The 72,089-nt window shown below is 47.0% G+C and overlaps 1 protein-coding gene, 1 long non-coding RNA gene and 1 pseudogene across 7 annotated transcripts; 2 read left to right on the plus strand and 1 right to left on the minus strand.

Moving 5' to 3' along the window:
• Nucleotides 1-30,744: 30,744 nt before the first annotated feature.
• On the plus strand, nucleotides 30,745-31,531 carry LOC123046676 (protein MARD1). Its single transcript, XM_044470083.1, has one exon. The coding sequence runs from the start codon at nucleotides 30,762-30,764 to the stop codon at nucleotides 31,197-31,199; it is 438 nt and encodes a 145-aa protein (XP_044326018.1). The 5' UTR covers nucleotides 30,745-30,761; the 3' UTR covers nucleotides 31,200-31,531.
• An 8,859-nt stretch (nucleotides 31,532-40,390) lies between these two features.
• On the minus strand, nucleotides 40,391-45,942 carry LOC123046677 (uncharacterized). Of its 6 annotated transcripts, XR_006422515.1 has the most exons (5): nucleotides 43,982-45,942; nucleotides 41,722-43,516; nucleotides 41,347-41,606; nucleotides 41,154-41,206; nucleotides 40,391-40,922 (listed from the first exon to the last, which is right to left on the minus strand). It is a non-coding gene; the product is annotated as an uncharacterized lncRNA (long non-coding RNA). The 6 variants fall into 6 exon arrangements; XR_006422513.1 differs by having other exon boundaries at nucleotides 40,391-41,606; nucleotides 43,982-44,328; nucleotides 44,860-45,942; XR_006422511.1 differs by lacking the exon at nucleotides 41,154-41,206.
• Nucleotides 45,943-55,602: 9,660 nt separating this feature from the next.
• LOC123042051 (FCS-Like Zinc finger 2-like) lies at nucleotides 55,603-55,894 on the plus strand (annotated as a pseudogene).
• The last annotated feature ends 16,195 nt before the right edge of the window (nucleotides 55,895-72,089 follow it).

A 72,089-nucleotide genomic window follows, 5' to 3' on the forward strand; every position in this document is an offset into this window, starting at 1 on the left:
ACGCAGCCGAATACGAGGCCCTTCTACACGGCCTCCGGATGGCAATCTCCATGGGCATTCAACGCCTAGAGCTGCGCGGGGATTCAAACCTCGCAATATCCCAAGTAAATGGAGACTTTGACGCCAAAGATTCGAAAATGGCAGCTTACCGCAACGCCTCCTAAAAATGTCAGCTCGGTTCGAAGGACTCGAATTCCACCATGTAGCCCGGGATAATAACCAGGCAGCAGACGTGTTGGCACGCATCGGCGCAAAACGCGACGCCGTCCCTCCAAACATCTTCCTGGAACGGCTCTTTAAGCCATCCGTATTATGGGAAGAGGAGTCCAGAAATAACAATCCGGAGCCAGCTGCATCACCTAACTCAGACCACTCTGACACAATCGGCGGCTCAGCCAATGAAATAACACCTTCAGCCCACGAAATAATGGCAGTAATTGCCCCGTGGACAGAACCATTCCTAGCCTACTTAATCAGGCAGGAACTTCCCAAAGACCAAAATGAGGCCCGCTGCATAGTTCGGCGATCTAAAGCCTACAAGGTCCATGAGGGGGAACTTTATAAAAAAGCACAACCGGAGTCCTTCAAAGATGTATCTCTGAAGAGGAAGGGCGAAACCTCCTGGCTGAAATTCATGCCGAACTCGGCGGGCACCACATTGCAGCCCGGGCCCTTGTAGGCAAGGCCTTCCGTACAGGATTTTATTGGCCGACAGCCCGGGCAGATGCTCAGGACTTAGTCCAACGATGCGTCGGTTGCCAGCTCTTTGCTAATCAGAGCCACATGCCACCCACCGCCCTCAAAACTATACCCATCACCTGGCCGTTCACGGTCTGGGGGCTTGACATGGTTGGACCCCTTAAAGGGGGAACCCACAAGCACAAATACTTATTGGTCATGGTGGACAAATTCACCAAATGGATTGAGGCCAAGCCGGTTAAAACGGCAGAATCCGGACCTGTGATAGACTTCATATCCGGGGTAGTACACCTTTTGGCGTCCCCCACAGCATCATCACTGATAACGGCACGAATTTCACGGCCGACGAGGTTAAACTCTGGTGCAAAAACATGGGCATCAAGCTCGACTACGCTTCAGTCTATCACCCCCAAACTAACGATCAAGTCGAGCGAGCAAATGGTCTAATCATGAGCGGCATCAAACCCAGACTAGTGCGGTCCCTCAAGGAATCTAACACGCACTGGGTAGAGGAGCTCGACTCCGTACTCTAGGGGCTGCGGACCACGCCAAACCGAACTACCGGATTCACACCATTTTTTATGGTGTACGGCGTAGAGGCAGTTCTGCCCTGCGATACAATTCATGACTCACCTCGCGTGCGCATGTACGAAGAAAGAGAAGCCGAGTTGGATCGGCAGGACAGTTTGGACGCCCTAGAAGAGGAGCGGGACGTGGAAAAACCTCGTTCCGTATTCTATCAGCAGCAGGCTCGAAGGTATCAAAGCAGAGAAGTACTGGCCAAAACTTACAATGTTGGCGAACTTGTTCTACGCCTGCCGGACAAGAAAAAGGACAAACTTAAGCCCAAGTGGGAAGGTCCCTTCATCATCGACCAAGTCCTGACCGGCGGAGCATACCATCTACGTAACGCATCTGACAATCAACTCGAGCCGAACCCATGGAACGCAGCCCGTCTCCGAAGATTCTACGCCTAACGCCGGACTCAGAGTTCGTCTCACTCCTCCGTCCACCTTTTTACATTTTTACTGTCTCTTGTCCCCCTCCTTCTTCCCACTTTTTTTAAATACCTTTTATAGGCTGATTTGTGCATTGATTCGCACACACTTGACGTGCTCCTAGCACTCATTATACCTGGGGGCTTCTTTAACAGAAGCTTATTTATACGGGCTTCATGCCCAACACATGTGTTATACTTCCGCATGTACCTTTTATTCACCATTATATGCATCGATATGACTTAAGTTTTGGCCAAGCTGGGTTGCCTGGCTCCTGTGCTTACCCCTATGTTCCCGATTGTTTGGCTGCGATTGTTGCTGCCGGGTCAGTCGGATGTGTACCTCAGACTGGGTGAAGCCGAAAGCTAGCGTTCTTAAGAGAATATTCGGTCGGTGACTTGAAAGATGATTTATTACTTACTTATTTATCTGCCCCCAGATGCTTTTTCTGCTATTTTCGCAGTCCGGACATGCACTTTAGGGCATGCCTCCCAGGGAAAGGAACCCTTAATGGAACTATTCTCCCTGGAAGATGTTTCTTACTAACCATGTAATATAACATAGCTAGTTGGGCACTTGTCTGATAAAGCAATTATGACCCCGACGCCTTGTCTCCATGCATGCCCCGGTTCTTTTATAACCGTAAGGGTATTCGGACACACTCCAGACTGTTGGGTCCCGAGGTTGAAGCGAAAAGGTCCACAAAGACAAATGATCTACAATCCGGCTAGAAGGCATTTTACTTGTCATTTTAAATTACATCGTCAAACTGACTGATTGTACTCCTCTTCAATCCCATCTAACAGGCTGTCTAATTTATAGTCCTGTTGGGAATATTTCGCGGCCAACCCTACCTGGTCGTACATCAAGCTCATAGGGATCTCCTTCCCATCAGGCCCCACAGGTGCGACCTCGGCCATGTGGTTTGGGTCAGCCTTCGGGTACCGCGTCTTCACCATGGCCCAGGCCTCCCTGGCGCCTTGACGGCAGGCCGATATCTTCCACAGACAGAGGCATCGCCGTACTCCCTGAAGCTTCTCAGCAAGCCCTCCAAGGCCCTCAGGCAGGGAGACGGAAGGCCATAAGGCCTGAACGACGCCACTCATCGCCTGCCGAACACGTTCGAGCAGTTGCACCAGCTCGGGAAGTTGGTCACCCATTGAACCGGGCATTTCCTCCGCAGGGCGACCTGTGAGCACACCTAAAGACACATTTCTGTCAATCGACTTCCTCGCCGAATTCTTCTTTTCAAAGGAATTTGCTCAAGCACTTACTATAAATGCCGCGACGAAGCCGCTGATTCTCCTTCACGGAGCCATACAGCTGGGCCCGAACACCTTTCAGCTCTTCTCCTAGCTGGGTGTGGGCATCCTGGAGCTTGTTCCTCTCCTGCTGCACCTTCATAAGCACCCTCTCGCCGGCCTTTAGCTGACGCAGTAGCTGTTGCTTGTCCGGATCTAGTCCGGCGCCCTCTGCAATATTATTGTCAGATTTACGCACACGCCGCACTTTGTTAACTACTTATCTTTTTGAAGAACATATTACTAGCGGGGGTCTCTGTGGCTCCCTCTGTGGCGGCCAGTGCGGCCTCAAGTTGGGCCTTGCACTCTTGAAGCTCCTGGGATAGGTGGGTATTCTTCTCCGTAAGATCCTGCATAATAAATGATCCTTAAATTAGTTATTTTAACTATTTTAAGTCTCGGGGGCTATTGGCATATATAACTATTAAAATTAATTACCCGTATGTCCTTCACATACTGCTCCATGGCTCTGGTTAAAGCATCTTGAGCGGCACGGAGGTGCGCGTCTCCCGCTTCAAAGGCATTCAACGCCTCCGGGGAGAAACACGCGTCACGAAGAACTGTCTGGCGACGCCTGTGATTCATGGCGCTCTCCACCTCAGACCGGGTGGCGGACAGCCTGTCGGCATCCTCCGTCAGAGGAACATCCGGCTCATGCCTTGTGTTCGCCTCCCCTTCCGAACCACGCGATGGAGCATGGCTGGCGGAGGCTTGATTGGCAACCTCTCCGGACACTGTCCGGCGAGCGCTCTTTCTCCTGGAAAAGTTATGAGCATTAATATACCTCCTAGGGATCCTTCCCTTAAAAATAACGGTGCGCCGTACCATTGCGGCGACGTTTCGATTCGCGTCGCACTCCTCTTCCGCCTGCTAGGCCGAACTGACCCTTGCTGGTCAGCCGCCGCAGGTTCGGCTTCCCGCCTTAAAGGCACCTCCTGCGATGCACCATCAGTATAGGATGGTCAGAATTGAGCATGGATCAAATGATGGTGTCAAGACCTCGGTCGTAGTCACCTGGGAGGCCGGAAACAAGCCGGGGTAGTCAGCCGTAATGGCGACTAGGGCATTGTCCATGCTAAGTTGGTGGAACACCCCGTCAATCAGCTCCACCTTTATGTCCGGATCCTCTTCGGAGGTTGGATCAAGGGATTGTTCCAGATCCTCGGGCTGTGGAGTTAGGCTTCGTATGCCCTCCACGTCCCGGCGCAGCTCCTGCGTCGACATCACAAAGTAAGATACTTGACTTTGGAAGTATGGATCAGGTAGATAAACGTCCGCTTACCCAGCTCCGAGGGTTATTCATGGAGAATCCATTCAATGGATTCGTGCGGAGGAAGTCCTCCTCCTCCCCCTTGTACAAGCCGGACAGGATCTTTGCCAGATCGGCTGCCGAGCCCGGCCCTCTGCGGCCATGACGGGTGGCGTCGTCTTCCCCGTTGAAATCCCACATAGGGTGGCCCCTATATTGGAGTGGCTGCACCCCTCGCATAATGCACGTGGCCATGATTCCAATCATGGTCAATCTGGAGTGGGCCAGTAACCTAATCCGGCCCATCAGATAATGGACGCTCCCATCATCCTCCCGTTGAGGGCTCTGCGGGCGCCAACTCAGGCGTTTCTTCAAGGGAGCATTGCTGAACTCCGGGAGGCCGATCCAAACTGGATCCGGCAGAGGGGCGTCCTCCATGTAGAACCATTCCGAAGGCCAGTCTTCAGACGCCTTCTTCGGGGTGCCGGATAGATATCCGGTCCCGGTGATGCGCCATATTTCGGCTCCGCCCACTTGATATATCGACTCCTCATAAGAACGGGGTACGAGGCAAAATAATCTCTTCCACAGCGCAAAATGGGGCTCGATGCCCAGGAACAGCTCGCAAAGAGCTACGAACCCCGCGATGTGCAAAATGGAGTCAGGTGTGAGGTGGTGAAGCTGGAGTCCGTAGAACTCCAGGAGCCCCCGGAGAAATGGATGTATGGGAAATCCGAGTCCCCTTATTAGATAAGGGACGGAGCATACCCACTCTCCTTTGGAAGGGTTGGGGACGCTCTCCGCCTGCTTTCCACCCCTGAAGGTGGCCAGTCCGGCTCAAACCGGAACCATGAAAGCTGGGGGAAGATATCCCTCGGTTTGGAGCGCCACTAGCTCGCTGTGTGGAACTGAGCATCTCCCCCAATCTCCTGGCTTAGGGCTGGGAGCACGAGAGGAGGAGCCGCGTCGACTATCCATGATAGATTGGATTTTTGTCAGAGGCGCTTCGATGAGAACTTGCGGATGGAGGATGGTGTGAGCTGGATCTAGATCCTCGCCTCTCTTATAGGCGGCTCGTTTGCACGGCTAGGCGGTAAAATGTAAAAATACCCTAGCTTTTCGCATTCATATGACACGTGGAAGAAGGCCATTATTGGGCGTAGAAGCCAAGGAGCGCAACATTTATAAGGAAGCTGGACACTATTCGACAGGAACATGAAGTTTGAAGGAGAACCCGCCTTGCAACGCCGAAGACAATATACGCGTCGGACTCGTCGTTGCTGAAGCCCGGTTCGGGGGCTACTGAGGGAGTCCCGGACTAGGGGGTGTCCGGAAAGCCGAACTATCATGGTTGGCCGGACTCCAAGATTATGAAGATACAAGATTGAAGACTTCGTCCCGTGTCCGGATGGGACTTTCCTTAGCGTGGAAGGCAAGCTTGGCGATACGGATATGTAGATCTCCTACCATTGTAACCGACTTTGTGTAACCCTAGCCCTCTCCGGTGTCTATATAAACCGGATGGCTTTAGTCCATAGGACGAACAACAATCATACCATAGGCTAGCTTCTAGGGTTTAGCCTCCTTGATCTCGTGGTAGATCCACTCTTGTAACACACATCATCAATATTAATCAAGAAGGACGTAGGGTTTTACCTCCATCAAGAGGGCCCGAACCTAGGTAAAACATCGTGTCCCTTGTCTCCTGTTACCATCCGCCTAGACGCACAGTTCGGGACCCCCTACCCGAGATCCGCCGGTTTTGACACCGACACCTGGCGTACCACAGAACGGAGGAAACGGCATTGTGTTCGATCGGCCATGGTCGAAACGAGATCCTGTTCATCGGGAGGGGTCTGGCATACCGCAAAACAGAGGAAACAGACTTATGTTGGACCTCCTACGGTACAAACGGGGTCCTGTTGATCGGGGGGTTGTGGCATACCGCAAAACAGAGGAAGCAGACTTGTGTTGGAGCTCTACGGTCGAAATGGGAGTCCTGTTCATCGGGAGGGGTGTGGCGTACTGCAAAAATGGGACTCCACGGGATACTGTTCATCTCCACCGTCGACCTCCTCCAGCCTCCACGGGCTACTGTTCATCCACCGTCGACCTCCTCCAGCCTCCACCTGCGACTGTTCATCCACAGGCTCATGTTCATCCAGCCTCCACCGCTCCTCCACTGGCTACTGTTCAACCAGCCCTCTCCACAGGGTCCTTTTCAACCACCCCTCCACGGGCTATTGTTCATCCAACCCTCCACCGGCAACTGTTCAACCAGCCCTCCACCGGCTACTGTTCCACCTTCTCTCCACAGGGTCCTGTTCATCCAGCCCTCCTTGGGGTCCTGTTCATCCATGCCCAACCGGCTCAATCAATCGGGGTCCTGTTCATCCAGCGGCAACACCACGGGGTCCTGTTCATCCAACCCCCCACTGGGAACGGTTCATCCAAACCCCCCCAACAACGCTCACTGTTCATCAAGGGAAGGAGGCAGCAGGTTCAATCGGCTTCAGTTAGCAGCAGTAGAGAACGAAGGAATCGCTCAATCGGGTTCAGTTAACAGCCATTGATCGATCGCTTGGGTTCAGTAACGCGTAGCCTGCAGTGCAATAGCTCGGGTTCAGTTAGGAGAACGCCTCGCTCGGGTTCAGTTAGAGCCCAACACCTCACACCCACGCGCGTACGTGTATGAGAGAAACATGCATCGTTCGGCCCCCGACCACCCATCATAACCGGGAACTCCCCGATATTTTCCTCGCCCTCGCTTGTACCATGGTTTTTTCCGTCATGGACGGCCCAAAGAATGTCATGCAGTTGCGTCTCCGGCCCGCCTAGGACGAAAAGCCCATTTTCTGTCATGATTTTTTGTCATAGAAGTAGGAGCCCACCACATCTACGATGATACCGGGTTTTGTCACAATTATCGTCATAGAAGTGTCATAAGTATGATAGAAAAACATTTGGTTCGGCCCAAAATGTCACGGATTTGTCTTTTTTGTAGTGAAATGACATGTACTAAAGATTTCAAATGTATTCGTAGCTTCCTTGGTCATGTTGGTTTCTATAGGAGGTTTATCAAAAACTTCTCTAAAATTTCTAGGGCTCTTACAAATCTTTTGCAAAAGGATATTCCTTTTGTTTTTTATGATGATTGTTTAGAAGCCTTCAAAACACTCAAGAAAGCCTTAATTTCTACACATATTGTTCAACCACCTGATTGGAACTTGCCTTTTGAAATTATGTGTGATGCTAGTGATTATGTTGTTGGTGCTGTGCTAGGACAAAGAGTTAATAAGAAACTAAATGTTATTAATTATTCTAGTAAAACACTAGACAGTGCTCAAAGAAATTTAGCTACTACTGAAAAAGAATTTCTAGCACTAGTGTTTGCTTGTGATAAATTTAGATCATAAACTGTTGACTCTAAAGTTATTGTTCACACCGATCATGCTGCTATAAAATATCTTATGGAAAAGAAAGATGCCAAACCTAGACTTGTTCGATGGGTTCTCTTGCTACAAGAATTTGATTTGTGTGTCACTAATAGAAAAGGAGCAGAGAACCCCATGGCTGATAACTTGTCTAGGCTTGAAAATATTCCTGATGACCCACTACCTATTGATAATAGTTTTCCTAATGAGCAGTTAGCTGCAATAAATGTTTCTCATAACACTCCTTGGTATGCTGACTATGCTAATTACATTGTTGCTAAATATTTACCACCTAGTTTCACATACCAACAAAAGAAAGAATTCTTCTATGATTTAAGAGATTACTTTTTGGATGACCCACATCTTTATAAAGAAGGAGTAGACGGTATTATTAGACGTTGTGTACCTGAACATGAACAGAGACAAATCCTACGGAAATGTCACTCTGAAGCTTATGGAGGACATCATGCGGGAGACAGAACTGCTCACAAGGTATTGCAATCTGGATTTTATTGGCTACTCTCTTCAAGGATGCTCGTAAGTTCATCTTATCTTGTGATGAATGATAAGCGTCAAGAAATGCCTATGAATTATTCACTTGCTGTTGAACCATTTGATGTTTTGGGATTTGATTACATGGGACCCTTTCCTTCCTCTAATGGGTATACTCACATTTTGGTGTTGTTGATTATGTTACTAAGTGGGTAGAAGCTATTCCAACTAGTAGTGCTGATCACAACACATCTATTAAAATTCTTAAAGAAGTTATTTTCCCAAGGTTTGGAGTCCCTAGATATTTAATGACTGATGGTGGTTCACACTTTATTCATGGTGCTTTCCATAAAATGCTTGCCAAGTATGATGTTAACCATAGAATTGCATCACCCTATCATCCTCAATCTAGTGGTCAAGTTGAACTTAGGAATAGAGAAATAAAATTAATTTTTCAAAAGACTGTCAATAAGTCCTGGAAGAATTGGTCTAAGAAATTAGATGATGCACTTTGGGCTTATAGAACAGCATATAAAAATCCAATGGTTATGTCTCCTTATAAAATGGTTTATGGAAAAGCTTGTCATTTGCCTCTTGAGTTAGAACATAAAGCATACTAGGCAATTAAAGAACTGAACTATGATTTCAAACTTGTTGGTGAGAAGAGGTTATTTTATATTAGCTCATTTGATGAATGGAGAACCCAAGCTTATGAAAGTGCCAAGTTATTTAAAGAAAAAGTTAAAAGATCGCATGATAAAAGAATCCAAAAGTATGAGTTCAAAGTTGAAGAATATGTTCTTTTGTACAACTCTCGTTTCAGATTCTATGCAGGAAAACTCCTCTTGAAATGGGAAGGACCATGTGTTTTCAAGGAGGTTTCTCGATCTGGAGCTATCAAAATAAATTATGCCGAAGGTACTAACCCGAAGGTTGTTAATGGGCAACGGATAAAAAATTATATCTCAGGTACACCCATTAATGTTGAAAACAATATTTTCCAAACTATGACACTGGAAGAACACATAAAAGAAACCTTCAAGAACACTCCAGAATCGTTAAAAAGAGGAGGTGCGTGATACGGTAAGTAAATGAACTCAGAAAAATCTGCAAATTTTTTATTTGTTTTGGAATATATTAGAAAAATAAGAAACAAACCAGGAAGGTCACCTTGGTGGGCACAAGACACAAGGGCGCGCCTGGATTGCCAGGCGTGCCCAGGTAGGTTGTGCCCACCTGGGTACCTTCCAGACTTTGTTTCTCTTCCGTTTGCTTGTTTCCCAAGAAAAAGAAAATCTTTTTATACCCCCCGAACCTATTGACCACCGTATCACGGAGAAATCTTCTGTTTTCTTTTCTTGTTGTTTTCGGTCAGAGCTATCATGTCTTCTCCCTCCTCCAACAACGTAGAAGAGGATGCTTGGTTGATGAAGATCGAGCTGAAGAGAGAGGGGCCCAAAGAACCTCTCGAAGGGAGCAAGAGCATGGAGGCCATCGGAAAACAAGTCCCGGTGGTTGAGAAAGCCCTGCCTGCCGAGGAGGAGGAAGATATCCTTAAACCCTACTATGATTATCTTACCCCCATGGATATTGAAGCCTTTCGGGTCATTGAAACGGTTCATGTGCAAAATAAATATCTCACTCATGAAAATATTCTGTTACAAGAGAACATCACCTTCCTCCGGAGTGTCATCCGTAGATTGGAGAATCTCTTGATCCTGAAGGCCAAGATCGCTACTTCATCACCACCACCACCTTTTTCTTCATCACCAAAAGAAAATTGAGTATCGGGTATGGGCACTCCCCTTTGCTTACGCCAAGCTTGGGGGAGGTGCCACGTATCGTATCACCTCCACTATCTTTTGCCTTTACTTATCTTAGTTCGATCCATAGTTATCTTTTGCTGTAGATGAATAAAAGTTTAGTTTGATCCTTTCTTTTTGAGAGTTTGATTAGTGATCTATCTTTGTAGTCATGTGTGAGATATATAATAAACTTTAGTTTGAGTTTTGCTTTCTTTACTTTCATGTTGCAATAAAAAGAAAGGAAATAAATGAAAAAGATCATATGCTAATCTTATGGTAGGTAATAACACCACATAAGGAAAAGTGTAAGTAGAAAATTTTTATTGGGGATTGACAAACATATCATTGGTCAATGATGCAATTCATGAAAGAATTAATAAGGGAAGAGAAGATTTACATGCAAATACACTATCTTGGAAATCTTTTTGTGATTGTGAGCCCCCATGAAAATATTATATGCAAAAATTGTTAATGTTGGACAAGGAAGACAACGCAATGATTTATGTTTGTTTATATTCACATAGAAGTTATATTGTCATAGATCCTTCAACATGTGGTGCTTGCCCCCCATGTTTGCTAGCCAAAAATTCCACACCAAGTAGAGATACTACTTGTGCATCCAAAAACCCATAAACCCAAATATTATTTTCAAGAGACCACCACACCTACCTAAGGATTGAGTAAGATCCTTCAATTAAGTTGTCATCGGTGCAATAAGGCAATAAAAATTGCTTCTAAAACTGTTAGATCATTTAGTGTAAGAGAAAATTGAGCGTTGTACGAACTTGTGATGGCAAAGAATAAAAGCGATAGAGTGCATAATAAAGGTTGCTAGCATAAGGGGTAATATAACGTGATGTTCTCTTGCACTAAGGGGTTGAGCATACAGACAAAAAGTGCATGGCAACCTCTGCTTCCCTCATGAAGGGCCTATCTTTTACTTTTATGTACTTACTTTTATGCAAAAAATCAAGTTTTTTCTCTTTCCATTTTTATTTTCTCCTTTGGCAAGCATCATGTGGTGAGGAAAGATCTAGGCACATATATCCAGTTGGATGTGGGTAGCATGATGTAAGGGCATATTTATTCCTATGTGGTTTTGGTGATTGATGATAGTGCAATTGCGGCCTAATGTGTGCGTTGAGCATTTCAGATATCTCATTTCTAGGCACAAAACAATTCGGTGCTCCTCGGAGCCTATCAAAGACGGTTCTTCTCTACGTTTCTTTTTCGTGGATTTGAGTCGTAGGAAAACCGTACTATTAAGAGGGGGTCCGCTTCAGAAAGGTTAGGGTGGAATCAGCACGTACACATTTGTTCCTTTGCACCACCTTTCCTTCATTTCGATGGAGCACCACCCGTTTATTCTTGTCTCTGCAATATGAAGGCTGCCAAGTGCTATAGTCTCTGCGGCGTGCGGTAGTACTGCTCAAGGAAGCAGTAGTACTGCACCATGCGGTAGTACCGCTCTTCGCGAGCGGTATTACCGCTGCCTCCAGCCAGACACTCGCGCATGCAGAAGTAGGCGCGGAAGTAATTTTTTTACTTCCGCTCCCTGTGAGCGGTAGTACCATGCCGGATTTTTGCACAGCCCTAAACTCTGCGGAAGTAGCTACGAAAGTAATTTATTAATTCTGTGCATTTTCCAATGCCGGTAGAGCCCTTCCTTGCAGTTGTACCACAGGGGCACACGGTAGTACTGCTCCGGTGGTTCTACCGCTTGTTGCCTTGTGCAACAGGGCCTCGCCTAGTCACTACCGTGCAAATAGTAGTACCGCACCAGCCAGTCATAGTACCATGACCCGTTGCGGTAGTACCGTGGTTGTGTGCAGTAGTACCGCACCGTGCGGGCTGAGTGAGGGGGTAACGGTTGGATCTTTTCCCTCACTATATAAAGGGGGTCTTCCCTCCCCAAGCTCCATTATTGCCCGAACCTCCATTTTTGCCCGATCTCTCTCCCTAGCCAATCAAACTCGTGATTTTCTAGGGATTGGTTGAGAAGGCCCTGCTCAATACTTCCACCAAGTGAAATTTGATTCCCCCCACTAGTTCCTTGCGAATCTTATTACTCTTAGGTGTTTGAGCACCCTAGATAGTTGAGGTCACCGCGGAGCCATATTCCATTGTGATGAAGCTTCATGGTGTCGTTGGGATCCTCCAATTAAGTTGTGGAGATAGCCCCAATCTTGTTTGTAAAGGTTCGATCGCTGCCTCCAAGGGAACCAATAGTGGAATCATGACATCTCGCGTTGCATGAGGATGTTAGGAGAATATGGTGCCCTAGTGGCTTTTTGGGGAGCATTTTGCCTCCACATCGCTCCAACGGAGACGTACTTCCTCTCAAATGGAAGGAACTTCGATAACACATCCTCATCTCCACCGGGTCCACTCTTGGTTATCTCTTACCTTTACTTGTGCAAGCCTATATTGTGTTGTATCCCTTGCTTGCTTGTGTGCTTGTTGTTGTTGCATCATATAGGTTGCTCACCTAGGTTCATATCTAGACAACCTATTTTGATGCTAAGTTTAATTTGGTAAAGAAAAGCTAAAGTTTGTTAGTTGCCTATTCACCCCCCCTGTAGTCAACCATATCGATACTTTCAATTGGTATCAGAGCCTCGTCTCTTTATTAAGGACTTTGTCGTCTGAAGAGTATGGTTGGCACCACAGACGAGGTGGAGGAGCACTCCGGTGCTAGTCCTACCTTGCCTGCGGCCGATGGGGGATCCTCGATCTCTCATGAGGAGTTCAATGCGGCTTTGGACACATTGAAAACCTCCATGACGACCGAGGTCAAAGGCATGTTTAAGGATTTTATTGATAGTCTCAAATTATCAACCGCACCATTGGAAGTGGTTGACCCCGCTAACAAGGTGATGGATGCTAACTCCAATAAGGGGGAAGCTACTAGTGATCAAGTTCCTTTGCCTAGTGGTAGAAGTGGAAATGGCATCTTTGCCCAAGTTGAACCTCCACTAACGTATGGTGGACTGGTTCCCTCCACGCATATGAATCATGTTGGTCCTCCTCCCAAGCTTGTGAAAAATGAGGATTTTGCCTCTTGGGTGTATCGCTTTAAATTTCATTTAAATCATATTTCTACTAATCTTTGGAGAATTATTGAGCAAGGTTTCTACCCGCACGACCCAAGCAACTTCACTCCTATAAAAGTCGCGGATCATCAATTCAACGAGTCCGCTCCCTTCATTCACCAAGAATCCATTCCTCCCGAAGATAATGCACACCTCCATCTTTCACCATGGCCAAGCAAGCATGGCAACATGTTGTTTCTATTTACAAGGGAAGCACAAGCATTCAACGCTCGAACTTTGAAGTGGTGCAAGATGAAGCCGATGAGTTTGCAATGATTGAAGATGAAGAACCTTAAGAGCTTTACCGGAGATTAACCACTCTCGCGGTCTCTCCTATATCATGGGAGCAAGGATACAACGACAATTGGATAAAGCGCAAGTTTCTCAAGGCCATGATGCCTTACCATAAGGCCATGTGCTACGCCATCTATCAAAGTCTGGACTTTCATGCTTTGTCCTCAAGTGAAGTGTTGTATGAGTTTGTTGCAATGAGGATCTTAGACAAGACCGCCGACAATGCGGTGTTGCATTCTCAACAATCAAAGAAGCCGAACCTTGCTTTGAAGGCCAAGCCTAGTGTGGAAGAAGAGGGTGAAGAGGAAGAAGAGGAGTGTTGCCTTGAAGATACCAAATATGCCTATCATGAGCACATGGCTCTCGCTTCATGGCAATTTTGGAGTAAGAAGAACTCAAGGACCAACTTCAACAAGAACAACTAAAGTGGCGCCAAGGGCAAGCAACGTGTGAGGACATGTTAAAATTGTGGCAATGTGAGCCACTTTGTTGCGGGTTGCCCGTACGAGAAGAGGGAATACAATGGTGGCAAGCTTATCTGAAAAGACAAGGCCAAGTCCTTCCCCAACAAGAACAACTTCACCAAGAAGACTCCTCCCAAGGGATTGGTGGCACAAGAAGAGTACAATGAGGATGATGAAGATGGTGAGACGGTTGGCCTCCGTTGCCATTGCAACAACTCCACGGGTGTCCCTCTTTGATTCACTCAATGAGAACATCACTGCCAAGTGCCTCTTGGCTAAAGCCACCAACAAGGTAACCCCCAACATCAAAACTACCATCACTACTAATCCTTCCTTGACAGATTGCATTGATGAAAGTGAGGGGACGAAGAAGGAGGAAAATGAATTTTATTCTTTTACAAGTAAGCTCAAGGGTAAATCCAAGAAGCACTTTGTTGCTCTCTTGGAACAACTTGGTGAACACAATGACATGATCGAGGCTCACTAACAAACCATCTCTAAGATGGAAGGGCGTAGTTGTGACTATGCTGATGAGATATCAGATCTCTCTAATGCGCTTGAGGAAGAGTGTGGTCATCGTTTGGCTCTTGAGGAGTCACACAACAATGATCATGCTAAATTAAAGAAAGATCTTGATCATGCTCTTGTTGTATCTCGTATGCTCAATTCCAAGAAGGCCAAACTTGAGGTTAACCATGCTAGACTCAAGGAGGAGTTTTATATACTTGACAAGGCTCATAATGCCTTGAAGAGTGCTCATGCTAGCCTCAAAGAGTCTCATGATCAACTCCAAATGAAGATAACCAAGGAGAAAGCCACATTTCCTCATATGGTTTTAATTGATAATGCAAATGCTACTATAACCCGTGTTGTGAGCATGTGCATCTTGTGGAGGAGAATGCCAAGTTGAAGGAGCAACTTGAGAAAGGCCTTATGTCTTGCATAGGTGATAAGAACCTGAACGAACTTTTGAGAAATCAAAAGGAAGTTATGGGAAAGGAGGGGATTGGGTTTGCACCCAAGTCCAAGAATAAGAAGAAGAATGACAAGGCCAAACGACCTCCTCCTCTCAAGCAGACTTTTGTGAAGGAGGGAGAGTGTACTTCTAAGGAGAAGAAGAACAATGTGAAGGGTGGTGGTGTCAAGAAGGGCAATACCACCCCTTCCAACAAAGCCGGCGACTTTAACCCTCTTATGTGTTATGCCTTGCTAGTGATGGGCATGTTTATGCCAAATTTGTTGGTTCTTCTTATGAGTACATTAATTGGTCTATTTGGGTGACCCTTGTTACTAACATCAAAGGACCCATTACAAAATGGGTACCAAAAACCAAGCATTGATCTTCTGTAGGTGTTTGCTTCCGGTGGGGGATCATGGTTGCTCGATAGTGGAGCCACAAGTCATATGACCGTAAGCAAGGACTTGGTGGTGGACATGCACAAGGTTTCATCTATGCCCACCAATGTTGAGTGGAGTGATGCCTCATCTTCTAAGGTAATGGGTCTTATCAAGGTTGTCATTTCTCATGATCTCACGATCGAGAAAGTCATGCTTGTTGAGTCCCTTGCATACAACTTACTTTTCGTTTGTCAACTTGCGCTCATGGGCTTTGCCACTTTCTTTGATATTGATATTGTGGCCCTCTTGTGGAGAAAGACTCTTAAAGTAGCCTTTGTTGGGCATGTCGAGAATGGTCTTTATGTGATTACCTTTTAGGAGCGGCCCACTAAGACCGCGACATGCCTAATGGCTAAAGTTGACGTGGGATGGCTTGGGTATCGCCGTTTAGCCCACGTCAATATGAGATCTTTGCAAAGTCTTCTCAAGGGGGGACCATGTCCGTGGACTAACAAATGTTAGTTTTGCCAAATATCATGCTTGCAGTGCTTGTATCGAAGGGAAGCTACATGAGAAGGCTCACCCACCCACGACTATCATCTACTTGAAGAGGCCCTTGGAGCTCCTTCGCATGGATCTCTTTGGGCCTCCATCCTTTGATAGTCTTGGGGTAGAAAGTATTGCTTGGTGATTGTGATGATTATTAAAGATACACTTGGGTATATTTCTTCAAAAGGAAGAGTGAGACCCAACGAACCTTCATCAACTTTGCAAATGAAGCTCAACGTCAACACAATGCAAAGATCTTGACGATAAGAAGTGACAACGGCACCGAGTTCACGAACTACACCTTGGATGAGTTTCTTAGTGATGAGGGGATCTAGCATCAATATTTCGCACCTTACACCCCTCAACAAAATGGTGTAGCAGAGAGGAAGAACCGGACTTTGATGGACGCAGCAAGAACCATGATGGTGGAGTTCAAGTCTCCTTACAACTTTTGGGCCGAAGCCATCAGCACCGCTTGTCATGCATCCAATCGGCTCTATCTCCGCAAAGGCTGGAACAAGACTCCATATGAGATACTCACCGGCAACAAGCCCAACCTCGAGTACTTCCGGGTGTTCGGTTGTAAGTGTTTCATTCTCAAGAAAGGTGTTTGTTTGTCTAAATTTGAGGCTAGAGCTCATGAGGGCATATTTGTTGGTTATGCTACAAACTCTCATGCTTACCATGTCCTCAACAAGTCCACGTGACTCATTGAGGAGACGTTTAACATGGAGTTTGATGAGAATAACGGCTCCCAAGTGGAGCAAAGTGGTACTTGTGATGTAGGTGATGAAATTCTTCCCCAAGCCATAAGAAGAATGGGTACGTGTTGGTCATATCCTACCCATTGAGGAACCCCTTGTGGCCGAAGTAGAAGGACAATGTTCCACTCAAGTGGAACCATCACCAACCCAAGACCCACACGCTTCCGAAGAACAAAGTGAAGGCCCTCAACCAAATGAACAAGATAAAGGGCAAAATCAACCTCAAGATGGTGGTGATCCACCAAGTGATGCCCTAGGTCAAGTTCTTACCACCGAGCAAGTTCAAGATCAAGAGCAAGCTCAAGATCAAGAACAAGATCAAGACGATGCTCAAGATGATCAAGTTACCGCTCCTCAGCTCTCTCTCGAGGAGGAATTGGAGTGTTGTGCCGCCAAGATTGCGTCCAAGCTCACTACCAAAGATCATCTCATGAAGAATGTGCTTGGAAGCTTAAGAAAGGGGGTAAGCACTCGTAGACAATTAACAAACTATTGTGAACATCACACATTTGTTTCTTGTGTTGAACCCCAAAAGGTCTATGAGGACCTCGAGGATCCGGATTGGCTTAATGCCATGCATGAACAACACAACAACTTCGAGCACAACAAGGTGTGGAGATTTCTGCCAAGGCCAAAGGAGAACCATTGGAACCAAATGGATATTCAAGAACAAGCAAGATGCTCACGGGATTATCGTTCGCAACAAGGCTTGTTTGGTGGCACAAGGCTACTCCCAAGTCGAAAGTATCGACTATGGTGAGACCTTTGCTCCTGTTGCTCACCTTGAATCTATTCGTTTGCTGATTGCTTATGCGTCTCATCATGACTTCAAGTTGCAACAAATGGATGTGAAGAGTGCTTTTCTTAATGGTCCTATTAAAGAGTTGGTGTATGTCAAACAACCCCTGGGGTTTGAGGATCCCGAGTTCCCAAATCATGTGTACCAACTCGATAAGGCACTCTATGGCCTTAAAAAGCCCCACGTGTGTGGTTTGAGCACTTTACTGAGTTGTTACAAGATCGTGGGTTTGAAATTGGGAAAATCAACCCCACTCTTTTTACTAAGAAGGTTAAAGGGGAGTTGTTTGTATGCCAACTATATGTTGATGATATTATCTTTGGTTCTCCTAACAAAGCTCTCAATGAGGAGTTTGCCGCTCTCATGACCTTGAAGTTCAAGATGTCCATGATGGGAGAGTTGAAGTTATTTCTCGGGTTTGAAATCAAACAAAGAAGAGAAGGAACCTTCATCAACCAAGCCAAATACACTCAAGACATGCTCAAGAGATTCAAGCTAAGTGATGTCAAGCCAGCTTCTACTCCAATGCCCATCAAATGCCAACTTGACATTGATCCCAATGGTAAAGCGGTGGATCAAAAGGTATATCATTCTATGATTGGCTCCTTGCTTTACCTTTGTGCATCTAGACCGGATATCATGTTGAGTGTGGGAATTTGTGCATGGTTTCAAGCCTCGCCTAAGGAAAGCCACTATGTGGCGGTCAAGGAATCTTTCGATATTTGGCTCATACCCCAAACTTTGGCTTATGTACCCAAGAGGAGCAAACTTCAACCTCGTGGACTTTTCGGACTCGTGTTGGGCGGGAGACAAAGTGGATAGGAAGTCAACTTCCGGAGGGTGCCAATTTCTTGGTTGCTCTTTGGTGAGTTGGTCTTCTAAGAAGCAAAGTTGTGTGTCTCTCTCCTCCACCGAGGCTGAGTATGTGGCCGCCAGTAGTTGTTGTGCTCAACTTCTATGGATGAGGCAAACTTTAAAGGATTACAGTGTCATTTGTGACAAAGTGCCTCTTTGGTGTGATAATGAAAGTGCCATCAAGATTTCTCTCAACCCGGTACAACACTTCAAGACGAAGCATATTGAGATTCGGTATCACTTCATCCGGGATCACGTTAGGCGAGGGGAGATTGAGCTCAACTATGTCAACACTCATGATAACCTTGTAGATATTTTCATGAAGCCTTTAGATGAAACAAGATTTCGCAAGTTAAGGCATGAGCTTAAAATCATTAATTTGAGCAATGTGGCTTGAACCCGTGCACACCCCACCATACGCATCTTGTTGTCTTGTTTAGGTGTGGGCATGGACATAGGGGGAGTGTTGTTCTCTCAATGAACTCTCTTTGCCCCCATTATGCATAAATTGATCAACTCTTTCACATTCACCATTGTTGATGGTACCTATGCTTCAAAGACGAGTTTTAGTCATGGGCCCAAGGATAATTCTTTGTGGTGCCATACCAATTGACTCAAACATAGGTGGCTCCGGCCATCGCCCTCTCTTCTTGTGAGGTTTTGGTTCGTTGTTTGGTCCTCGTTGTCTCGTTGCATTCTTTTGGACCGTGTTCGTGCTTAAGTTGCCTCCTTTGTGCTCTCTCTTGCATGTACGGTTGCTCGAAGTGTGCATTGCAAAGGCCTTCTTGTTTATTTTTGTCGCAATGTGCACTTTATTGGATTTGCGGTACTACCGTGGCAAGCCATGGTACTACCGCTAGAGGTGGGTGGCTCTTGTGCTTGCACAACTCCGCCCACGGCACGGTACCACCGCTTCCATTGTGGCAGCAATTTTTTACTATCGCTGGAAGAGCAGTAGTACCGCCAAGTTTGTGGTACTTCCGCCCGGGCAGTACTACCGCAATGACCCGCGGTACTACAACGCTGTCGAGGCCGAGTGGGGGTTAAGAGCGGGCAGGGAGAGTTCCAACTCCCCCATACCCATTCATCTCTTCCCCTCATTGCGTCTCTCTCTCCTGCCCAAGAACGGTGTCAGAGGACCTCACCGGATCTCCGTCTCCGGCCACTCTCCTCTCGTTTCAACCAGTGGGATCGATTCCCACCTCGCCCTCTTGCCATGGACCCCGGTATCTCCCCTTTTCCCTCTCTCTTTGCCTCGTTGTTTTTCTTCTAGGTTTTGGGAGATGTATGTGTAGGTCTTGTGATTTTTGGCTAAATCTTTGCAAGAGGAGATTATGGGAGAGTGGTAGTGCAGTAGATATCCTATTTGGTGTGACGCAAATGTAGTTTTAATCAACAGTAGTACTGTTTTACCTTCACGGATGTTCTTAGATGTGTTCATGTGAGATCCGTCCCATGCGGTACTACCGCTCCTCCTAGAGCAGTACTACCGCCCGTTCATGCGAGATCTGCCCCGTGTGGTACTACCGCTCCGCTGGAGCGGTACTACCGCCCACTGCGTGGAAGTAAAAATTTGTTTTCGCTCTAAGAGCGGTACTACCATGTCAACCCAGCGTAGTACTACCGCGGCTACAATAGATGCAAAGTTTTTACTTATGCATCCTGGTGCAGTACTACCATTGACTTAAAAAATACTTTGTTTTGTCACACCCAATCACATTTCTACTTGTTTTGTTCGGTTTTTTCCTTGGTCTTTGCAATATCCTTCTTGCTCTTCTCGTGTGTTTGTGTTGTGTGTCATAGATGGTGGCTCTGGTTCCAATGCCAGACGCTTGAATCCCAGCCGTGACATGAGCTTAAAGCGTCTTTGCAACCAAGAAGCTCCTGAGGGGTCCAGTGCCCCACAACACCACGTCAAGACCACAACTACCAAGATCAAGGAGTCAACTATCGGCATGGATGAAATGCCTCAAGCAGAGTTTCTGATTTGAAGAAAGCTCAACCCCTACGTCAAGCCTAGGGAACTCAGCAGGGGAAATGGCTTGTTTTGGACCAAGCAACAAAATCTCATCTTCCTAGATGTGATCAAGGCCATGCAGAACATCTATGTACCAGTTTAGTGGATTGACATGGACCATCTGAAGAAGAATTGGGCATATTTTGGTGAGCCTCTGGATTTGGTGGATCAGTTTGGCATTGAGGGGATCCTCACGTTCCACCTTGACTTTGACCCGGAGATTATGCTCAGTTCTTTGCTTCTGTCCACTTCCACACGGATGAGAAGCGGACCATGACTTGGTTGAAAAATGGGAAGAGGATGAGTGCTGAGTGGAAGGAGTTCATGGATCTGTTGCATGTTTGTGATGAGGGGCTAGATGTGCCCGTTGGTGTCCGCCCACATGCCAACCCCGAGTCTGCTTCCAAGAACAAGCTTCAACCCTACCTTGTTGAGAAGAAGTTACCCAATGACAAGAAGACTTTTGTGTTGAACCCGTTTCTTGACATCATGCATCGGATCTTCCGCAACTCTCTTTTTCCTTGCATAGGCGACAAGGACATGGTGCATTCCTATCTTGTGGACATGATGCTCATTTGTGAGGAAGCGCATCTCCAACAACCTGAACCACTTGATGTCTCTCATATCATGTGGTGTGAGCTTCATTTTGTTGTGTTCCATCGTAAGGTGCCCATCTATGGACCTTATTTGCATCTCTTGATCTCGAAGACTTGGGAGGAGCTCTTTCCGGGAGAAGAGTTTCTTGGTCCCAACTGGATTCGTCATGAGCCCATCAAGTTGTGCCAGAAGAACAAGTGGGCTAACACCACTACTTGGGCTGAGGCCGAGGCTGCACGCATGGATGTTGATGATGATGAGATTGAGGAGGAGGAGGCAGAGGATAGCTCTGAGGGGTATGCTCCTCCCTCTGCTGAGCCATCTTGGGCTAAGAAGCTCAAGGCCAAGATGAAGGCTCTGTTCTGCATGCAGGTCAAGGGGCAGTACCAGACTCACTTGCTCAAAAGGAGAGTAGCTAGTGCAACAAGCGGATTTTGAGGAAGCTTGGTGAGCACGTCTCGAGCGGGTCAGAGAAGAACAGCACTCTTGAGGCTGCCTGGATGACGAAGCAGGGCTATTAGTGGACTGAGTCAGATGAGGAGTCCATTCTTGCTGCTAAGATAGTTGAGGAGATTGGTGGGTGATCACTCCAGGTGGGAGCTACCACCTGTGTCTTAGGTGTCCTCTCTGCCTTTTTGGTGTCTCGATGCCAAAGGGGGAGAGAGTGTAGGATTTGCGAGTTCTTTGTTGTCTCTTTGCTTTCGCGTTTCATTGAACCTTCGTTGCTTGTCGCTTTAGTTTGGTTTATTTGCGTGTGAGACCAGGAGACGTATTCTATCATATGGTGTGAAACGTATGCCCTCAAGCTTATCCCTTATTGTCTAGTATGTTTAGTAGCTTGTGAGCTTACTTTATCGTGTGTCCTTTACTTCATGCTCACTTACTATACCTTGCCTCCATGCCTAGTGTCACTTATATTGTTGCAAGCATTGCCTTGTCTATAAAATGTAGGAGGAGTGTTGATCCTAGTGTGTGTGTTGTGCAGTCCAAAGCATATCTATAGAGTGCACACATCTAGGGGGGCTGTCTATATTTTATAGATTTTGTGTTTGCTTGTATTCATTTTATATCTCTGCAATGCAAATCCTGTATTGTAATCAATCCACCAAAAAGGGGGAGATTGTAAGGGCATATTTCTCCCTATGTGGTTTTGGTGATTGATGACACTGCATTTGCGGACTAATCGTGTGCATTGAGCATTTCAGATATCTCATGTATAGGCACAAGATGGTTCGGTGCCCCTCGGAGCCTATCGAAGACGGCGGTTCTCTAAGTTTCTTTTCGGTGGATTTGTGTCGTAGGAAAGCCATACTATTAAGAGGGGGTCCGCTTCGGAAATGTTAGGGTGGAATCAAAACGTACGCATATGTTCCTTTGCACCACCTTTCCTTCGCTTCGATGTTAGTACCGCTCCCTGTGAGCGGTAGTACCGTGCCAGATTTTTGCACAGCCCTAAACTCTACGGAAGTAGCTACAGAAGTAATTTATTAATTCCGTGCATTTTCCAATGCCAATAGAGCCCTACCTTGCGGTTGTACCGCAGGGTCACGTGGTAGTACCGTTGCGGCGGTTCCACTGCTCGTTGCCTTGTACAACAGGGCCTCGCCTGGTCACTACCGCGCAAGCGGTAGTACCATACCAGCCAGTAGTAGTACCGCGGCTGTGTGCAGTAGTACTGCACTGCACAGGATGAGTGAGGGGGGTAATGGTTGGATCTTTTCCCCCACTATATAAAGGGGGTCTTCTTCCCCAAGAAGACCACCTCTTCCCTCCCCAAGCTCCATTGTTGATCAAACCTCCATTTTCGCCCGATCTCTCTCCCTAGCGAATCAAAATCGTTGATTTTCTAGGGATTGGTTGAGAAGGCCCCGATCTATACTTCCACCAAGAGAAATTTGATTACCCCTACTAATCCCTTGCGGATCTTGTTACTCTTGGGTGTTTGAGCACCCTAGACGGTTGAGGTCACCGCGGAGCCATATTCCATTGTGGTGAAGCTTCGTGGTGTCGTTGGGAGCCTCCAATTAAGTTATGGAGATAGCCCCAAACTTGTTTGTAAAGGTTCGGTTGCCGCCTCCAAGGGCACCAATAGTGGAATCATGGCATCTCGCATTGTGTGAGGGTGTGAGGAGAATATTGTGGCCCTAGTGGCTTCTTGGGGAGCATTGTGCCTCCACACTGCTCCAACGGAGATGTACTTCCTCTCAAAGGGAAGGAACTTTGCTAACACATCCTCGTCTCCACCGGGTCCACTCTTGGTTATCTCTTACCTTTACTTGTGCAAGCTTATATTGTGTTGTATCCCTTGCTTGCTTATGTGCTTGTTGTTGTTGCATCATATAGGTTTCTCACCTAGTTGCATATCGAGACAACCTATTTTGATGCTAAGTTTAATTTTGTAAAGAGAAGCTAAATATTGTTAGTTGCCTATTCACCCCCTCTAGTCAACCATATCAATCCTTTCACATGATTTATTATTGTTGACATGACCCTTGAGGTGAATACGTTGGGAGGCGAAATTATAAGCCCCTATCTTTCTATGTTTCCGGTTGAAACGTTTTGCTCATGTGTATGCGGTGAGTGTTAGCAATCATAGAACACTATAAGATGGTTGAGTATGTGGACTTTCCTAAAGGCTTCGATACGTGACCCTTCTTGAAGAGATGATGAGTTGTAGTTGCAAAGTTGACTGAGAACATAGTTTGTTGGTTTCCAATAGAGTTTATGCTTTATACTTCAATAGTGTGATGAATAGTTACTTATTCAGGAGAAGTCTATGATAAGAGCTCTATGATAAAAAAATTACGTTTAAGTTTGCTATTGTTATAATAATTCACATGATGCTTCTATGTTTGAATTTTGTTTTTATCGACACCTCTCTCTCTCTAAGCATGTGGACATGTTTTTCGATTTCGATTTTCGCTTGAGGACAAGCGAGGTCTAAGCTTGGGGGAGTTCATACGTCCATTTTGCATCATGTTTAACTACTATTATTTAAAATGTCTTAATGCATAATAATGCTTTTTGTAGTAATTCTAATGTCGTTTCTCTCATAATTTGCAAGGTTCACACAAAGAGGGAGAATTCCAGTACCTGGAAATCTGGACCTAGAAAAGCTACGTCAGGCCACCTATTCTGCACAACTACAAATAAGCTGAAACTTCACGGGGAATTTTTATGGAATACATAAGAAATACTGGAGCAAATAACCATCGGAGGGGGGCCACCTGGTGAGCACAAGACACCAGGGCGCGCCTGGCCCTGGTGGGTTGTGCTCAGCCTGGCCCACCTATGGTGCCCATCTTCTGGTATATAATTCATTTTGACCTAGAAAAACTAAGGACAGTACTTTCGGGATGGAGCGCCGCCGTCTCGAGGCGGTTCTTGGGCAGGAGCACTTTTGCCCTTCGGCGAAGCATTTCCGGCGAGGGAACTTCCCTCCCGGAGGGGTAAATCATCATCATCATCATCACCAACAACTCTCCCATATTGGGGAGGGCAATCTCCATCAACATCTTCAACACCACCATCTCATCTCAAACCCTAGTTCATCTCTTGTGTTCAATCTTTGTACCGGAACTATAGATTGGTGCTTGTGGGTGACTAGTAGTGTTGATTACATCTTGTAGTTGATTACTATATGGTTTATTTGGTGGAAGATTATATGTTCAGATCCAATATGCTATTTAATACCCCTCTGATCTTGAGCATGATTATCATTTGTGAGTAGTTACTTGTGTTCTTGACGTCACGGGATAAATCATGTTGCAAGTAATCATGTGAACTTGATATGTGTTCGATATTTTGATAGTATGTATGTTGTGATTCCCTTAGTGGTCTCATGTGAATGTCGACTACATGACACTTCACCATATTTGGGCCTAGGGGAATGCATTGTGGAGTAGTAATTAGATGATGGGTTGTGAGAGTGACAGAAGCTTAAACCCTAGTTTATGCGCTATTCTGTAAGGGGCCGATTGGATCCAAAAGTTTAATGCTATGGTTAGAATTTATTCTTAATACTTTACTCGTAGTTGCGGATGCTTGCGAGGGGGTTAATCATAAGTAGCAGGTTTGTTCAAGTAAGAACATTACCTAAGCACCGATCCACCCACATATCAAATTATCAAAGTAGCGAACACTAACCGAACCAACATGATGAAAGTGTCTGGATGAAATTCCCGTGTACCCTCAAGAATACTTTGCTTATTATAAGATACCGTTTTGGCCTATCCTTTGCCTCAAAAGGATTGGGCTACCTTGCTGCACATTTGTAACTATTATAGTTACTTGCTCGTTACAAATTATCTTGCTATCAAACTACTATGTTACTTACAATTTCAGCACTTGCAAACATTACCTTGCTGAAAACCACTTGTCATTTCCTTCTGCTCCTCGTTGGGTTCGACACTCTTACTTATCAAAAATGCTACAATTGATCCCATATACTTGTGGATCATCATTAAGGTGCTCCTTCTAATAGGGAACAAAAACAAAGCATTAAAATATAGTGAATACATGAACTCCTCAAATTACAGTTGTCCCCATAGAGTATCCCAATTATTGTCACCTTGGGGTCTACGGTTCAGAACAATAACATGTGCATATGACTTGCATATAGGATCAAGAAATCAAATATATTCATGAAACATAATAGATTTAGATCCGAAATCATGACACTCGGGGGCCCTAGTGACAAGCATTAAGCATAGCAAAGTCATAGCAACATCAATCCAGAAGTAGTGTATACTAGAGATCAAGCCATAAAAAATTGACTTGATTACATGACGAATCTGATCCATCTCCATCTACCTCCAGTATGTCTGCGATTAAATTACTCACTCCTGGTGGTGAAGATCATGAGGTTGTGGATGAAGAAGGGTTGTTGATGAAGGCGGCGACGATTTGCACTCTCTGAAGCCTCAAACGGATGATGAGTGATATTTTTACACCAATTCATCCTTTATTTAAACTGATATATTTCATTAAAACCGAGATATTCGCTCTGATATTGCTACTACTAACTAATGAATGCAAAGGATTTCACAAACCCTCTCTTCGATGCGTTTCAACAGAGAATAGGCTAAAAAGAAAAGAAATCATGTGTGTACATGGAAAGAAGTGGAAAAGGAGATAGAAGAAATTAGGAGGAGGTGCACCAGCGAAGATAGCACAAAGACGACAAGCGCTCGTATGGCATGAATTCTGAGGCTCCTCGTCCACCTGAACAATTTTTATAAAAGGCTCCACATCAAAATGTAAAGTGAACATCCACAAGTGAGGCCAGAACACTACCCATCTTCATCCCCTCTCATCAACCCTAGCCACCGCCATTACCATCTCCACAGCCACCATCACCACCATAGTGCTTCCTCTTGAGAGCATACTTGTAATCATGCACCGCACGAGGCATCCAATATAGGACATATTAACAATTGATCGATGTTCAAGATGTGTTCTTTAGTGTGTTCTTAATGCGATCTGATCTTCATGTGTGAGTATTTTGAAAAGGTATGGGTTGAGGCATATGCCTTGCAACCCTCTGTATTTGTTGTGGGGATCAATGAAAGTTCTTTGAATTAACGTACCGTATGTGTGAAATAAACTTTTTTCGTAGATGTCTCTTGTCTCGTCCGCGTTCTTCATCTGTGTAGGTATCCAGGATCCTGGAGAGCGAGCCACGGAGATGCTAAGGGCAAGGAGAATGTGAAGTGTTATTTTGAACACCAGTGACAAAAGGGTTTAGTATGGTAACACGGATCTAATCCTTGGGAATTCATGAGGTGTAGTCATAAAATATCCAAACCTCCTATATGATTATTATAATCTTAATTATTGAGGCAACCCCACACAAGGGATAGGCCTTCGGTTGGACAACTGTTTCTTGACGCAGAACTTGCGTCGGTCAAGATGTTATTTGGACACATCGCCCACTTCGTTTCGTAACAAGCACATCTCGATTGTGACTTCCAGCGCACATATTAAGATCATATTTGGTCCCAATACAAATACATAGTTGTAAGCATTAAGACCTCATACCCATACCTATTTTATTATAAGCCTTTCATCACAATTAGCTTGATTGGTCTGGTCAAAAGTTGGAATTATTTCTTTGACGGAAGGTTACTAGAGACCATCGCTTCAAGGGAACCTTCCTCTCACGGGTTCGATAACCCAAGGTCACCTTTTTGTGGAAATAGGTGTGGGGTACTTTCTGTTCCTTTGCCGGAACATTAAAAAGAAAGTATCAACGAACTCCACATCAGGCCTGCTGATGAAGAACATGAGGTGGCGGCGGCTCCATATCGTAAAACATGATGAAACTTTCTCTCTGATTTTTTTCTCGGGAAGATGAAATATATGGAGTTGGAATTAGGTCAGAAGGAGGTCGAAGGGCCCCATAGGGTGAATTGTGGGCAAGTGGTGGACCCCTCCAGTATATATTTGCACTAGTATTTTTTATATATTCAGTAAAAAATCTCCGCCAAGTTTCATTCAAATCCAAAAACTTTTAGTTTTGCAAAAAAACAAAAAGGTGGTTCTGTTGAAAACAATGTTAGTCCGGGTGAGTTCCATTCAAATCATGGAAAGTAGAATTCAAAATAAGAGAATTTTTTTTGTAAAAGTCGATACGTTGGAAACGTATAAAAAACATCAACCATGCTCACACCCAACATTAATTAGACCAAATTCATGTTACACTGAGAATGACAATAACGCTCTCAAGGTTGGTGCTTGAATGAGAAGGTGATGACTCAAAAAAATAGATAGACCATTCGCAGAGAGAAGCAGAGATTTGTCGCAGTGCAAGAGCTTATTGCTAAAAACAGAGATAATTGCATTTGAGAGGTGTATTTTTCTATCAACGATTTATGAAAAGGTTTGCAATAACTTTCATGCTAAACACGTTAGTAGCGGTTCCCATGCAAAAATGTTTTTCTCCCTTTCACCATACTGCTCGGGGAATGTTTTTCATAAATAAATCAAAACTAGGCATCCCTATTACTAGCCTCCCTTGGAATTGACGAGTGAATAAACTCTCTTCGTGAGTAAAACACACTTAGAATGGAAGATATTGACAACCCGATTGATCCATGACCAGTATGGGCACATAGAACAGATGTTCATTTGAAATCCGCTATGTTTGCATGAATTTCATCCGGTTTGTTGAAAAAGTGTTTGAAATGTATGTGGGCAGCGTTGGATTGCGGCCTCCCGCATCCTGTCCACGGGCGAATGCGGGAGGAAATTTGTGGGTCGCCGTTGAAGATGCTCTTAAGAGCATCTCTAGCAGACCCCGCAAAATCCTAACCCGCATAAGTCTTTTGCAGTTCGCGGAAAAGGGTATATGCGGGCCGGCGCGGGCGAGGTCAGACTCAGACCCCGCAAACGGACCCGTAAAAATGATATTCGGTGAATATGCTCTTTTACGGGTCGTCTATGCGGGGTCTGCTCTGGCACCGCCGCATCGACCCACAAACCAAAGACGCCCAATTATTGAATTTGACATCGATTCCGACAAATGAGTTCAAGTTCAAACATTAGAACATAGTTCACATGCAAATAAAAGCTTAGTTTTGTAGGACAAACGCAAAAGAGGGTCTTACAAAAGTGACGACCACGTCTGACATCATCATGGTCGATCTTCACTCCGCGCCATCGAGTGCATGGAAGTTATCGGAACCACCGTGTCCACCTCTGGCACTTGTTCCACCTCCGGCGCGGTGGAAGCAGCACCGTTAAGCGGCATCGCCGGGGAACTTGCCGGGGCAGAGGGAGTGGATGAAGGAGCCGTCTTCTTTGCAGCCGGAATCTTCTTCCGCTTTACGCCCGAGACCCTGCCGACCTTCTCAGCAGTCGACCGGGATCACGCGGCGGCGTTGGCGCCAGGATCGCGGGCCTTCCCGGCGGGGTCAGCCGGATTCCCACCCTGCACGACCACGTTGCCCTGCCGCTTGCGGGCAAGCGCAGAAGTGCCTTGGGTGACGGCGGGGCCAACATGGCCGGCGACGAGATCCGCCGAAGGGGATTGAGCGTGTCCGACCTTGACGGTGACGGGGGACGGCAGGGAGTCATCCATGGCGGCGAAGGACTGCGGGGAAGATGCACCGGAGCGGGCGGTGGCGGGGGCAATGGTGGCGGACGGTGGGGGAGCAGGAACGGGCGCGCGGAAATGTCTCTCCTGCCAAATCTCGCTGCGGATAGGGGTTGAGCTCGGGTCGGCCTCCCACCCCGTGAATCTAGAGATCGGGGGATATCTTTTGCCGCGCCCCGCAAAAAAAATTACGGGTCGGACACGTTTGCGGTGTCTGGTCGGGCAGGATTTTCCGCGTCGACGCGGTTGTTTTGCGCACTGCGGGATACAGGTCCGCTAGAGATGTTCTAAGGTGCTTTGTACTTCCGCGAATCTTTATAATATATATCTGATTTCTTTTGAAGAAAAGAATTAAAATGACCAGAATAGAATAAAATTCAAAGGATTGCAATTCACCAAAAATTCCATGGAAATCCTTTGAGTCGAGACCCTAGAAGGCCGAATGTCCAAGTGAAAATTATGACACTGCAATTTTTCATATTATTTCAGGGGGGGGGGGGGGGGGGGGGGAGAGAGAGATTAGATGCTTTATGATTTGTGTATGTCACATGTCATTCATTAGGATGGGCCTCACCTGCTAATCCGTGAGACCTGGTCTTATAAATTTTTTTTTCCTGGAAGACGTAGACGTGCAACGGAAGAGATATGCTGTGACTCGGTTGCATACGGAGCACGTCGTATTAGTGTGTCGACACTCTCCGCTTCAAACAAAACCCAACCTCTTTTAGCAGCCTAGGTGTAGTCCCTACTCTGCAACCAACACCAATCAAACCCTGAAATCGTCGTCATAGGGAAAAGAAAAAAAATCTGGAGCCCACCATTGTCATGCATCGTCACAGTCTGCCGAACGAGATTACGTGCAACTGGTTCACTGCTAAGCCAGGCACTAAACAAAGCGGGCGCAGATCTCGACGGAGCTGCTCCCTAGGACGAAGCCTGCCCGCCTGATCGGCGATGCGAGATGCCATCTACTACACGTGGCATGGAAACCTATCGGCGGAGTCTTCAGGCGTGCGACTGTTAATTACGGCCTGCAACTGTAACTTTACTTCAGGGTGCATCCCTCTTCCGGCGATGAGACCAGCTGGCAGCTCCTCGGTTAAACAACCCGGATCCTTCTCCCCAAAGTTTTCAGCGTACGTACTAGGAGTGGATCTCAAGTGTCGTGTGTGACAAGGTGGTTCGTTTGATTGAGCAGACAAGAACTTTACGCGTGCCAAACTCCCAGTGTTGTGTTGTCTCAGGCGAGCATGCACCTGCACAACCCCAAAGATTCCCGGATGGAGCACCCGACTAATGGAAAAGAAGTGGCATCGAACTCTTTTTCTGACTTTCTTTTGGTTTTATTTCTTTTCTGAAAAGGACACGAATCATAATAGTACTACCAGGTGCGTGTGCATTTGCTGTCGCTTGTCATTAGCGTGGCTAAACCATGTGCGGTGTCTCCGTGCATGTCCCTTGCGTTTGTTTGTTCTAGTGCTAGAACCCTAATTATCGACACCAAGACGTTGAAGTTACTTTAATCCAAAGCTACCAGAGTAGATTCGACGCCCTCGTTCCCGACAAGTGGCGCAGCGGATCCTTGTGCGGTAATTATTGACGCCAATGCTTGCACTTATCCACAGCGTTCTTCTGCAGGAAAAAGCGGAGCAATTGCTCGTAGTATTTCCTGTCCTAATCGATCGCCTCTTTTTCTCTAGGTCGACATGGACACTCTACAGAGACACCTCGAGCCCTCTCCGTTTGTCGGGACCAGCCCGTCCACGTCACGCGTAACTCTGCCCTTGTCGTTCTCGTCGCGGTGGCCAACGTTAACCATCGGCCAACCACCGCAATACACCGGGCATGCCGGACTTCGTCCATGGTTAGCCCCATACCGCGCACCGGACCATGGTTTGCAGCCCGCCAGTGCACCAATAATGGCTTTCCCGTGCTCCGTGCCCCCAATATATACCCGCCCTCCCGCATCGCACCGCTGCACCAAACTCACCCACCTTCGCCCATTTCTGAAGCTCAAGCGCGAGCCTGCCACAAGGAGCATCTCTCCCCAGCCATATAGCGATACCATGGCGGCATCGGTGACCTGCGCCTTCTTCTTCGACGCCGAGCTGCTCGCCGAGCCCGGCATGCCGGCGATGGACGCGTGCGCGCTCTGCGCCAAGCCGCTGGCGCGCGACAGCGACGTCTTCATGTACAGAGGGGACACGCCCTTCTGCAGCGAGGAGTGCCGGCACGAGCAGATGCACCTCGACGCCGTGGGCGCCAGGCAGGCCGCCCGGCGGCTGCAGAGGTTCACGGCGGAGGCGGAGTGCCACCGTGGGCAGAGGCACTCCAGGAAGGTGTCCATCGCGAGCTAGCCGGCCGGCCGCGGAAAGTATTGTTTCGATCCACAAGATCTGAATTCTGAAGAAAACAGCAGCTGTATTTTGAATGTCTCTGTCCCTCCGGCCGGTGCTCTTGCTGAACCAGAGGAGGCATCAGATGCACCTTGGCGCTGCCTACGGAAGGCCGGGCAGGGCGGCATCAGGCGGCACGAAGCATATGTGCCTGTAGATTTCCCTCACGTTTCCATGGCAAGCTAATTAAGCTGCCCGGATGGGATGAAATTGTACTTGTTCTCGGTCGGTGTGTGCTGTGCAGATGAATTATTTGATTAGAAATGAAAACAAAAAAGTAAACACCATGGATCTGAAGAGAGCAACCAGACATGATTCACAATTTGTTTATCTTCAATTTGAACACCATGGATCTGAAGAGAGCAACCAGACATGATTCACAATTTGTTTATCTTCAATTTGAACACCATGGATCTGAAGAGAGCAACCAGACATGATTCACAATTTGTTTATCTTCAATTGAACACCATGGATCTGAAGAGAGCAACCAGACATGATTCACAATTTGTTTATCTTCAATTTGAACACCATGGATCTGAAGAGAGCAACCAGACATGATTCACAATTTGTTTATCTTCAATTTGGGTCGCATGTCAGCCCACTCTCTTATCTCATTCCCCTAAATGATTGGATCCTGTTTGGTTTTGTCATTTTGCGTGCACACCTATAGAGCGGGAAAATATCATGTACTCCAGTGCATTGGGTGCTCCGGCTACTCCCTATGCATTTCAGCCATCTGATACAAAATACATGGACAGGATGGGACCTGATAGCCCCCGCACTTCGAATTTTGCACAGAACGCCCCAGGAAAGCACATAACAGTACTAATGTCCCTGTTACTTGGCTATGCTGTGCCCAGATTGGAATAGCAAGAACACGAACAGACTTGGGCTGTAGGGCATCGAGGGTCCGGCGGCGGGTCGCCGGAGGCTGCGCTGCGACATCGGTAGAACAAGCTCGCCGCAGTATGGTGCTCCGACGTCCAGCCGACAACTTATCCCACCCCTGCCCCGCCCTTCTCCGCCTCGGCGAATCCCTCCGCAGCCCCACACACCAGGCGCCTAGCTCCGCCATCCGCCGGCGCCGGAGAAGAGGACTCCCAGCCTTCAGCTAAGCTTTTGGGTGTTACGAATTTGTGTTATTATTGTGTATTTTAGATCTGATACATTTTCCCCTTCATGCTGATTTCGTGAGTTGTAACCAATCCTATTTTGAGTAGAATATGTTGGTATTTCTCTGTATCGTGGCGCGGCGAAGTTAATCACTGAAATTTCTATATTTGTCTTATACTACATATTCTAGCAATTATGTATAGTAAAATTTCAGCAACTTATGGCCTGACAGTCTACATGATTACAAAGTAATTTTATCTACATTGTTCAAGTCCTGAATGAAGTGGTTGTTCGCACAATACTTGCTTGAAGGCACCAGACTTAAATTCATTAATACTTGCAATATGTTACTACAGGTGTGAAAAAATGGCATTACATTTCGACAGGCTTAACTTTTTTGGTGCTATCGACTTGGAAATTCCATGACACTTTCTGTACCATATTTATATGTGATGGATGAAGTTGAAAGCTTCTAGGAGCTCCTCTGTGTTTCAGTGTGGAGTTTAAGGTGTTTTTTTACAGGTTTAAGTATTTTGGTGCTTTAGGACAACCAAATAGTGCCTTACCAGCAGCCAGTTATAATTTTCAGTTTGATGTTGCACACACTCCTGGTCATATTGGGGTTGAGTTTTGGAATCATTTAGACTGGAAAGCCAACAAAGGAGCTGCTGAAAAATGCTGGATATTATGCATAAAGCTAATTTTATGAAGTGTCATGCTGATGCAAAGCTTTGTACATTAAGTTCCTTTATAAAACATTTATCTCTGTGTACACTGGAACATGTCTTTTCATTTGTTTGGATAAGTGAGCGCACATCCTGGACAGAAATTACACATTCAGTTCAGGTTGATACTCCTAGCATACAAATCACTGGCGTGTTTTTCAGAAAATGCTTGGAAATGAAACCTGTCCCAGAGATGCTACATTAGGGCGTTTTCTACTAAATAGAAACATGTCGATAGTCCAGGGCTCCAGGCACATCTGAGCCGCCGGAACCTCCATCGCATAGTACAGCAGCGGCGTTCATTCTGTTCCAAACGGGAAGCAGCACATCTTGTGAACAAAGCTTTACAGCTATTTTGTACTTGCATGGGGTCCTTTTGGCAAAATTCGAAAGGTGGGGAGTTCCAGTTCCATCCTGTCCCCATATTTTGCATCTAGCGGCTCTGGTGTGTACGGAGCAGCCGGAGTACCCAGTTCACGGGAGTACAAGATATTTTCCCCTATAGAGTACTGTCACTATAAACAGTTCATGGCAATTGGTAAGGTCTAACTCCAACCGGCCAACCCAAACAGATACATGATTTGTCGGATTTTCATCCCTTTGGGTCCGAATATTGCGACGGTGGCGGAGGCGATGGAGAGCGGTCCGCGCACGGGGATGCCGACGAGGGCAACGATGTAGGAGGACGACGACGTGCAAAGGTGTTGGAGAGGATGGCGCGTGACGGTCACAACGGCGGAGAGGCCAAGGAACACCTTGGCGACGGCGGCAAGAGCGGTGTGGCCGGCGGTTGGGACGCGAGAGGAGAAAGAGGATGAATTAAAATTGAGAAACCGCCAAATGGACTATGTGTGTTGTCGAAGTGGCGGGTGCTGCCCGCTGCAATGTTTAGCTGTGGCAAGCGACACTGAGGGTCCGCCACTTTTGTTTCTGCTTTTCTGGTTCCAAATAACATCAAAACCAGGACGAAGTAGATTGAATCTTTTACTAGGTTTAAAGTACACACCATTGCAAGTTTCATGCTTAAATTGGCCACTTTTTGAGTTGATTTTCTATTTTCAAAGTATTAACTGATATTTCGGCCATTAAGAAAGGCAGAACGCCCTTCGGTTCAACATAACGTGCAACGGGCTCCGAAATACATTAAACTTAACATGGTGTCTTCAACACACCCATGTAGGGTGTGTTAGAATTTTGAGACTGTTACGTCAAAAACTTGATTCATTTCGTGTACAAACTTAATTGTCTTATGTGAAGTATTAGAGTTTCGAATGAAAACCACCTACTACCACACACAACATAATTTTTCTACATCATTTACACTTCAAGCTTTTTTTGTCTGTAACACATGCCATTACAAGTCCCATGCTCAAATTTGACCATGTTTTGAGTTGGTTTGCCATTTTCAAAGAATTGACTGATTATTTCAGCCATCAAAAAGGGCAAGACGCACTTCGGTTCAACATAGCGTGCAAACGAGCTTCAAAATGGATGAAACTTGGCATGATATCTTTATAGGACCCTTGTAGGGTATTTATAAAAAAATTGAGAGCGCTACGTCACAAAATTGATGCACTTCATGTACAAACTGAATACTCTCCAGTGAAGTGTCAAGGTTTCGAAAGGAAATAATATAGCGCCACACACAGCTGCTTTCCACATCATTTCCACTTCAAACTTTTTATATGGTAATGCACACCATTGCAAGTATCATGCTTAAATTTGGTCACATTTTTTAGTTGGGTTGCTATTTTCGAAGCAAGGTATTTCGGCCAATCAAAAGGGAAAAACGCTTCAGTTCAACGGAACATGCAAAAGAGCTCCGAAATGGATAAACTTGACATGGTATCTTCAGAGGACCCCTGTAAGGTGTGCTAAAAAATTAGAGAGTGTCACGACAAAACTTGATGCAATTCGTGAACTTCCTATATGTGTGACGGGTGGTGGACACTGCCAACTGCTAACTTTTGGAAATTTAGGAAATATGTGTGCAGGTTAGCAAAATTTTGCTGTGTCGGGTAATCTTTTTGCCCGTCACCAGTGCATGACAAATTAGTGGCAGGCGCTGATTTTTCGTCCGCGACTGCTGCTTTTATCCCACAACTAAATTTGTTAAATTTTAAAAGTGGCGGGTGCTCAAATCAGCCCGCCAGTGCTGTCCACATGGCAGTGGCCGACACCCGTTCTTACGCAACACTGCTACTTTACTAGAACTAGTAGACTGCCCGTGCGTTGCCACGGGCTTTTTAAAATTTATACTTGTTGCATATATAAATACGATGCATGTCAAATTTAACATTAGTAATAAATGAAAAATAGTTGAAATCCACTTCACTTGCAATAATTTCGATAAAAATGTAATTCGGTGACTTGTACTATGAGATCTGATGCACACAGTAAAAAAAAGTGGTAAAAAATATCTGACTCTTTATCGTACACTGCATTGTAATTGACAGATAGCACTTGATGTCTTTTTAAGCTTAAGACCGATCGTCTCATGAAGCATGCCCCTTGTTATTGTCCATTAATTGAAGTCAACACAAGGAGGATTTTGTTCCCTCAAAACGAATGTTTCCAAAATACTACAACCATTGACTTCATTGCATTATGCAATTGCATGCAAATTATTACATATGAAAAGGCATTTGGGGGGTGACCATTTAGGAACTACTGCAAAAAAACACATATTTCGTACCATTTAGGAACCATGGGTGCATAAAATATTTCAACCCTTCCCCATATAATATTCATAGCTAAAAAACACATTTTACATATGAAATTAAGGCCGTTGTCCCTCACGGGTCGTCGACCTAATCTACTGTGCAGGTGGGATAAGGTACCCCTCATTCCTGTAAATTCCTCTAGTTCTAGGCCGTTGTTCATGCATGCCATTTTATTTAGGCTCAAGGACCTCTAGCTCTAGGCCACCATGCTACAAGAGATGCAGAGAGTATACTCTTAAGTGTATGAGAAAGTGTGAAATTATCTTGGGAGACTTAGTAAGTTGTTTTCCGCCATAGTGTTACTCCAATCAAAGTGAACCTATAAGGTGTATAAGGAAAAATATCATATGAAAATGGGATATCACAAGCTGATGTTCTTTGATAGTAGATGGTAGCACTCTTGCGTGTAAATTTGGGCTTCTGTGTAATCTAGACTTCACGGATGATGAATTGATGATACGATGTTTTGAGCAGCATTTTCAGCAAAAACCTGAGCCTTTTTTTAGCATCTCTAATATAAATGCCCTCAATAAAACGTGTCAGATTTAATAGGTAATAAGGTAAGTCTGCAATAATAATATCTTAACAAGCTTCAACATTGCACACGCGACTTCTGTTTCCATAAAAAAAAGTTATATAGAGATGATACCAATATGACATAGAACGCTAAAGCAGAGCTCTTAAAAGTAAATAAATAAAAGGGAAGGGGAATGTGATATGCTTAAATGAGGGTTGAAAAAAAAATAGTAGATGATTGTATTATGTGGTTGCAGATATAGGGGAAAAACTTTCTGACTGAAAATCCAAGCTGATCTGACTTAGCTCACTGCTCCAAAATGTAAGTATGCATGCCTTTGTTGAACCCCCACTATGTTTGCAAGGCATAGAGTCAAGCAAACTCCAAAAAAAAACAAGAATGGTCCATGCAACCATCTGAAACACTCTGCGCGAACTTCTTACCAGAATGGTTATTCACATAAAATCTCAACAATTGGTCCGATTTGCCGTCTAGAAGCAATGCAACATGAAACCTCTGACAGTCCTTTCTGCGGGGAGGATAGTCCAGTATTCCTTGAACAAATAATATGTGATAGATTTGATGGTCCTTATGCTCATATTGGTGTTGCCATGGAAATTAGCATCCAGTGCACCAATTTAGTGGACCCGCTAGTCTGCGGAGCCATTCAGTTTGGCTATCAAAGCCAATCCATCAAATAATTAATTTTAAAATCTCTGCAATCTGCAAAACAGACAAAAGTTTGAAAATATCAATGAAATCTTATCTAACTACAAAATATTATCTATCGAAAGAAAATATTAACTATCTTGGAATCTTTCAGTGATAATGTACATACAACAATTGCTATTAGAAAACATCCTACAACATAACTGATATTATTATTATTTCAGAATACCCCAAGATAGTCCTTAACTGCACATATTTAACATATATGGCATCACATTTGTGCAGAATCATTCAACAAAATGGTGTACGAAGGAAGCAAGAACATCTGATCACAATCATGCCTCAGGGGCAGAATCACATGATAGAAGACAAAGAGCTAGAGAAAAGTTTTCTTTCATTCTTTGGCCTTTTTTTTTGAAACGGAGGCAAAAAATTTGCCTCATTCATTAATTAAGCAGAAGAGAATTGCCCGGTTAATTAATGGAGAATCGGGCGAAAACCGTCACAAACTGCTGAGCGGCACATACAGACCGTGCCAGAACTCAGCCACCCGCGTCGAGGGCAGCGCAGCTCCGACTCCGAAGGAGAGATCCAAAGAAGAACTATGCCAGGCTGGCACTATGGAAGACCACCGAACGAACCACCTGCTGCCTGTCATTGTTGCCACAGGGCCCCACCGCCGTAGCTCCGACTTCACCGCAACAAACAAATCGAGGTAATCTCACGGACACGTCGGAGAAGAGCCGACTACCGCAACTACCGCAACGCCTCCGACTTCACTCGCCCCATCATCGTTGCCACAGAAGCCTCGATGCCACATCAACGCCTTCCACCACCCAACCTCCCAACACACCCACTGGTCCCTCTGACTGGATTAACCTCCAAAATCGATGCCCTCAAGAGGGGAACAACGTCAACACGCCGCCAACGACCGACCCTCGGGTATAGAGTTTCCCCCGGAGTTGTCCCTCGCAGAGAAAAAGAGAGCATCCCGTCGGCGCCTTCAGAAAGGTCACGACGTCCATGGACGCCGCCGTCACAGGCTCCAGCCATGGCCAGAAATAGGTTGGTGATGCCCGTGCGTTGCCACGGGCTTTTTTTCTGATTGTATACATAAGCATAATGCATTTCCAATTTCACATGTATAGAAAAGAAATTACAGTAACAATTGAAAAATGTACTTGATGCAATGTATTTTCATTATTCCACTTCACTTGCATCTCCTAATATATCAGGAATATTGTCTTCAGCTTCCTTCACACAGTACTTGAGCAATTACAGTAAAAAAATCTTTGTTGACTTGTAACCATCCTGCATGAGTACTTCATACAGTTAGCATGAAGATTTCACATGAAAATGTAAGAACGTGCAAACATAGAGTACTCAACTTGTAAATTGGATGAACCAATTTTTTACCATTCCATGAGAGCATATTAAAATCAAAAACAAAATAACTCAACACATAACTGGAATAAATAAATATTTATTATCTCGATTATAATGATGATAAATAATTGTATGTATCTTGAATATAAAAATAGAATAGACAATATGAACAGCCTCCCACAAAAAGGAAAAGCCACTCCTCGCCTCTCACCACACAAGCACATCACGCATCCCTTATCCCCACCGCATAAGGCACAACTTCAGCAACTCACATGGCGTAGTCTTCACCTTCTCTCCCTGCCACTGCGCCTCTTGTCCCGCCACAACACGTCCCCCGGCTCCTACCAGCCATCGCTTCCTTTACCTGTCTATGGGTCGATCTGTAGCGTAGATCAGCGACAATTGCTGACCTAAATTCTATTGTCTGCACACAGTGGCTGGTGGACCACGCCCGACCGACGAAAGCAGCAACGGGGCCATAGGTAACAGGCATCGACAACGTCGGTGGAACCAGAAACAATGCCATCAAACATGAGCGGCGACCTTGACCAAGCTCCATGTAGGTTAGTTCTTCCCCTTTCTTGTCATGTTTTGTCTCTGTTCTCAAATGAATTATCCATATGAGAACAAACGTAAAGAAAAATAATAATCTCACGTGTATCTATCAAATAAAAATTGTGCAGCAAACTTGTAGTGAACTTCGCTGATAGTGAATTTAATTGCTTATATGATGAATGCAGAAAGAATTTCTAAGAGATAGTAACAACTGACATGAAGTAAATCCGGTAGTCCATTGTTGATTAGAAATGTATGCTAATATGGTTCAGAGATGCAATAGAACAAAGGAAGGGTTGCACTTGAAGATCAAATAGGACAACTCTGAGCAGTCTATGGTCACAAATTGTTTAGGCTCTAGATCTCAAGCATCAACTCTAACAGGAAGGGAATAAAGTGAACCAACTTCACAAGAAACAAATATTGGATTTCTATTTATATGATACGGGAGTCATAGACAATTGACATGTGATGATATTGCATGCTTGTGATGTGGTAGATAAATGCATCTCCTCGTCATCTTTCTATTCCCCTCCCTATCTCATGATCGTTTCTTCTTCGTGTGTTTCTCATGGGGCCAAGCATAATCATTGATATGAATAGTCATTAAAATATCAAATCACTACAACCAACAATCCATCATCACTCGAGCCCTCTACTTTAAAACCGGATGACTCCCACCTCACCTTCGCCATGGCACCCACTCTCCTTCACACCTCGTGTTCGTGTCGATCCGCCACCGCCATCAAGAGGAAGGAGGCATGCACCCCCAGAGCCAAGAAATGTAATCTGATGTCTCCTAATCTATTCTCACATTGTCACATAGAGTTGAAATGGCATGCATTACCATGAAACAAAAATATGATGTCCATAAACAATGTATTTACCGTTCTAACCTAAACAAAAAAACTGTATGACTTGATGAAAAAAATATGAATAGCTCGTTCATGCAATTTGCTACAAAGTCATCTCTAATAAAATGCTATTTGCCATATTTTCTAAAGTAGGTAAATTATTTCGCCCAGACAACCGTAACTCAACAGACTACGAGTTAACAATTTCCTCAACACTGAAAAATAAAATTAATATAGTATTCTTTTAAATAGTGTCATGATTCAAAAATATAAATTGATATAGTATTCTTTTAAATAGTGTCATGATTCTTCATATGTGTAACAGTGTATTTGGTACATAATATAGTACTCTTTAAAATCTTTGATGTATCAATAATGAACCATATTGAGTCTCCGACAACTCCCTGAACTTCTTCCGTTCCAAGTCATGGCGCTCCTTCCAGCGCATCGTTAGTAAGGGTACACGTGCACGCACATCTCAATCAACGTGTGTATTTCCAAAAAATCAACATATGTGAATTTAAGTGGAATGCTCACAAGTACAAAATTGAGCCTGTGTGTTACCAAATATAACAATGCACTTAACATGTGTAAAAAACATATAGTTGCAATCAAATTCTGAAACTCCATTTCCAAAATAACATGGGTTACTTCTCTGTTCTCAAAGAATTATATAAAAAATCTTCAAACCTTCCACATTTTCGAGAAAACGCAAGAGAACTCATTCGAACCTTCCACATTCTGTCTTGGTATTTGTTTCATTCAAATACTGCTCTAATAAAGTACTCCCTCTGTAAACTAATATAAGAGTGTTTAGATTACTAAAGTAGTGATCTAAATGCTCTTATATTAGTTTATGGAGGGAGTACACTTTAGCCTTAAGATTAATGGCATAAAAAACATAAATAGAAGATCATTACATGAATGATGTATGCATAGCATATTCCTAGCACGGCAACCAAGTGATATGGCTCTCGACTTGGTATGTATTAGCATCACAACTTTATGTGCTTACTCAATCCACATCACACCCGGATGTGCATATGCTTCAAGCAAGCTCTGGTTCAAGCTAACCAACCATGTTATCTCTTGTTTCTATCAATTGCAGTCCTCCCGTCGTGCTTAGCAGGCCCTGAAGTCCTCTTTTCCACACAAACAGTTAAGAGTTCATTGATTAGTGTCATAACAAAAATGTTGCAAACGGATGAAACTATCAAGGCAACAAAGCTTCTAGACGAAACAGAATAGCCATTCAACCTCTGACAAATCAACAATATAATGACGATTAGTGCTATATGATTTATTAAATTATGGGTAAAGCTCAGCAACGACATGTTTTGAAATCAATAATCATGTAAGATTGATCTTCTCACCAAATTAGATGAAAAGTAGCGACCGTCTTATTTTCAAGAGGCAACAAGCTCGGCTTCAAAAATGAATTAAGAATGGAATAAGCAAACAAAGGTCACGTCATCGACCATACTCAAAATGGTAGTCACTTCCCTTTTGTTAATGCAGCCAACATAAATTTGAATTAGTCATAACCTGAAGGTGGGCGATAGTTACCAAGGTTTCTCGCCGGCGTGGACTGCCGCTTTGCCCCGTTTGACGCCCAGCTTGGCCTTGTCGAATCTGCTGAAACTAAAAAATGTCTGTCAGATTGGAGTGCATACATGTAATTTTGAAACCTAAATTTTGAATGGTGATGTAAATTAACAAAGTCAGAATGTCGTTAAGTCACACTAAGTGCGAGCTCTCCTGGCCATCGATCTAGTACATCCTTGTAGGTGTGCCAACCTTGCCTTCCATTTGAAATAAGATGTAATCTGAAAGGCAAGCAGTAGGACAAATCAGTCATGAGGCTCCTTACCTCGACTCTGGCCGTCTGCATCAAGGAGGGGGGCAACGTGAGGACATGAGGGGAAGGTCTAGAGTGCATACCGCTGCCATCCGCGGCAGTTCGATCTAACTGTCATCGGTCGTGGCGGCTTCAGGGCTGCCCACCTGATGGTGGAGGAGACCGGACGCGGTGGTAGCGAGGCGGCGGCGGCATCCTTGGGATAGTACAGAAAGGATCAAGGCCGGTGGTGAGAGGAGTGGAACGTTTTTTATTTTTCTACTTTAGTGATTTGTGAAGAGATAGAGGTGGTGGGAGGTGGGACAAAGAAAAACCAGACAAAAATAAACCATACCAGGCTAACAAGTGATCGAATAGAGATTAAGAGATTAGAAGTAAAATATTAATTAATGTGATTGAGCGATTTATGGTAAGGTTAATTGATTTAGATTTGATCTTTAGACATTGACCGTGATTGATTCTTTCACATAAAGGCATTACTAAATAACTTGCATCAACATGGAACGTCTTGATCCATTTAGATTTTTTTCATTGTGCGAGAGTTGAGGCAAAAATAAACCGGTGGGAGGGGAGACGAAAAGAAACCAGTCGAAAAAAAATCGGACGAAAGTGGTGGGACGAAAAAAACCATGGACGCAATCCAACCAGCTGCTCCATCTACTCCTAACGGAGCAGTTGGTAGGATTGCATCCCCCACTTCCGTCCGGTTTTTTGTCTGTTTTTTTTGTCCCCTCCCTCCATCCCATCGCCCACTTCCATCTGGTTACTATAGACTACAATCACAAGATAAATGACACGGATAAGGTCAACCCTTTGAAAAAAAAACTTTGAAAGTGAAGGTCAACCCTTTGAAAGTGGCAACTGTCGCATCAGTCCAATTCCGCTGCCATGGCACCATTGTTTTGCCACACCTGGTGCCACCCAAATTTTGTCCTAATATTATCTTGCTTATATATAAGTTCTAAAGTATTTTACTAACAAAAAAGTGTTAGTCTAATATGAATCTGCAAATTACAAGGACAAAATAATATCAAAATTACAAGGATGACAGATAGTGATTTCTACTTCTCGGGTTTTTATTGCTAATCCATGACCAGCATGGGAAAGAATAATTAAATAAAGGAAAAGATAACTATATCTTTTGCCATCCTTGAATTTCTGCTGGAATTAATGCTCATTTAACTGAATATACATGGTTAGCCTAACACCATAGCATCCACACAAAATGCAGGAAGCATTCCCTTGCATATCTCAGAAAATACATAAGCAATTTCTATCTTGGTAAACATTACCTTAAATACTCCCAAGTATTCATTCTAAATAAGTAATTGTATATATATGAGAAATTTCTGTATACAACGCCATGGATACATGCTTACTAACCACATCAAATTCAAGTCTGATTGGTGTCATATAATTTCTTCACTGAATTGCCATTCCATATGTTACTAATGTTGCTACCATTCTGTCATCTCTGCTAAACAAAAGAAAGGTCTGGAAATTATATGGACGAACACTTGATCCACCGCAATCCATTATGCAAACAAGCGTTACAACCCATTTAAATATGCTTGAATTTAGTATGTGGTCAACTAACAATGATTATTTTAAATACTCGTCATATTGGCAACCCGCGGCTTGGATGGACATTGGTACCATCCGTATAATTCATCCAAGCAGTACGTAGTGACTTTCGTCACAATCAAGTACTTGTCAAAGCCCCTTAAATCAACGACAAAGATAATTCTGAGCATACCAACTTGCGGAACGTAGCAATGTAGAAGTAACTCACCAATTCTGCCTACTCCCAGCGAAAATCACTCCCTTGTTCCCACCCCATGGAGCATGTAGCATATATGTAACTCCTTGTTCACTCTCCTTCAATGTAATAATAACTCACTAAATTATGTTTTTTTATAAGCATGTAGCATGCTCCAAAAATATCATAATTCTTGTCCAAATCAAAAATTTATAGCATAGATACCTATCTAGTGCGATGCAATAAAAATGTATTAGTGCTTGTGTTTCCATTACCAATGTTAAAATCTTTGGCAATGTTACTCTGAATCAGCATATAGTTACGGAGTTCATGACATATATTTTGCAGGTCATGTCCCATCCAAGTAACTTGTTCACCCTAAGATATCAGTATAGATAATCTAAAGGAATCGTCATAGTGAAATGATAAAGCAACTCAATTTCTATTTATAAATAAACCGGCAATATAACTTGTTCACACTCAAAAAAACTTCTCATGGAAATTAACACAAGCAATATATGTGGTATGTTGCTTGTTTGCTCTCATATATAACTACTTGATAAATGCACAAGTAGGACATTTACCTGCTCATCATGTGAAAATCTGTAAGAAGCTCCGTGACTGCACTTGCCTTTCTGGAAAGCATAGCAAACACCACGACCCTGGACAGCTACCTCATCTTCAATCTAAATCTGCAAGAACCCCAACCAGTGTTTGCATTTCTATGAAATATAACCATGAACACCAGAATTAGTCGGCAATCATGATGGTTCAGGGGAAGTACTTAGGAATGTTACTGATAAACTATAAGACCTGTGAATGATACAAACATGAAAACATTTTTAGCACATGTGAAATCAAGCAACTCACCGAGTACCATTTGGAAGCTCTACAACGTCAGTCACTGTAACTGAATTCAAAATGGCATATCCTGTCGAACTCGAGTTCAAGCATTTACCAGTAAGATCATGATAAGTAATCTCGTATATCACGTCAATATTCAGTTACATCTAGATCCAGATTCAGGCCAAACAAACGGGACAATATAACGTGATCACTGATAGAGAATCCATATATGTACATATCGTCAGATTGAGGTACATGTACATATTAGGTTTCAGTCAAAACATAGATCACACTCATCTTTAATGAGCAAAACTGTGAGCAGATTCCAAATCCACCTGAAACGACAACGCAATCATTTGATACATCAACTCATAATTTTTCTAATGTGTAACTATATGAATCCCCGTCAATGACACCTTATTGGCTTTTCCCCAACGTATTAGAAATTATTCTTCATCAAACTTCACAAACTATTGGACTGAATTAATCAATCAGTAAGGATGTAAGCCCCAGGAAGCAGGCTGTAGGTATATGGGAACCTTAAGTAAATAAACAAAAAATCGCTATGATGTTGAACAAAATTGCCAAATTAGTTCAGTAAGGTCTAGAGACGTACTTGAGGTTGTCACGCTGAATGTTCATGCGGGTGAAACAGGCCTCCTTGGCGACCTCTCTGAGTGATCCATGGGCACCGCGGCTGCCTCGGCATGGTCAGCCAACATGGCGTCGGTGTGTCCCCTTGCCACCACCAGCCTGTTTTCGATGGCCATTGATTCCCTCATGCTACAGTGCCCAGTCAACCAGCCACAAGTGCACATGTACAGTACAACCAGATGACCTGCCGTAGATCCCATAGCCAGCGCATCCACCGCTGGTTACTGTCAGCCACTGCTGACCAACGAGCATCGTTCTAGGCTCCCTCGACCAGCCTTGTTGCTCTGCAGAGGGGAGGACGGGCAGGGGCTTACTGCCTGCTGGTGCTGCATCTAGGGAGGGTTCAGGGACCGCCGTCGCATCCCAATGTTGCAGTCGCCTTGGGAAAAAGAATAGGTCAGTCGGGCAAGGTGAGAGAACAGAGCATGGTGTTCCTCCACTCTTCTTCTGATTGAGCAGAGCTCGTCTCGGCATGCATCTGAACCACCGAGGGAAGGTGGTGACGGACGAGATATCGGCGGAGATTCGGAGGGGGAGATGGGGGCTGCACTTTGCATGGCGAGCGGACATGGGAGACAGTCAAAGGCGAGGGGGTGGCGGCGGGCGAACCCTCCTCCACCAGCCCCTGGCCTCCTCCCCCACCGGCCTCCTTCTTCGCCTCCAGTGATAAGCGCCCCGCGATCCCGAGGTCAATTCCGTTGGCGTGGTAGCTCCTTTCCATGGTATGGGGGTGGGGTTAGGAGAGTTGTCGCGTGGGGGAGTGGAGAGGTGGAGCTGCTCCTGCCGCCGCGCTCGAAGAAGAGTCCGGCCAGGTGGAGCAGTAGGGGCGGCGGCGGCGGCGGCAGAGTGAGATACGAGGGAAAGAGAAAACACAACGGAAGGGGTGGATCGAGAGGAGGGGCGATCCGGAGCGGGGCGGCGGTGGCGGTGATCCGGAGCGGCGGTGGCGGTGGCGGCGATCCGGAGAGGGGCGGCAGTGAGGGGATCGTGCGTGGCGTGGGGTGGGGTGGGGTGCGAGTACGTGCGACCAATTCCCTAGTGTTGGTTTTTTTGGCACCGGTTTATTTCGCTGGAGGGTATCGAGTAAGCAGAGATGGGAGGATGACGAAAATAAAACGGAGGTGGGAGGATGACGAAAATAAACCAGCGAAAATAAACCGCGCGGACTATTCACCAACTGCTTCATTAGGAATAGAGATTGCAGTGGTGGGTACCAGTACACGCCCACCACTAAATTGAGCCCATCAATAAGCCTTTTTCGAGTAGTGTACCTGGTCACATCCAGCCCAAAGATATGCACTACGAAGTTTGTCAATATATTACAGGACCTCAACCGGAAGCTCAAGTGGTGTCTTGTGATAGATGGAGATTGCAGTGAGGACCGCTTTGACCAGAATGCCACAACCAACAATAGAGATATGCTCCTTCATCCATGGAGTGAACCTGCCAATAGCTTTGTCTTTGAGGTGCTATAAGTAGACCACTTTTAAGGTGGGTGACCGAAAGAGACAAATCAAGATATTTCTTCAAGAAAGTAACTCTACATGTAGGGAAGACCTGAATGATGTCATCAAGGTCCACTCCCCCACACCACCAGATTGGCACCACACTACTTTTTTGACAAATGGTAATCAAATCGATGACCTCGCCAACGGATTGCATGGTGGAATCCAGAAACTAAATGTCATGATTGATTGGAGTACAAAGATCGTCACATCATCCACATAAATAGGAGGCACGGGTAGTAGGGATTCTACCACCAATCTGGTGCAACTTTCCTTGCATTGTGGCCTTGGGGAGGATGTGATGGAGCGGGTCAATGGCGAGAACAAAAGGCAACGGGGAGAGATGATCTCCTTTCCGCAACTTCTTGCCATGCTTGATCGAGTCTCCAGCCAACCCATTGAGCAATAGCCTAGATGTGGCCAAGGAGAGGAGTGCTTAAACCCATTATATAAACCGGCAAGGGAATCCATTGTGATGAAGCATGCCCATGAGAAAATCCCAATTAACCGAGTCAAATGCCTATTTGGTGTCAAGTTTGAAGAGCAAGGCTGGTGTCTTGTTGCGATGGAGTCGTCTGGCAATATTCCTAAGATATAGGAAGTTATCATGAATACTTCTCTTTTCGATGAAAGCGCTCTGATCTGTGGAGATGGGATTATTCATGTGAGGGGCGCGGAGAGAGGCCAACATCTTAGCCATGATTTTTAGCAATGGCATGATGAGGCTTTTAGTTTGTAGTTGGCGATATCTTCAACGCCGTCTTTCTTAGGGATGAGAGCAATATTGGCGGAATTGAGCTAGTGAGAACTGTTCTCTTGCAAATTTACGAAACGGATAATGATCATGAGGATCACTGGCTTGACAATATCCCAACAGACATTAAAGAACACATCGTTGAACCCATCCAGTCCGGAAGCCTTGTCTTGCGGGAGGGCGAAAACACCGGCCTTTTCTTCCTTCTTAGTGAAAGCAGCCCCAAGCTCCCAAAGATCGCAAGTTGGTCGGAATGCAACCCAATTAAAGTCCTTTCGTCTGGGAGCTCCTTTCTTCATGACAGTGGTGAATGCCTCTGTACGGTAACCTTCTTGTGTTCATGAATGGTAACCCACCCTAGGCTATGATTGAGACGGTGAATATTTTTCCCTTATTTTAAGGTTGATGCAGTGATGGAAATATTGCCCTCTTTCAGATTGGTAATACTGAAGGCTTGCCTCATGTGAGCCCTTTCCAAAGTCGCCAAGCCAAGGACTTTTTGTTCTAGTCTTTTCGCAAGATCCCGCTCATCCAAAGAAAGCTCTGGGATTTTAGGTGTTGATGTGCCAAAATGACCATCTCTGCAAGTTCTTTTAGGATGCGTTTGGTTGCCCACAAAAGTTAAACCAGGCCCGCTGTATGCAGCATCTCTTCAGTGTTGGGCTGTTTGGTTACATGTAAGTACTATTGGGCCTGCATGATGCGGTTCTTAAAACACCTGTGGGCTTGGCTCGCTGGAATCGGCCGTTTCCAGCGAGCCAGGTCCAAGCTATGCGATGAAGCGTACGTGGGTGGCTCGCTGGGAATGTGTCAACACCTAATCCCGTTCTTATCCATCTGCCCCTCGTCCCCTTCATCGTTCGATGGCCGTACCCTGCTGTCGCAGCCGCCGCGTTCACCCACCCGCTCGCCCGCCGCGCCCTGCCGCACGCCTCCCCCGTCGCGCGCCTCCCTCGCCGCCCGCCGCACCCTCTCGCGCTCGTCACCACCTGCCACACGCCTCCCCCGCGCTCGCTGGGTCCTGCCGCCAGCCTCACCCACGTGCTCGCCGCCCCCTGCCGCCCACCTCACCATGCCGCTCGCTGCCCACACGATAGCCGTAGCAGCCCGGCATGCTTGCTTGTCGCGACAGGGCGTTCTCGCTGCAGCCGCGCGTGGCCGGCGCCTTCTTCGCGCTCGTGGCGTGCACCATGACGCTCGCCCGCAAGATCTCGTTCAGCCTCGACCCGGGCTATCTCGAGTTGTTCATGCTGGTATTGGCGTTCGTGGACGCGTTCGACACGGCGTCCATGCTCTCTCCGAGGCTGCAACCGCGCCGTTGCAGATCATATGGACCCTGAAGCGGTTCTTCAACAGGGACAGGAGGAAGCTCCGGGAATCCGTGCACCTCGTCGACGGGTTCGCCATGGAGGTCACCCGGCAACGACACAAGCTCGGCAGCGGCGCGTCCGACAGCAACCTCCTGTCGCGGTTCATGGGCTCCAGCCCCCCCCCCCCCCCCCCCGGCATGCTTGACGTACTCGCGAAGGAGGACCCCCGACACTCGCCCCCGTTCTTCCGTGGCGAAGGAGGAGGCCGGCGAGGAGACTCGGTTCCGGTCGTAGTGAGAATGAGCATTCTACTTTAACCTCTCTGTTTAGTATAGTTGTTAACTCCTTATCATGATGCATGTATGCAACAAAACACCGGGTAGAGAAGTCCTCCATAATGCATGCAACCTATATGCAGGTGACCAATCAACATGCAAACGTCCTATTTTGACTTGTATCTCCTCAAGCGGGTTTCTACTCAGCCTGGCCCGCTTTTTTCATGCAACCTCGAAAAAACGGTCCCTAGTGTTGTACCACACTGATCGTAGTGCGCAAGTTCTAGAACCGGCAGTGTATGTGTTAATGTGTATGTTGCTCAAAATGATGACACGTCAATTCGCAGACTCGTTGAACCTTCCGTGTTCCTTTTGTTTCTTTGATGCATTACGTACGTGTAACTAGTCATCGCCGAGTCACTGGAGATTGTGTGAGCTTCGCTCAGTGGCTGGCTGGAAAGCGTGGACGTGCTACAGATGATGTGCCCAGGGCAGGCAGTGACTCACTAACACATCGTACCGTCGTGTCGACGCTCTCCGCGTCAAAGAAAAACTTATGTAGGAGTACTATACTTATGTACGAGTAGTCCCCACTCTACAAGGCTACAACAAACACCATTCTGGAGTCATTACGGAAAAAAACTCTTAAAAATTCTGCAGGCAAGCGTGGGACCATTCTAGTAAATCAGTCACTGTCTGTCAAGCAAGATTACTTACAGATTCCAAGGTCACGTGCAAATGCGTCACTGCTGATAAACAAAGTGGGTGCGGTGCAGATCTCGACAAAGCTGCTCCCTCAAGCGAAGCCTGCCCGCCTGCCCGCCAATGCAAGATGCCATTTCCCCCTAGTATATTCGCTCAAGATCACACAAGCACTACTACTAGCACCAGTGGAATATTCAGGCGCGTGCAACTGTAATTGCGGCCTGCAAGGTGCATCCCCCTTGGTCCGAAGCGTGCACGGCAGCCACGACGGTGAGACCAGGTGGCAGACTCCCGGTTAAACAACGCGCATCCCCTGAGCGGAGCCGCACCCCTCTCCCCAAAGTTTTCAGCGTACCAAATCTCCAGCGGCCGGATGCACGGCTTGTATTGCATGTGGCCGCTGCTGTGTGACAGGCTGATGATGATTCGTTTGATTGCGCAGACAAGCTGTGTACGCGTGCCAAGCTCCCAGTGACTCGGCTAGTGGTACCAAAGTGCTGCCTGGCGCGGTGGCGCGCATGCACGGCACGTCCCCAAGAATCCTGTATGGAGCACCGGCCGGTGAAAAAGTGCATCCATCTATTTTCTGGTTTTCTTTTGTGCTTATTTTTCTTCTTCTGAAAAGGACACGAATGATACACCGCCAAGCTTCTTTTGTGCTGTCTCTTGCCATTATGGCATCCTGACCATGTGTGCCTCCATTATTACTCTGTGTTTCTTAAAGTGCCGGAACCCTAATTACCAGCACTAAGGGCATCTCCAGCCGTTGAGCCCTTCAGGAGGCATTTTTTTCGCCCCTTGGGGGGCTACCGGCGAAAATTCTAGCCTGGGGGTGGAATGATATCCACTGGTTGCCCCCCCCCACCGCCTAAGTCGTGCGTGCTCTGCTCACAAAGCTCGCCATCGATCGGCTCGCCACCGCCCGCAGCCTCGCGCCTGCGAACTGACCGGCTCCTCCTCGCTCCTGTCAGCCGCCGTCCGGCCCGCTCGCCGGCGTCAGCCCGCTCGCCCGCGCGGCCACGGCCCCGGTGTCGCTCTCCCTTCCTCCCAAGCCCCACGCCATGCTGCCGCCTGCTCCACACGGGCCCGCCGGCGGACCCGGGTGCGCTCAGGTACATCCCGGAGCGGATCGCCGGGGCCGCCATGCTGGCGCCGGTGGTGAACTACTGGTGGCCCGGGTTCCCGGCGGAGCTGGCGGCGCGGGAGTACGGCCGGTGGATGGAGCAGAGCTGGCTGCCCCTGCCCACCTCCACCGTCGTTGTCAACACCACCTATATCCCCAACAAGCACGACGCGGAGATCCGCCGCACCCTCACTGCCGACGACACCCTTCGGAAGAAGAGGGAGATGGCGACGCAGCAGGAGATCCAGGAGTCGTACTACAGGGACATGGCCGTCATGTTCGGCAAGTGGGAGTTCGACCCCATGGCGCTGCCGGAGCCGCCGTGCCCGGTGCACCCGTGGCAGGGCGACGAGGACGGCCTTGTGCTTCCCACGTCATCGTCCGCTTTCGTGGCTCCGAGGCGCCGCGCTGACAAGGTGGAGTGTCCGGGCGGGCGAGACTTTTTTCTCCGCGGCTGCTCCAGGGAGGCGCGACGCAGGGCCAACGACGGGCGACGAGGACGGCCTTGTGTTTCCCACGTCATCGCCCGCTTTCGTGGCTCCGAGGCGCCGCGCTGACAAGGTGGAGTGTCCGGGCGGGCGAGACTTTTTTCTCCGCGGCTGCTCCGGGGAGGCGCGACGCAGGGCCAACGACGGGCGACGGGGCCGGCCGCTTGCGGCTCCTCCGGGGAGATGCGGGCGAGGCCGGCGACAGGAGACGGGAAGATGCGGGCGAGGCCGGCGACGGGAGACGGGGCCGGCTCGCCGGAGCGAGGAGCAGGGGAGAGAGGAGAGAGAGCAGAGGAGCGAGGCGGGCATGCAAGAGAGAGTTTGTCTTTTTGCATGCATCATATGGTGGGCCAAGCCAGGAAAAGAAGGTGAGGGGGTAGAGAGGATGGCAGTGGCCCTTTGGCAGCGAAAGTATTGCGCCGGCGCCCCCAGCTGCCTCCTGGTTTGCTGCGTTCCGCTTGCGCGCGCCGGCCGTAACTTTAGACAAATCCGGCGCTTTTTGAGGTCTTGGGATCCCGACTGGGAGAAAAATTAGACGCCGGCGTCCAAAAAGTGCTCGTGGGGGGCTTCCTGGGGGGCCGGCTGGAGATGCCTAAGAGGTTTGCATTAGTTTAGTCCAAAGGTAGATTTTATTTTTAAGAAATCCATAGGTAGATTTGATGCCCTCGTTCCCGACAAGTGGCACAGCGGATGCTTGCGCGTAAATTATTGACTTACCTACAACGTTCTTTTTTGCTAGGAAAAGCATAACCGGTATTAGTATTTCCAGCCCTGATCAATGTCCGGTTTTCTATACGTCGACATGGACATTTCACAGAGACTCATCTGTCCTCTTCGTTGAACTGAAACCACGAGTAATTTCAAACGGAGGGGAATAGATAAAGAACCCATCCACGTCACTCATAACTCCTCCCTTCGTCGTTCTCGTCGCGGTGGAGCCGACTGCGTGGCCCACCTTAGCCATGGAGCCAACCACCGCAGTACACCCAAGCATGCTGGAAGGGCGATTGTGGGCGATTTCAACTTGCTTGTCAATCCGGAGGACAAGAATAAGACAACTCCCAATAGGCGCATGATGGCTAGATTTAGGGCCATGCTAAATAGGCTCGAGCTCAAGGAGCTATACCTCAATGGGAGGCGCTACACGTGGAGCAATGAGCGTCGAAACCCAATGATGGAGAAAATAGACCATGTTTTCGTTACCAACTACTGGGAGGATATATACCCCAAGAGTCTGCTAACTGCGCTTGGTACGGCAATCTCGGACCACTGCCCATTACTTGTGGACTTGGACGCTGAGTTCGAGGTGGTCCACCGCTTCAAATTCGAGTGCTTCTGGCCCAAAGCTGCAGGATTTTTGGACACAGTGGAGCAGGCGTGGCAATCCATCCCTTCGGTGGGAAACCCATTTATAGTGTTGGACAACAAGCTGCGGGCCACGGCGAAGGCCTTGCAAAGTTGGAGCGACCGTTGGATTGGCAACACCCATCTCCAGATAGCTTTGGCAATGGAAATCATATCAAGACTGGATGTGGCGGCAGAATCTAGGGTGCTGTCGAATTAGGAGCATGGACTCCGCAAGTTGTTAAAGAGGAAATTGTTAGGGCTTTGCTCCTTGGAGAGAATGATTGCCAGACAAAGATCGCGCCTATTGCATCTGAAGGTGGGGGACGCAAAAACTGCTTTCTTCCAAAGGCACGCGAGGCATAGGCAGAGGAAGAACTCTATAACTGTCATTCAGCACAATGGCGAGATCTTCACCGGGCAGGAGAGGATAGCGGATGCGGTGGATGTTTATTTTCAGGATCTTATGGGAACAACAGGGCCTAGAGAAGCCAATATCAACCTGGATGTGCTTGACTTACCATCTATGGATCTATCAAGGCTTGAGGCACCATTTACGGAGGAGGAAATTCACAAAGCCATCAAGGGCATGCCTATGGACAAGGCGCCGGGACCCGACGGGTTCACCGGCAGGTTCTACACAACTTGCTGGCATATTGTGAGGGTGGATTTCATGAGGGCGCTTGAGCAGTTTCATATGGAGGATATGCGGGGCATGGCTACAATCAACAAGGCTCTGGTCACGCTATTACCAAAGAAGGCTGGCGCAATGGACATCAGGGAGTACCGGCCGGTGAGCCTCATTAGTGGACCAGTCAAAATCTTTGACAAAGTTCTGGCAACTAGACTGGCGGAGGATCTTCCAAAGCTCATCGGGCAACACCAAAGTGCGTTCGTTAAAGGACGTTCCTTGCATGACAACTTCATTCTTGTTCAGTGCACGGCACGTCGTCTACATGTGTTGAAATCCCCAACGGTTCTTCTGAAGTTGGACATTACCAAAGCTTTTGACTCGATCAGTTGGCCTTTTGTCATCGAGGTACTGTGGTGCTTTGGATTTGGAGAAAAATGGATTGCATGGATCTGTGGGCTGCTAGCAACTTCCTCCACATGGATCATGGTGAATGGCATACTTGGCAAACTGATTCTGGCGTGTCAGGGTCTACAACAAGGTGATCCGCTATCACCTATGCTCTTCATTCTGTGCATGGAGCCTCTCAGGGCCATGTTCAAGTATGCCATGGACAGAGGTTTGTTGGAGCCACTGGCACGGAACGGCTTGCAACCGCGTGTATCTATGTTCGCGGATGATGTAGTGGTGTTCTTCAAACCCAATGAGCTGGAAACAAGGACGTGCCGACATATACTTGCGCTATTTGGGCAGGCCTCCGGCCTTGTTGTCAACATGGCCAAGAGTGTCGCCTTACCGATTCGATGCTCTCAGGAGGAGATGGATCTGGTCTCCTCTTCCTTGGGCTGTGCCAATGCCACATTCCCGTGCAAGTATCTGGGGATGCCACTAACGATAAGGAAACCCACCGCGGCGCAACTTCAACATCTGGTGGACAAAGTTGCTGATTGCCTACCAATGTGGAAAGCAGCTATGCTGCCAAAGAGTAGTAGACTGCTGTTGATCCAATCGATACTATGTGCCATCCCGGTGCACTCGATGCTGGCTCTAGACCTGCCAAGGAAAACTTTAGTGGCGCTAACCAAGATCTGCAGAAGCTTCCTGTGGTGTGGAAAGAATGAAGCGAGTGGTGGGTCTTGTGCGGTCGCATGGGACGAAGTATGTACGCCCAAATGGGCTGGCGGACTAGGGCTACCCAACCTGTTTTGGATGAATAAAGCACTACGGGCAAGATGGCCATGGCTTCAAAAGGTGGACAAGGAAAGGCCCTGGGCAGAATTCTCCATCGTGGTGCCAGCTGACTCGCAAGCTTTGGTGCAAGCAGCTGCGCGGACAATGATAGGCAATGGCAGAAAAACACTTTTTTGGGAGGATAGATGGATCGACGGTTTTCGGGTGTCTGAGCTGGCCCCGCGAATCTACAGTCGAGTCACGAAGAGAGTGCGCCAGTCGAAGCTGGTGGCGGATGCAATACGCAACAACAACTGGGCCAACGACGTTGGAACTGACCTACCACCTTAGGCTCTGGACGAATTTCTAAATCTTTGGCCAAAGGTGGCGGAAGTGCAACTTGCTGATGAGATGGAAGACACGGTGAGGTGGATGTGGGAGCAGAATGGAGAGTTCTCGGCTCGTACCGCATATGCGGCTCGGTACATGGGGAGAGAGGTGTCCCCAACTGCCGTGTTTACCTGGCAGACTAAGCGCCAAGGTGATGCCGGTTCTTCTCCTGGCTGGTGATAAGGAACAGATAATGGACTTCGGATAGGCTCGCCCGACGTGGACTACCCCACCAGGACACATGCCCGTTGTGCAACCAACATGATGAAACCATGCAGCACTTGTTGATGGAGTGTGTATTCGCGAGGCAGATTTGGTCGACAATGGGCCGACTTACGGAGAGAGTGGACATTGAGCGGAGGCAAAATGAACCGCTAGAACAATGGTCGACAAGGCAAGACGGAAACTCAGACAGCGGGCGTGCGCACAAAGCCAAATGCCTTCTTGGGATGTGGATGATCTGGAAACAGCGGAATGACGTGATCTTTAATGGGGAGAGGCCGTCGGTACCACGAACCATACAACACATATAGGAGGAAGGTAGGCTATGGGTGAAGGCGGGATTGTTCAAAGGACACAATGTAGGGTTCGAAGTAGAGCAGGAAGCGTGCGGTACTAGCGAGTAGTTGTGTCAAGTGTGGGGTGGTGTTGGACGAGGCCCGCATGTAAATAAGCTTGTAATGTGGATTTGGGGTTCTTTTCCCTCCCTTTTTAATGAATGATATGCACACTGGTGCATATTCGAGAAAAAGAACTAGTCGAACCGCTTCCATCGTCCATGGTTAGACAGACCCATACCGCGCACCGGACCATGGTTTCCCAGGCCGCCAGCTCCAGTGCACCAATAATGGCGTTCCCTTGCTCCATTTCCCCCATATATACCCGCCCTCCCCCGTCGCACCACTGCACCAAACTCACCCACTTTCCTCCCGCCAAGAGCAGCAGCGAGCTGTGAGCTCTAGCTCTGAAGCTCAAGCTCGAGCTTGCTAGAAGAGCCACACAGCAATACCATGGCGGCATCAGTAGCCTGCGCCTTCTTATTCGACGCCGAGCCAGCCGGCGAGCCCGGCAGGCACGCGCTGGACGCGTGCGCGCTCTGCGCCAAGCGGCTGGCGCGCGATAGCGATGTCTTCATGTACCGAGGGGACACGGGCCTTCTGTAGCGAGGAGTGCCGGCGCGAGCAGATGCACCTCGACACCGTCTCTGCCAGGAAGGCCACGCGGAAGCCGCAGCGCTTCTTGCTGGAGACGGAGTTCCACCATGGGCAGCGGCAGTCCAGGAAGGTGTCCATTGCCAGCTAGCCGGCCGGCCGGGCGCAGAAAGTTTTGTTTGGATCCACAAGATCCGAATTATGAAGAAAACAACATCTGTTTTTTGAAGAAGCATCGCTATCATTTGGGGGGCGTCTGCTCCGTCTCACCGGCCGCTGCTGTAGCGGTCTAGCCTGGACCGGTGGAGATGCCAGATGTAGCTTGGCGCCTCTACGGGCTATGGAAGGCAAGGATGGGCAGCATCAGCTGCCTGTAAATCCCCGCATGTGCTCATGGCAAGCTAATTTAACTGCTCGGATGGGGGGAAATTGTGCTTGTCCTCGGTTGGTCTGTGCTGTGCCGATGAATTATTTGATTTGAAACGAAACAAAAATATAAACGCCAAAGATCGGAAGAAAGCAATCAAACATGATTCACAGTTTGTTTATCTCATTTTGGTCGCTTGTCTGCGCACTCAATTATTTCGTTTCCCTGGACGATTGGATCCTGTTTGGTTTTGAGTACGACCGAGAAGGCACACCGTGCTAGAGCACTATCACTAGGAACAGTTCATGCCAGTCGATATAAGTTATCATTACCTAACTTTTGCGAGTATCCAATTCGGCTCCCAAGCTCATCTACACATCATAAACAGTAAAACTTCCAGTCTTCCAGACTCCCGTGTCGCTCCCAGCGAGCAGCCCGGGAGCAACCCTAGCCGCCGCCGCTAGCCACCCACCACCCCGCCCGATTCCCCTCGCCGTCGCCAGTGTGCGCCACTGGGCAAAGCCTGCGCGGCGTCGGTGTCGGCGGGGTCCTTTCTTCCCTCTCGCGACGCACGGCGGCATGGGGCAGCACGGTTGGGCAGAGGAGCATGGGTTGGCATGGCGTCTTCGGGCTCACAGCTAGAGGCAAGGCGGCCGCGCCTGGGTGTGTCGGGGGCGCATGGGCTCGGCGCAAGGGTGGGCGAGCTGAGTGGCGCGGATCTGGCGAGGATGGGCGTGGTCACCGCAATCGCGCGGATCTGGCAAGGATGGATGTGGTCACCGCGGTCGTGTGGATCTGCCGCTCGGGTCTGGGCATAGTCCAGGTAGTCCTCGGTGTCCTTGAGGAGGCTGGTGTGCGGTCGCCGCTGCTGCGTGCCCTCGCCTTGGAGTGCACGTCCATCGTGGATCTGGAGGTGCCGAGGGTGTTGCAGTGCGGTGGGCGTGCATGCCCTGGTGCGGATGTGAGCGTCGCCAAGAGGGTGCCGCGCGGTGTGGTGCTCGTCGCTCGTCGGCCAATGTGGGCGGTCCTGACGTCGTCTGCGGGCAGTAGCGTGAGGCAGATCTTTTGTGGCTTGTGGACTCTACTAAGGGTTGGTGGAGGTGGCCAGTTCAGTGGCCTGGTGTGAAGGTGGTTAGATCCGGCAGGAGGTGACCTCGGTGGCTCGATGGAGGACTTGTTGATGCATGTTGTGCGGGGCTCGAGAGGTTGACCCAGGCAAATCTGGCGTGTCCGGAGCCGTCGATGGCAACGCATTCAAGCGCCCTTTCCTTCTTGTTGGCATCGCCGAGGTACTCTTAGCCCCAATCTTTGCAGCTTCGAGGGAAACCCTAGATCCATAGGATCAGATGATGATGGTGCTCTGGCATCGTATCCCCTCTCGGGGGCTTCGTCTTTGGAGCTAAGCATCAAGCGAGACAGATGGAGGATGGTGGTGTTGGTGTCGAGGCTTTTGTGGCAACGATGATGGGTGTGTGCGATGTTGGAGACGCGACAATGGTTGTGGTAGTCGGCTCTTCTCCGGCGTGTTCGTGGGATTACCTCGCGTTGTTTTGTTGCGGTGAGTGTTGGGGATCGTTGTAGAAATTAAAAAATTTCTACGCATCACCAAGATCAATCTATGGAAATTCTAGCAACAAGGGAGGGAGAGGATGAGTGTATCTTCATACCCTTGAAGACCGCAATGCAGAAGCGTTACAAGAACGCGGTTGGTGGAGTCGTACACGCAGCGATTCAGCTCGCGGTCGATTCTGATCTAAGCGCCGAACGAACGGCGCCTCCGCGTTCAACACACGTACAGCCCGGGGATGTCTCCTCCTTCTTGATCCAGCAAGGGGAGAGGAGAAGTTGAGGGAAAACTCCAATAGCACGACGACGTGGTGGTGATGGAGCTCGTGGTTCTTCGGCAGGGCTTCGCCAAGCACTATGGAGGAGGAGGAGGTGTTGGAGGAGGGAGGGGTTGCGCCAGGGGAAGGGTGTGGCTGCCCTCTCTCTCCCTCACTATATATAGGGGGAAGGAGGGTGGAGTAGGCGCCCTAGGGTTCCCTAGGGGAGGGATGGCGGCCACAGGGGAAACCCTAGATGGGTTTGGGCGCCCCCACCCCTAGGAAACTTGCTCCCCAAGCCGGGAGGGGCGGCTGCCCTAGGGGAGGCGCCCCCACCTCTCCAGGTTACGTGAGAGGGGTTGGGAGGGGCGCACAGCCCCTTAGTGGGCTGGTGTGCCCTGATGACCCACAAGTGTAGGGGATCTATCGTAGTCCTTTCGATAAGTAAGAGTGTCGAACCCAACGAGGAGCAGAAGGAAATGATAAGCGGTTTTCAGTAAGGTTTTCTCTGCAAGCACTGAAATAGTAGGTGATAGATAGTTTTGTGATAAGATAAATAGTAACAAGCAAAAATAAATAAAGTAAATAAAGTGCAGCAAGGTGGACCAATCCTTTATGTAGCAAAGGATAAGCCTGGACAAATTCTAATAATGAGGAAGGAGCTCCCGAGGACACATTGGGAATTATCGTCAAGCTAGTTTCATCACGTTCATAAGATTCGCGTTCGGTACTTTGATAATTTGATATGTGGGTGGACCGGCACTTGGGTACTACCCTAACATGGACAATCATCCCACTTATGATTAACCCCTATTGCAAGCATCCGCAACTACAAAAAGGAGTATTAAGGTAAACCTAACCACAACATTAAACACATGGGCCCATATCAACCCCTAACGAAGCAACGCATAAACTAGGGTTTAAGCTTCTGTCACTCTAGCAACCCATCATCTACTTATTACTTCCCTATGCCTTCCTCTAGGCCCAAATAATGGTGAAGTGTCATGTAGTCGACGTTCACATAACACCACTAGAGGAGAGACAACATACATCTCATCAAAATATCGAACGAATACCAGATTCACATGACTACTAATAGCAAGACTTCACCCATGTCCTCAGGAACAAACGTAACTACTCACAAAGCATATCCATATTCATAATCAGAGGTGTAATAATATGCATGAAGGATCTGAACATATGATCTTCCACCAAGTAAACCAATTAGTATCAACTACAAGGAGTAATCAACACTACTAGCAACCCACAGGCACCAATTTGTGGTTTTGATACAAGATTGGATACAAGAGATGAACTAGGGTTTTGAGATGAGATGGTGCTGGTGAAGATGTTGATGGAGATTGACCCCCTCCCGATGAGAGGATAGTTGGTGATGACGTTGGTGATGATTTCCCCATCCCGGAGGGAAGTGTCCCCGGCAGAACAGCTCCGCCAGAGCCCTAGGTTGATTCCACCAAGGTTCCGCCTCGTGACGGCGGAGTTTCGTCTCGTAAGCTTGCCCATGATTTTTTCCAGGACAAAACCTTTCATATAGCAGAAGATGGACATCGGAGGCCCACCAGGGGGCCCAGGAGATAGGAGGGCGCGCCCTGGGGGGGGGGGGCGCCCCCTGTCTCCTGGATAGGGTGTGGGCCCCCTGGCCTGTTTCTTTTGCTCATAATTCCTTAATAAATCCAAAAAGTTGTTTCGTGGAGTCTCAGGTCTTTTGGAGTTGTGCAGAATAGGTTTCCAACGTTTGCTCCTTTTCCAGCCAGAATTCCAGCTGCCGGCATCCCCCCTCTTCATGGTAAACCTTGTAAAATAAGAGAGAATAGCCATAAGTATTGAAATATAATGTGTAATAACAGCCCATAATGCAATGAATATTGATATAAAAGCATGATGCAAAATGGACGTATCATGCCCCCTCCCCTTGGGCCATAAGGCCCCCCAACGCTTGTCGGGGCCTCCGAAACACCTTTCGGTCACGCTGGTCGTCACCCGGTACTCCCAGAACAATTCCGGACTCCAATACCCTTCGTCCAATATATCGATCTTCACCTTTGGACCATTCCGGAGTTCCTCGTCATGCCCGGGATCTCATCCGGCACTTCGAACAACCTTCGGTAACCACATACTATTTCCCATAACAACTCTAGCGTCACCGAACCTTAAGTTTGTAGACCCTACGGGTTCGGGAACCATGCAGACATGACCGAGACGTTCTCCGGCCAATAACCAACAGCAGGATCTGGATACCCATGTTGGCTCCCACATGTTCCACGATGATCTCATTGGATGAACCACGATATTGGGGATTCAATCAATCCCGTGTACAATTCCCTTTGTCAATCGGTATGTTACTTGCCCGAGATTCAATCGTCGGTATCCCAATACCTCGTTCAATCTCGTTATAGGCAAGTCACTTTACTCATTCCGTAATACATGATCCCGTGACTAACTACTTAGTCACATTGAGCTCATTATGATGATGCATTACCGAGTGGGCCCAGAGATACCTCTCCGTCATACGGAGTGACAAATCCCAGTCTCGGTTCGTGCTAACCCAACAGACACTTTCAGAAATACATGTAGTGCACCTTTATAGCCACCCAGTTACGTTGTGACGTTTGGTACACCCAAAGCATTCCTATGGTATCCGGGAGTTGCACAATCTCATGGTCTAAGGAAATGATACTCGACATTAGAAAAGCTCTTAGCAAATGAACTACACGATCTTGTGCTATGCTTAGGACTGGGTCTTTGTCCATCACATCATTCTCCTAATGATGTGATCCCGCTATCAATGACATCTAATGTCCATGGTCAGGAAACCATGACCATGTATTAATCAACGAGCTAGTCAACTAGAGGCTCACTAGGGACAAGTTGTGGTCTATGTATTCACACATGTATTACGGTTTCCAGTTAACACAATTATAGCATGAACAATAGACAATTATCATGAACAAGGACATACAATAATAACCATTTTATTATTGCCTCTAGGGCATATTTCCAACAAGCTCCCACTTGCACTAGAGTCAATAATCTAGTTCACATCACTATGTGATTGTAATGAATGCAACACCCATGGGGTTTGATCATATCTTGCTTGTGAGAGAGGTTATTAGTCAACGGGTCTGAATCTTTCAGATCCGTGTGTGCTTTACAAATCTCTATGTCATATCCTAGATGCAGCCACCACACGCTATTTGGAACTATTCCAAATAACTGCTCTACTATACGAATCCGGTCTACTACTCAGAGTCATCCAGATTAGTGTCAAAGTTTGCATCGACGTAACCCTTTACGACGAACTCTTTTACCACCTCCATAATCGAGAAAATTCCTTAGTCCACTAGTTGCTAAGGATAACTATGACCGCTGTCCTGTTATTCATTCCTGGATCACTCTTGTACCCCTTGACTGACTCATGGCAAGGCACACTTCAGGTGCGGTACACAACATAGCATACTGTAGAGCCTACGTCTAAAGCATAGGGGACGACCTCCTTTCTCTCTCTTCTGCCGTGGTCAGGTCTTGAGTCTTACTCAATACTCACACCTTATAACATAGACAAGAACTCCTTCTTTGTCGATCTATTTTGAACTCCTTCAAAATCTTGTCACGGTATGTATTCATTTGAAAGTACCATTAAGCGTTTTTGATCTATCCTTATAGATCTTGATGCTCAATGTTCAAGTAGCTTAATCCAAGGTTTCCATTGAAAAACACCTTTCAAACAACCCTATAGGCTTTCTAGAAATTCTACATCATTTCTGATCAACAATATGTCAACAACATATACTCATCAGAAATTCTATAGTGCTCCCACTCACTTCTTTGGAAATACAAGTTTCTCATAAACTTTGTATAAACCCAAAATCTTTGATCATCTCATCAAAGCGTATATTCCAACTCCGAGATGCTTACTCCAGTCCTTAGAAGGATTGCTAGAGCTTTGCATACTTGTTAGCATCTTTCAGGATTGACAAAACCTTCTGGTTGTATCACATACAACCTTTCCTCAAGAAAAACGTCAAGGAAAGAATGTTTTGACACCCTATCTGCAAGATTTCATAAATAATGCAGTAACTGCTAATATAGTTCCAACAGACTCTTAGCATCACTACGAGTGAGAAAGTCTCATCGTAGACAACATCTTAAGGACAAGTCGAGCTTTCTTAATGGTGACACTTACCATCATTTTCTGTCTTCCTTTTAAAATCCATGTGTACCCAACAGCCTTACGACCATCAAGTAGTTCTTCCAAAGTCTACACTTTGTTTTCATACATGGATCCTCTCGGATTTTATGTCCTCGAGCCATTCATCGGAATCCGGGCCCACCATCGCTTCTCCATAGTTCGTAGGTTCATTGTTGTCTAGCAACATGACCTCCAAGGCAGGATTACGTACCACTCTGAAGTAGTACGCATCCTTGTCGACCTATGAGGTTTGGTAGTGACTTGATCCAAAGTTTCATGATCACTATCATAAGCTTCCACTTCAATTGGTGTAGGCTCCATAGGAACAACTTCCTGTGCCCTGCTACACACTAGTTAAAGTGACGGTTCAATAACCTCATCAAGTCTCCATCATCCTCCCACTCAATTCTTTTGAGAGAAACTTTTCCTCGAGAAAGGACCCGTTTCTAGAAACAATTGCTTTTGCTTCCGGATCTGAAATAAGAGGTATACCCAACTGTTTTGGGTGTCCTATGAAGATGCATTTATCCGCTTTGGGTTCGAGCTTATCAGGCAAAACTTTTCACATAAGCGTCTCAGCCCTTAACTTTTAAGAAACCACAACTTAGGTTTCTCTAAACCATAGTTCATAGGTATCATCTCAAGGGAATTACGTGGTGCCTTATTAAAGTGAATGCGGTTGTCTCTAATGCCTAACCCATAAACAATAGTGGTAATTTGATAAGAGACATCATGGTATGCACCATATCCAATAGGGTGCAGTTATGATGTTCGGACACACCATCACACTATGGTGTTCCAGGTGGTATTAGTTGTGAAACAATTTCCACAATGTCTTAATTGTATGCCAAACTCTAACTCAGATATTCATCTCTATGATCATATCATAGACATTTTATCCTCGTGTCACGAAGACCTTCAACTTCACTCTGAAATTACTTGAACCTTTCAATAATTCAGACTTGTGTTTCATCAAGTAAATATACTCAGCATCTACTCAATTCATCTATGAAGTAAGAGCATAACGATATCCACTGCGTGCCTCAGCACTCATTGGACTGCACACATCAAAATGTATTACTTCCAAGAAGTTGCTTTCTTGTTCCATGTCACTGAAAACGAGGCCTTTCAGTCACCTTGCCCATGTGGTATGATTTGCATCTCTCAAGTGATTCAAAATCAAGTGAGTCCAAATGATCCATCTGCATGGAGTTTCTTCATGCGTATACACCAATAGACATGGTTCGCATGTCTCAAACTTTTCAAAAATGAGTGAGTCCAAAGATCCATCAACATGGAGCTTCTTCATGCGTTTTATACCAATATGACTCAAATGGCAGTGCCACAAGTAGGTGGTACTATCATTACTATCTTATATCTTTTGGCATGAACATGTGTATCACTACGATCGAGATTCAATAAACCATTCATTTTAGGTGCAAGACCATTGAAGGTATTATTAAAATAAATAGAGTAACCATTATTCTCCTTAAATGAATAATCGTATTGCGATAAACATAATCCAATCATGTCTATGCTCAACGCAAACACCAAATAATTATTATTTAGGTTTAGCACCAATGCCGATGGTAGAGGGAGCGTACGATGTTTGATCACATCAACCTTGGAAACATTTCCAACACATATTGTCATCTCACCTTTGGCTTGTCTCCGTTTATTCCATAGCCTTTTATTTCGAGTTACTAACACTTAGCAACCGAACCGGTATTTATCACCCTGGTGCTACTAGGGGTACTAGTAAAGTACACATTAATATAATGTATATCCAATATACTTCTATCGACCTTGCCAGCCTTCTCATCTACCAAGTATCTAGGGTAGTTCTGCTTCGGTGACCGTTCCCCTCATTACAGAAGCACTTAGTCTCGGGTTTGGGTTCAACCTTGGGTTTCTTCACTAGAGCAGCAACTGATTTTCCGTTTCATGAAGTATCCCTTCTTGCCCTTGCCCTTCTTGAAACTATTGGTTTTACTAACCATCAACAATTGATGCTCCTATTTGATTTCTACTTTCGCGGTGTTAAACGTCACGAATAGCTCAAGGATCATCATATCTATCCCTGATATGTTATAGTTCATCACGAAGCTCTAGTAGTTTGGTGGCAGTGACTTTGGAAAACCATCACTATCTCATCTGGAAGATAGCTCCCACTCGATTCAAGCGATTGTAGTACTCAGACAATCTGAGCACATGCTCAACGATTGAGCTTTTCTCCCTTAGTTTGCAGGCTTAAGAAACTTGTCAGAGGTCTCATACCTCTTGACGTGGGCACGAGCCTGAAATCCCAATTTCAGCTCTTGGAACATCTCATATGTTCTGCGACATTTCAAAAATGTCTTCGGTGCCTCAATTCTAAACCGTTTAATATAACGCACTGAACTATCACGTAGTCATCAAAACATGTATGTCAGATGTTCGCAACATCCACAGACGACACTCGAGGTACAACACACTGAGCGGTGCATTAAGGACATAAGCCTTTTGTGCAGCAATGAGGTCAATCCTCAGTTTACGGACCTAGTCCGCACAATTTGCTACTATCAACTCTCAACTAAATTTTCTCTATGAACATATCTAAAATAGTAGAACCAAAATGTGAGCTACGACATAATTTGCAAAGACCTTTTGACTATGTTCATGATAATTAAGTTCATCTAATCAAATTATTTAATGAACTCCCACTCAGATAGACATCCCTCTAGTCATCTAAGTGATACATGATCCGAGTCAACTAGGCCGTGTCCGATCATCACGTGAGAGGGACTAGTCATCATCGGTGAACATCTTCATGTTGATCGTATCCACTATACGACTCATGTTTGACCTTTCGGTATCTTGTGTTCCAAGGCCATGTCTGTACATGCTAGGCTCGTCAAGTCAACCTAAGTGTTTTGCATGTGTAAATCTGGCTTACACACGTTGTATGTGAACGTTAGAATCTATCACACCCGATCATCATGTGGTGCTTCAAAACAATGAACTTTCGCGATGGTGCACAGTTAGGGGGAACACTTTCTTGAAATTTTATGAGGGATCATCTTATTTATGCTACCATCGTTCTATGCAAATAAGATGTAAACATGACAAACATCACAAGCAAATCATAGAGTGACATGATATGGCCAATATCATCTTGCGCCTTTGATCTCCATCTTCGAGGCGCGGCATGATCACCTTCGTCACCGGCATGACACCATGATCTCCATCATCGTGTCTTCATGAAGTTGTCTCGCCAACTATTACGTCTACTACTATGGCTAACGGTTAGCAATAAAGTAAAGTAATTACATGGCGTTCTGATTGACACGCAGGTCATACAATAAATTAAGACAACTCCTATGGCTCCTTCCGGTTGTCATACTCATCGACATGCAAGTCGGTATTCCTATTAACAGAACATGATCAATCTCATACATCACATATCATTCATCACATTCTTTTGGCCATATCACATCACATAGCATACCCTGCAAAAACAAGTTAGACGTCCTTAATTGTTGTTGCATGTTTTACGTGGCTGCTATGGGTTTCTAGCAAGAACATTTCTTACCTACACAAAAGCCACAACGATGATATGCCAATTTCTATTTACCCTTCATAAGGACCCTTTTCATCGAATCCGATCCGACTAAAGTGGGAGAGACTAGCACCCGCTAGCCACCTTATGCAACAAGTGCATGTCAGTCGGTGGAACCTGTCTCGCGTAAGCGTACGTGTAAGGTCGATCTGGGCCGCTACATTCCACGATGCCGCCAAATCAAGATAAGACTAGTAAAGGCAATCATATTGAACAAACCAACGCCCACAACTACTTGTGTTCTACACGCGCATAGAATCTACGCATAAACCTGGCTCTCATACCACTGTTGGGGATCGTTGCAGAAATTAAAAAATTCTACGCATCACCAAGATCAATCTATGGAGATTCTAGAAACAAGAGAGGGAGAGGATGAGTGTATCTTCATACCCTTGAAGATCGCGATGCGAAAGCGTTACAAGAACGCGGTTGGTGGAGTCGTACACGCAGCGATTCAGATCGCGATCGATTCCGATCTAAGCGCCAACCGGACGGCGCCTCCGCGTTCAACACACGTATAGCCCGGGGATGTCTCCTCCTTCTTGATCCAGCAAGGGGAGAGGAGAAGTTGAGGGAAAATTCCGGTAGCACGACGGCGTGGTGGCGATGGAGCTCATGATTCGCCGGCAGGGCTTCGCCAAGCACTACGGAGGAGGAGGAGGTGTTGGAGGAGGGAGGGGCTCCGCCAGGGGAAGGGTGCGGCTGCCCTCTCTCTCCCTCACTATATATAGGGGGAAGGGGGGGTGGAGGAGGCGCCCTAGGGTTCCCTAGGGGAGGGGTGGCGGCCACAGGGGAAACCCTAGATGGGTTTGGGCGCCCCCACCCCTAGGAAACTTGCCCCCAAGCCGGGAGGGGCGGCTGCCCTAGGGGAGGCGCCCCCACCTCTCCAGGTTACGTGAGAGGGGTTGGGAGGGGCGCACATCCCCTTAGTGGGCTGGTGTGCCCCCTCCCGTTGGTCCATAAGGTCACCCAATGCTTGTGGGGGCCTCCGAAACACCTTTCGGTCACGCTGGTCGTCACCCGGTACTCCCAGAACAATTCCGGAGTCCAATACCCTTCGTCCAATATATCGATATTCACCTCCGGACCATTCCGGAGTTCCTCATCACGTCCGGGATCTCATCCGGGACTCCGAACAACCTTCGGTAACCACATACTATTTGCCATAACAACTCTAGCGTCACCGAACCTTAAGTGTGTAGACCCTACATGTTCGGGAACCATGCAGACATGACTGAGACGTTCTCCGGCGAATAACCACATCGGGATCTGGATACCCATGTTGTCTCCCACATGTTCCACGATGATCTCATCAGATGAACCATGATGTCGGGGATTCAATTAATCCCATATACAATTCCCTTTGTCAATCGATATGTTACTTGCCCGAGATTCGATCGTCGGTATCCCAATACCTCGTTCAATCTCGTTACCGGCAAGTCACTTTACTCGTTCCGTAATACATGATCCCATGACTAACTACTTAGTCACATTGAGCTCATTATGATGATGCATTACCGAGTGGGCCCAGAGATACCTCTCCGTCATACGGAGTGACAAATCCCAGTCTCGATTCGTGCCAACCCAACAGACACTTTTGGAGATACCTGTAGTGCACCTTTATAGACACCCAGTTACGTTGTGACGTTTGGTACACCCAAAGCATTCCTACGGTATCCGGGAGTTGCACAATCTCATGGTCCAAGGAAATGATACTTGACATTAGAAAAGCTCTTAGCAAATGAACTACACGATCTTGTGCTATGCTTAGGATTGGGTCTTTGTCCATCACATCATTCTCCTAATGATGTGATCCCGCTATCAATGACATCTAATGTCCATGGTCAGGAAACCATGACCATCTATTGATCAACGAGCTAGTAATCTAGAGGCTCACTAGGGACAAGTTGTGGTCTATGTATTCACACATGTATTACGGTTTCCAGTTAATACAATTATAGCATGAACAATAGACAATTATCATGAACAAGGAAATACAATAATAACCATTTTATTATTACCTCTAGGGCATATTTCCAATAGTGAGGTCGGAGCTGCGGCGGTGGGGTGAGGGAGTCCTCGATTAAGGGGTCCTCGGATAGCCGGACTATATATATGGGCCGTACTGTTGGGCTATGAAGATACAAGATAGAAGACTTCTTCCCATCTCCGGATGGGACTCTCCTTTGCGTGGATGGCAAGCTTGGTGATTCGGATATGTAGATTCCTTTTCTTTGTAACTGACTTTGTGTAACCCTAGCCCCCTCTGATGTCTATATAAACCGGAGGGCTTAGTCCATAGAGACAACAACAATCATAATCATAGGCCAGACTTGTATGGTTTACCCATTACGATCTCGTGGTAGATCAATTCTTGTAATACTCATATTCATCAAGATCAATCAAGTAGGAAGTAGGGTATTACCTCCATAGAGAGGGCCCGAACTTGGGTAAACATTGTGTCCCCCGCCCCCTATTACCATTAGCCTTAGACGCACAGTTTGGGACCCCCTACCCGAGATCCGCCGGTTTTGACACAGACATTGGTTCTTTCATTGAGAGTTCCGTTGTGACGTCGAAGATAGGTTTGATGGCTCACCTTGTTGTCAGGGACAACATCACCTCCGGAGGAGCCCTGGCCTCATGCCAAACCCTCCGGTTGGGCGGCTTCACTATGACCGCCTGTTCGGCCGTCGGGCCGACGATGACTTCTCGGGTTATCAAAAATAGCCTCCACGTCAGCTTAGAACACTCCGAACAGATGGATCCGACGGAGTTGTCGTCTTTAAACGAACTCCTGGATCGCATCGCCGCCTTGGGAGTCGCTACGGACTACGATCGGATTGGGCTTAAACCTAATCGGAGAGAAATTAAATCTCCGCCGATCACCCATCAGATAGCGGTAGTGGAAGAGCAATACGACGACTCTTCCTCTATATTGAGGATGAACTATGTCCGGATTTCCGAGCTCACAGAGCCGGATACCCACCCACGGGAAGACATGCCCCGTACTCCGAACCTAGAGTCGGACTGTGGGTCTGAAAAATTGGTTGATATCCCGGAGCCCAAACTGTTAAGCCCGGAAGTTTCTCAAACTCCGGATCCCAGATTGGGTCAGGGTTCGGACTTAAATCCACCCACCCACCCAGATACAAGCGATCTTACCCACATCAGACAGCAGTCCCAAGAAACGGTCCATCACTTTTGGGCCAGATTCCTCCTTGTCAAGGACAAGATCAAAGTCTGCCGCAATGAAGACGCAATCTCATTATTCTACAAAAATAGCACTAACGAGGGAATCCTCAATGCAATCAACCGCCATCACGTATCACATTTCGCTGACTTGGCAACCATAGTACAAAGGTATTGCGCAATGGAAAGCGCCCCGAAAACTCAGGCAGCCTCTTGGGAGCCACCGGTTTCCACTAAACCCCTCGTTCGGACAAAAAGGATGCACCCTCGTAGGTCGCCTGATCCAATAACAAAAAAATTTAAGCCCATTACGGGGCGCGGAACCGTTCTGGAGGGATGGCTTGATAGGCCATGCAAAATACACGCAACACCGGATACCATACCAACCCACAGCCTTAGAGCATGTTGGATACTACGGCAGGTGGCCAAGAGCGGCGAGGATCTCCTCACCAAAAATACCGCAGAACACATCCCAACGACCCTACAGTACTAACAGTCTTCGAGACTTTCGCCTCAAACAATAGGTGCAAAAGGGCACTCCGCGGCCTCGCCGAAGTCTGCCAAGTCACAGCAATAAATCCTTGAAACGACACGGCCATAACTTTCAATGCCAGTGACGAACCACAATTCAGAACAGTCCAGGCACCAGCCACATTGGTCCTTAGTCCGATCGTGGACGGCTTTCGGCTCACCAAAGTGCTCATGGACGGCGGAAGCGGACTATATCTCATTTACGAGGAAACTCACAACAAAATGGAAATAGATAGGAGCCGCATTGAGCAAAGTAGCACGGCCTTCTGAGGAATTATTCCCAGTCGAGAGGTGCGATGTACGGGAAAAATCACACTCGATGTGGTATTTGGCACGCCGGAGAATTATCGGTCTGAAGAGACAACCATTCAAGTGGCCCCTTTCAACAGTGGATATCATGCCTTATTAGGGCGAGATGCGTTCGCAAGCTTCCAAGCTATACCCCATTACGGGTACATGAAGCTCAAGATGCCCGGGCCCAATGGTATCATCACTCTTGCCAGCGATCCGGACATAGCACTCCACCCCGAAAATAAAACCGCAGCCTTGGCCCTTGAGGCATTGTTTGAATCCCTCGCGGCCGAAGAATTAACTGTGTGGATAGGGACGATGTGATCCTTGATAAGCGACCCAAATCCACCTCCTTTAAACCAACAGACGAAATAGTCAAATTCCAGGTCCACCCAACGGACTCCATGAAGACAGCATCCATCGAGGCACAGCTGGACCCCACGGTCGACGCCGCACTGCGGACGTTCCTACGCGAAAATTGGCACATATTCGCCTGGCACCCTTCTGATATGCCAGGGATACCATGTAGGCTGGCCGAACACAGCCTAAACATACTGAAGGGATATAAGCAGGTCAAGCAAACATTATAGCGCTTTTCCGAACCCAAACGACAAGCCATAGGAGAGGAGCTAGCCAAGTTACTCGAGGCAGGATTCATCAGAGAGATAAAGCACCCGGACTGGCTAGCAAACCTGGTGATGGTACTGAGGGAGTCCTGGATTAGGGGGTGTCCAGATAGCCGGACTACCATCATCAGCCGAACTATCATCGGCCGGACTATCATCATCGACCGGACTCCAAGACTATGAAGATACAAGATTAAAGACTTCGTCCCGTGTCCGGATGGTACTTTCCTTGGCGTGAAGGGCAAGCTTGGCGATACGGATATGTAGATCTCCTACCATTGTAACCGACTCTATGTAACCCTAGCCCTCTCCGGTGTCTATATAAACCGGATGGCTCTAGGCCGTAGGACACAACAACAACCATTACAATCATACCATAGGCTAGCTTCTAGGGTTTAGCCTCCTTGATCTCGTTGTAGATCCACTCTTGTAAACATCCACAATATCAATATCAATCAAGCAGGACATAGGGTTTTACCTCCATCAAGAGGGCCCGAACCTGGGTAAAACATCGTGTCCCTTGTCTCCTGTTACCATCCGCCTAGACGCACAGTTCGGGACCCCCTACCCGAGATCTGCCGGTTTTGACACCGATATTGGTGCTTTCATTGAGAGTTCCTCTGTGTCGTCACCGATAGGCTTGATGGCCTCTTAAATCGACAACGACGCAGTCTTGGGTGAGACTTTTCTCCCCGGACAGATATTCGTATTCGGCGGCTTCGCACCGCGGGCCAACTCACTTGGCCATCTGGAGCAGATCGAAAGCTACGCCCCTGGCCATCAGGTCAGGTTTGGAAGCCTAAACTTCACGGCCGATATCCGCGGGGACTTGATCTTCGATGGATCTGAGCCACAGCCGAGCGTGCCGCGCTGTCACGATGGGCACGACCTAACTCTGCCGCCGGACAGCACCTTGGAGGCCACGCACGAATCCGCTCCAACCCATAGTCCAGAGTCGATCGCTCAGATCGAGGACGGATGGCTGGACACCGCCTCGGGAGCTGCAACTTCTACGGCGATGGAGCCGAACACTTACCTTGTCCTGCATAAAGCTCATGACTTCGAGGTGCCGGACTCTCTGCCAGACTCCGAACCTCCTGCGCCCTTGCCTGTCGAATCCGACTGGGCACCGATCATGGAATTCACCGCTGCGGACATCTTTCAGCACTCACCCTTCGGCGATATCTTAAATTCGCTGAAGCATCTCTCGCTATCCGGAGAGCCCTGGCCAAACTACGGCCAGGATGGTTGGGACGCGGACGACAAAGAAATTCAGAGCCCACCCGCCACCCACTTCGTAGCCACCGTCAACGATCTAACCGACATACTCGACTACGACTCTGAAGACATCGACGGTATGGACGACGATGCCGGAGACTATCAAGAACCAGTGCCTACAAGACACTGGAAGACCACCTCGTCATATGACAGATACATGGTGGACACCCCAAAAGATGGGGATGGCGAAGAAGCAACGAAGGCCGATTCCTTAAAGAAACAGCCCAAGCGCCGATGTCAGCGGCGCTGCTCTAAATCCCGCCACAGCAAGAATGGAGATTCCGGCACAGGAGATAATAACACCCCGGAAAGTGCCGAAGACAACCCCCTCCAGCACGATCCAGCGCAGGAGGAGGCAGAAGAAAGCCCTCACGAGAGGGCGGCAAACAAAGAGGTGGAGGATGATAATTACTTACCTCCCTCCGGAGAC

This window comes from Triticum aestivum, chromosome 2B, assembly GCF_018294505.1.
Source record: "Triticum aestivum cultivar Chinese Spring chromosome 2B, IWGSC CS RefSeq v2.1, whole genome shotgun sequence".
NCBI lineage: Eukaryota > Viridiplantae > Streptophyta > Magnoliopsida > Poales > Poaceae > Triticum > Triticum aestivum.

Coding starts and splice junctions, on each gene's coding strand:
- LOC123046676 (XM_044470083.1), top strand. CDS start 30,762: ATGGCTTTCCCGTGCTCCGTGCCCCCAATATATACCCGCCCTCCCGCA.